The following is a 72,089-nucleotide window of genomic DNA, read 5'->3' on the forward strand; positions in this document are numbered from 1 at the left end:
ATTCGCATGTTGTCGTACCCAAGATGCTTGATCAGGTGGTGAAAGTCGTACCCCGAGCCGTTGTGAAAAAACACCGGGATGAAGTGCGGGTCCTGGGCCATGCGGTTGCAGTCGTTGCACCAAGGACCAACATACCTACCGTTAAAGTGATCGTGGTGATGGACTTTACGGTTTTTGGCAGTGTACTCCTCAACGCAGACAGGGCAAGCGATGGCCTCGTCGTGTCTACGTTGATCGTCGGGGGACAGTGGGAGCATAGACTTGGGGGTCGACAATACCTTCCCTATCTCGATGGCCTCGACAACCATCCTCTCGAGGAAGTGTTTGGCTGCGTCGGGACCACGGTACACGTAGGGCTCGGGGGCAATGTGCTGGTCTCGTCGCACCACAACGTAGGCGTAACTGGATGCCTCGTGGAGTTGGTAAGGGGTGGTGGAGGAAACTTCAGGATCGGGATCGCAAGTGGACAGGGGTTTGAGAAAGGCCTCGAAATCTGCGATGATGATAGCAGGGTGCTCTACCATGGCACCATGCATTTTGAAACGCATCATGGTGCCAGGTTTGGGCAAGACTGACACCCTAGGCTTGTTGGCATTGCAGGAGAGCTTGTGGTTAGCGAGCTTCTCGGCAGCGATGTTGGGACCTCTGATGTGTTGGTAACTGCGCTGATCTTGTCCGTCGAATATTGACAAGCACCTGCGACACACCTCGACGTGGTGACTATCACTGCTCCGTTGGCTCGAAATAAGCCGAGAGAGAGAACGGATGAGGGTGTAATGGTGGTGGGTCTCGTTCTTGATGAGCAGAAGATGAATTTCCTGCGCACTATCGTCGTCTACGTCGCTCACCCGGATAGGGTACACCACATTTTCGTCGGTGAGGCTATAAACATTGATGGCCAACCGAGGGTTGTGTGTACGGGCCTCGAACTTGCGAATGTCCGAAAGCGCCACCGGGTAGTCGATCCCAGCCATCGCATCTTCCAGCTCCAACTCGTACTGCATGTAGTGGTTAACTCGGTATGGGTGGGTGTGGACAGGGTGCAATGCTGCAAGCACACACCATACGAAGCACTTGGCGTCACTGTTTTGAATATTCACGATGGCATTCTTTTTCTCAATATCAGATGGTAAGGGGACGTAGCTGGAGGCGGAGAGAGGCACAAACTTGCAAAGTTTGACGCACAGTTCGTGAGGCTCGCCGCACAGCGAACCCCCCGAGCCCTTGGCTTGATGATCCTCCTGCTTTGCCACCAGCTCCTCGGCAAACTTGTTGTAGATAACCTCTAGGTTTTCGACATCCGCCAGATGCAGCGTCTTCGCCTTGGTGTTGTGGCAGAAGCTGTAAATTTCATCAGACGGCTTTTTGTACTGACAACGTAGCGATGCGTAGAATTTAGTGGAGTGCGTTGCAAGCGCATCGCCAAGGACGGAAATAATTTGCGCTTGCACGTTCTCCAAAAAGCTACGCACGTCGCATGAACCCTCCGAAATAAAAGAAAAATCCTCTAACGAACGCTGGAAAGCAGACTGGTCTGCTTTTGCCACAGTTTTGATGCGTTTGGTGGGTGGTGCATTGATGGAGGCTGCTTCTGCCTTCCTCTTGGTGGAGCTGGTTGACGGTTGAGCCCCAGATGTACTGTCGCTTAGACAAGTAAGCTTATGCTTGTTGGCATACGCAATTGTGATGTGTTTATTGCATCCAGAACATAATTCGGTGGCAGCCAAATGCTTGCCTGGCACGCAGGTGCGACAATGTCTTGCAAAATGTTGGCTTGATATGGTTTTTTCGCACACAGGACAACTTTTCATGGAGCGCATTTTTTCGGGGTATGTTTATTTATATGTGATCTGTTGGTGGTAGAGTGTTTACAAAACAAAAATGCCTTATGAGAAAAATTTTGTAAGGTAATTCTAATTAGTGTAAATTCGAGGGGTTTATTTATATATGGGTGGCGTTGTCCTCCTCAAATATGTGCTTTAATCAACCCTATAAAAAAATAAAAAAAATATATAAGAAAAATATGATTGTAGATAGAAAAAAAAACACAATAAATATTGTATGCAATACGAAAATAATAAAGGCGCCAGCACGCGCGCGTGTGGCACATCGTTCCCCCGAGAGAGGTTTACAAAGGTCACGATAGGTCTCTCTCTCTTTTACAGCAACGTTGGCATCTCTATTTTTTTTAGTTGTAAGTGGGTTGCCAACACTAGTTAATAATGCTACACACACACGCACACACATACTATGCTGCCATCCATCTCTTTCACAACAGTATATATTTTTTGCCGGCTCTCCTTGCCCCCAGTGTGTGTAGGTTGGCAAAAAATTGTTTTATGCACTGTGGCAAGCCTCAAGCAAACTTGCCAGTTGCTTTAGAGGTTACACCAAACAAAAAAAAAAGCTGTAGGTAGGTGTTGGCAGCTGCCAGTTGTTTTAACTCTTCCCCCTCTCTCCTCTCTCTCGTAAAAAGCTATGACAATACCAGTAGGTTGGCAAATTGCTTTATACACTATAAGCCAAGCCTCAAGCAGTATTGCCAGCTCCTTGCTTTAGGTTAGATTAGACCCAAAAATCTTGGTAACTTTTCGAGTAAGTTGGCAACACTACAAGGCAAGCCTCAGCAAAATTGCCAGTTGTTTTAGGTTAGATTAAACCCAAAAACCTTGGTGATTTTTTCGAGTGAGGAGTTGGTAACACTGTTTGTGAGGTTAACATACATCCAAAAAGTTGCGTCAAGTTGGTAACACTGCGAGGTTAACATACACCCAAAAGGCTACGCCAAGTTGGCAACACTGCGAGGTTAACATACACCCAAAAGGCTACGCCAAGTTGGCAACACATATACACTCACACACAAAAAGCTAAAAAATTATACAGCATAAAAAGCTACGCCGAGTTGGCAACACTGTGAGGTTAACACCCAAAAAGCTACGCCGAGTTGGCAACACTGTGAGGTTAACATACACCCAAAAGGCTACGCCGAGTTGGTAACACATATACACTCACACACAAAAAAGCTAAAAAATTATACAGCGTAAAAGGCTACGCCGAGTTGGTAACACTGTGAGGTTAACATACACCCAAAAGGCTACGCCTTGCCCGAGTTGGCAATACTGCAAGACAAGCCTCAAGCAGTATTGCCAGCTCCTTGCTTGAGGTTAGGTTAGACCCAAAAACAAACCTTGGTGATTTTTTTCAAGTGAGGAGTTGGCCACACTGCGAGAAAAGCCTCAAGCAGTGTTGCCAGCTCCTTGCTTGAGGTTAGGTTATACCCAAAAACAAAAACCTTGGTGATTTTTTCAAGTAAGGAGTTGGTAACACTGCGAGCGCCACCGAGCGCCATTTTCGGGCGCAGAACCCGGGCACCTATACTACTCTCATTGTAGGTTAGTTTAGTGCATAAAACATTGTAAAATAAAAAATAGGTCAAGAACAAGTTGGCAACACTGCTTGAGGCTTGCTTTGCAGTGTTGCCAGCTCCTTGCTTGAGGTTAGGTTAGACCCAAAAACCTTGGTGATTTTTTCGGGTGAGGAGTTGGCAACACTGCAAGAAAATGGAGCTCATGCCTTACGAGAGAAATCCATTAAGGCGAGCTCCACCGAGCTCCACTTTCGGGCTGGGAACCGGGTTTATTGTACTACTATTGTAGACATGAATTAATATTCTAGAAAAGAAAGCTTTTTTATAACGAGTAGGGGCGCACAATTGAAGGTTGTGGGGGACGCAGAGCGTGTTATTTACGCAACTGGGCCTGACTCCTTGCAATGCGATCAGACAGCTGCAATTCTTCAGACTAAACAAGCGACAGAGCACAGATGTTCCTATGACGGCACCCCTGACTTTGCGAAAGCGGCAACAGATAAACAATAATCACCCAGGAAAATGTTTACGATTACAAAAATTCTTTCATATCCACCGATCGTATTGCACAACCGCTAATGGAACAAATAATTGGATCATCTCAAATAAAATACGTGTTCACTGTAGAAAGCAAATCTTATGAATGTGTTTACATGATTACACTCGCAGTGCACTGTTCCAAGTGAATAAACTTTATAACCAATTGGAATTTTTCAGAACTTAAATATATAAAATTAATTGAGTGATGGAGATACTAGGGACGTTCAATATATAAGTTTCCCTGTGCTATAAAATATTGTATAAAGCAATGCCATTAAAAAGAAGCACATTGTTGACAAGCGTCATCCTTCGTCTACAAGGAACAACAATCGATTCGTTATCAGACGTGAAGGCGCATGCGCTCAAGGGCGAAAAGTAAATGCTTGTTCGGAAAACGCGGGCTCGCGTCATAAGGAGTTCAGAAGCATGGATGCTAAGGGCGTTCTGCTGATGGACTTTTTGGAACTAGGAAGAACAATTAAAGCTGACCGTTATTGTCAAACATTGGATAAACTGAAAAACGCAATTCGACATAAGCGACCAAGTCTCCTGTCAGCTGGTTATCGCCCCCACTCAGCAGTGCAAACACAACACAAAATTGAAGAATTGGGGTGGGAACGGCTGCGCCACCCTCCATACAGCCCCGATTTAGCGCCAAGTGATTTCCATCTTTTTCCGGCGTTAAAGTCTGAATTGCAAGGTTACCGTTTCAAAACAGATGAAGAAGTGAAGCGTAATGTGAAAATAGTGCTCAATAGCCCGAGCCCTGATTTTCTTGCAAAGGGTATGGACAAATTGGTGCAACGGTGGGACAAATGCCTGAATCTCTATGGGGATTATGTGGAGAAGAGAGGAAGGATCCTCCTACACATGTATGTATAGTTTTGTAATGTATCTTTAAAATAACATTTTTTTACAGCATACGGAAACTTATATATTGAACGACCCACGTAATCTAACCAGAAGTAGCAAAGCGAATTAAAATAATTCATCTCTTGATAGATGGTCTTAAAAAATTAGTTTTATCTTCATGCCACACTTACGAGTAATTTGTGCATTGTTTGCATTCATATAAAGTAGTGGTTCCCATATTTTTAATGTGCATCAATTACAATTTTTCTGTTTTGAATAATATTTGTTCACTTTAAAATCGCAAAGAAAGTTTAATTATCATGTGTTTTGAAAGTACGCAACAATTAAAAAGAATTTGGTTTGGTAATTTGAAAATTTAGAGGAAGCTGTCAACAGAGAACATATTCAAGTAACCAGAGGGTAGGTTAAAATTTCTAGGATGGGGTGAAATAATACATTTTAATTACTATTTTGTCTTCATGCATTTTCACAATTCGCGATAGTTTGATGCTGTAAGCTGGTAGACAAAATGAGCAGACGTTTGCATGTAGTGTTGCATTTATAAATAAATAAATATCATTCCGTGTATTAAAACTGTACATTTCTATTCTTTCCAATATATATTCGATTGTGTGAATCCAATATTGCTCACCTTATCACTCTGACATCAACACTAATATTGTCGCAAGTTGTAACATGATGCTGTGACAGCAGCTGAGGAATCCTCAATATTAATAACTTTTTCCAAGAAGCTCTTACAAATCAGCGATGTCATCATTTTAATCTTGAAGCTCGTGGTTTTTGAATGTAGGTGAAGTACTCTTCTTTAATGTTTTCTCATAAGTTATGCTTTATTTTTAGTAAATAATCAGTCGTAAAAATACATTTGCCGCCAAAGAAAAATTCGTCTGCCTCAGGTTTTCATCCCTTCTTACCTGGCGTAACTAAGCGAGAGAATGGCTTCACTTTTGGGCCGTAAAGCAGTCCTTCCAGTTATATGTACAATTCAATGGTCTACAGCCTAGCAGCCTGAACATTTCCGCCGCCTACTCAGCAGAATTCGGCATTTCCTGCGGCATTCGGTTTGGCGACTGCGCGCTCGTTATCCAATTGTATGGCAACTGTCTTCCTAGTAGTTGCCGTTCCGTAAAATAATATTGGACTTTCAATTTCCAAAGTCTTGTAGGTAGGTTGGTTTCAAGGAATATGGAACCCATTAAGGGTGAGTTCATTGAAAAAAATATACATATTTTTTTAAAAAAATGTTTAATAACGACCCAAATTGAACTACGTACAAAAAGCATTAACGTATTCGTAGAATAGGGTAACTTCAACCAACAACCAAATAAAACACTAGCAAAACAAAACACTTTTTAATCATTAGTCCTTTAGCGGAAACTTCACTGATATCGAAATAACATTGAATATTTTGTAATTTTCATCTTATTGAAATAGTGGTGTAAGCTACTATTTTTATAAAGGCAAAACAATTGAATGTATTGAATGTAAATGTGCAAACTAGACACTGTCTCTCCAAAGAAAACTTTTTGATCGAAGTTCATAACAGAAGAAAATCCAGGACCAGTTCTATCAACACTTTTAGTCATTAAAGTATTGACAATCTGAGCAATAATCGATCTTGTAGTTTCCCTGAAACAAGACGAAAATTTGATATTATAAAATTATAAAAATAAATAATTGAAAATAATAGATTCTTCAACAAACCTTTCTCTTTTCGATTAATCACAAGTGGCAGAAATGCGACACAAAATAAACTTAATAACTAAATAACGTAAACCTACTTTAAAATTTCATGCTGTACTCGTATTTTCCATTTATACTTGATTCCTTTATATCAAGGTGTAGTGTTATATATTCAAAATGTATTTGTTTACTTAATTATGCTTTTAAGTAACAGAGAGAGAAGAGAAAGGATGATAGGGGGGAGGATGAGTATTGTTATACATTTTTTTTCAGTATACTCATATTTATTTTTTATCAACATGCTATGCTTTACATTAATATGTTGTGTGAGGGTATTGTAATATGATGTTTAATCTCTTCAGTTACACAGGCTAAACCATCTACATAATACACACATAGTTACGTATAAACTTACTCATGTATTTACTTTCATATCTTGTGAGGAAATGAAAATCTTGTAGTTAATGAAAATATTACATGTAACAAAAATGAAACTATTATATCTTTGTCACTGAAAAAATTGAGGATGCCCTCTTTAATTTCAACAGCTCACTTACTTTATCGTATCACTTCGATTTCAAACTTAATAGATAATCTCTCCTGAGGAAAGTAAGCGAAAAGTGCGCACACAACATGGCAGTGATGACAGGAGAAGCAGAAACCACCCAGTTCTGAAAAAGTAAAAGCATTAGAAATTTGTAAGTAGCACATGGAAGAAATACACATAATAAAACAACAAAACGTCCTAAATTTTACAATTACAATCTGTAACAAAATTTTGCTAGGTCAGATTTTCATCTCAGAAGCTAAGGGGACAAAATTTTAAAAGGGCTAACAATGCAAAATGTCTAGGAATAACCCTTCAGGAAAAAAAATCATTTAATGAACATATAACCACAACAATAAGTAAAGCTGGAAAAATAGCAAATAAAATAGCAACAATTGGAACCTCAAAATTCAAAATTCCATTAAAACATAGGGGTGTAAGGGTGACCCTTCCACGTAGTACACCCAATTGTCAACCTCACTTCCACGTAGTACACCCTGGACTGCATTTTGCAGACTAACGAGGCTCTGGTGTCTGGGCCTACGGCCTGTATAAGCTTTGTAGGACTGTGTGTGGCGTTGTTCTGTGTTGTCCTTCTTTGTGCTGAGTGCCCCTTTACAGCCTCAGCTTTTAACTGAAGTCAGAATATTTTAGTCTCCGACATTACAGTTGTGTTCTTAGTTATATTTTAGATAAGGTAAGGAGCTGGATTCCGTATCATGTGACGAGTGTAAGATAGCCTAAGTGCTGGCGCACCCAAAATTCTAAATTCAATAAATCAATCAATATTAGCATGTGGATCCCAAGTCTAAAAAAGGTTAGCAATATTAAAAATTAAGGGCATCCCAAAAAAAGTTGATGCTAAGAGGGGCTTTTGGACAACTTCAACTCTGGCACTCCTTGTGGGAATCAAGCCAATCGACAAAGAAATAAAAAGACGCGCATTGAAATACTGATTCAGAAAAGGGAACGAAGAAATAAGATTATAACTAATTTGAACACATGTAGAAATCGTCTTGGACATAAACACTAAAATACTGAGGGAATGGCAGGAAGAATGGCACAACGCGGAGCAAGGCAGAAGGTTATGTGGTTTCCTCCCTGATATCCGAGAAAGGGTGAAAATGAAAAACCTACAGCCGACAAGAGGAATGATCCACTACTTGGCCGGACACGGACCATACGGGCTACACCTAGAAGAAACAAAACAAAGAGACTCCAGTGAATGTGCAACCTGTCAGGTGAAGATACCCCTGAACACAAACTGTTCTGCTGTCCATATCAAAATCCCAAAATTATTCAATTACGACAGAAATTTCCAAATCAAAACACTAATTATCTCATTCGATCAGAATGCATTGAGAACATGGCTGTTGGCTAATCTTGTGTCCAAAGAGGAACTGCATAAATTCAAAACCATACAACACACGCCAAGAATGCAACATGAAAATCCATTGCAACAGTAACCTCAGCCCAGAAGGTCTGCAAGACTCCAACAAGTAACACGGCTGCACGGACACCAAAGGGAAGAGGCTGTGGAACAACAGGATGTAGGACCCCTTGAAGACGCTTCCAGGGTAACTACACAGGAAGTATATCTGCGGGATTTCGAAATCAGGATTCATTCATAATAAATAATCAAATAAATAAACAATGATATAATATAAAGTAATAAAACATCTAACACTGAAAATATAAACAATAACATAAATTCCCGATGTATTACAGGGGACAAAATTTATCCTGATGACCCCGGGAACATGAACCTGTGCCGTGAATACATACATACATACATACATACATATATATATATATATATATATATATATATATATATTATTTCTCTTATTTTCTCCCGCACAAGGCTGGAGTTAATGGAAACCAGTAAACTCCTTGGCTCAACCCTTAAAGCATACTTTAGAATCAGTAGGAATTAGTATGTATAATCTTTACCTTACTCGTTAACACAATTAATATATTCATAAATAAAATATTATGATTAACTATTAAATACATTATACTTAATAAGGAACTAACGCCATTTGGAGTATTACGTTTTTGCACTTAGGATATTTATTCATTTATTAATTTACTTAATATCTAACTCATATTTTATTTTACCTTTACATGAAACAATTTCACTGAACTCCTAACACCACTTATTTTCCAAAACACAAGACTCACTAAGACCACACGGTGCAAAATTAACTTTAACCATATTTCCTCAATGTTTCAATAAATACTTCTAAACGCAAAATAAGGATAAATACTAACGTTGTATATTCACGGACACCAAAAGGTATATCACATCAAGTTAAACATAAAGGGCCTGTTCTGCCTCTAGACATATTTTCATTAATGTCTATATGTATTTCTAACATAATATCTGTACATTTATATGAAATAAACGAAAACATTAAAAAAAGGGAAACCACTAAAAATCCGAGGAAACTGACGTCCTGGTTTATTTAAAGGCACCAGGACAAAGAGCGCATAACACCCAAAAGTATGCGGGAGGAGGTGGCCTTCTTTGGGTGATCCACCCCCATTTTTAATCTTGGTTATTCCTTTCTCTAGATGTCAGAAAGCAATAAATAAACAAATATTGTTAAAAATATATAAAATTCTAACAAACTTTACCACATCTAAAGGAATTTTGATAATGTAGGAGGTTATTAGAGTCTGAAAATATGATCTTACTTGATTTCCATAAAAACGAACTTCTCTAGAATCAACACTTGATTGCAAGACATAACCTACTTCTAATCTTCTTATAGTGTTGCATATGTAGTGGAGTCGAGGAACGATATGAAGCTACTTGAAAAGGAAAAGTATCGGCCTCCCGCCTCAAAAGCCAGGAAACAGCGGCGATGGGACCAGGGTTCACCCAATGTAAAATCCACTTGGCAGGCCCTGGCAATTAAAGGGTTGTTGCGCCACGGAGTTTAGTTTAGTTTAGTTTTACATGGGTTCAACTACATTATTCCGAACTCCCTCTGACAAAGTTATGAAAATGACTGGTGAATTCTCTCAGAAAAGCTGAAGAAATTCTCTGCTGTGACATATATTGATGGGGGTATTTCAATCAGATGTTTCATTATCTTGGCTTCAAGAAAAATGAAGTTTTCAATGAAGTGTGAGACGTACTTAGTGATACACTGTAGACCCTTATAAAAGCTCGCCCTTCACAATTGACATTTTCATTATTCCAATTTAAAAATTGAGTTGCTGTGTTTAATAACAGAAATTCCTGCAAATACTATCTGATAAAATAATGACTGGTTTCAACACATTTATTTGTACATAAAATAGGGATAATATGAATTCTGGTTGCAGTAATAGAATATGAAAAGCAATAATTTATATAATTCATGGGTAGTAACATTTCTCACAATTTATTTTGGGTCATTTGTTGAAGTATTAATTTCGGAAAATTCCATTTGATAAATTCAGCAGGGAAAAAGGTCAGTAATGTAGTCTCCAATCGACTACTTCTTTAGAAAAATGTACCGTCTTACACAAAGGGACAACTTAAAAAAAATCCTGAAATATCTGATTCAACCGTTTCACACAATTTTTATCTCCTTATAAAAGGTTTCAAAGAGCACATATCAGGAGAACTAGTAGCATAATAGTATGTAGAATAGGGTTGCAATGGATTGCATTCTTGTGGATAGAAAGGTATCGTTTGTAAACAAGTCAGGGATGTTTAATTTTTTTGTGTTGAACTATTAAAAAATAAGTTCTTTAACAGCAGCACATTGGTTCTGTCAAATTATTTGAGGGTGGCACAACAAGTACAAATTGGATCTACTACAGCTTTAGGGGGTGCTGTACTTCAAAACTCTGTGGGAGTACAATGTATACATGTACCTCCGTTTCTGCGCCACCGTATGAAATAAAAGGTTAGAAAGAACTTATAACTAAATAAAAATGCCAAAAAAGGCATACTATAGTCTACTTGAAGGAAGTTAAACCATATTGTTTTTTTAGCATGTAAAAGTTGTTTTCTGGCTCGTTTTATGCCTAATCAAATAAACCGTTTAATGCAAATCTGTAACTTTTGAGCATTTTGAATTATTCAGGATGGCTTTAAATATATATACACCAACATCATATGTATATGTATGTATATATAGCTGATGTTGGTTTATATATATAAATAAACAATAGAAGACGGGCAAGGCAACATAATAAGGATAACGATTTAGGGATATCAACATGGAATTGGAATGTACGAACCATGCTCGAGATGGGGAAGATGATGGAAATAGCAGAGGAAACAAGGAAGTACAGTATAAATATAACAGCAATACAAGAGACAAGATGGGCAGATTCAGGTAGAATAGATAAGAATGAATTCACTCTGGTTTATAGTGGAGGACAGATAAAAGGTCATAGAGGAACGGGATTTATAATTGGAAAGGAATGTAGAGGAGCACTAATGGGGTTTAACCCAGTTAGTGACAGATTGTGCGTAATTAGAATGAGAGGTAGATTACAAAATATAACTTTAATATCTGCTTACGCACCAACCGAGGAAACAGGAGAAGCTGCCAAGGATGAATTCTACGATGAACTGGAAGGGCTGTGTGGTGAAATTAGTAAGCATGATATCACAATCATACTAGGAGACTTTAACGCTTAAATTGGAAAATATGAGAAAAATAAACAGGCAACAGGCATTACATGAAACGACTAGCAAAAATGGGAAGAGAAGAATAATTACATTTCTGTGGCAAAAATAATATGTACATTAAAAGTACTGTACATACTTCAAACATAAATACATCCACAAAGGCACATAGAAAATTCCAGGAACAAACGTGGTTATTCAAATAGACCACGTGATAGTTAACAGACGGCACTCCTTCTCAATAACAGATGTTAGAACATATAGAGGACCAAACTGTGATAGCGACCGCTATATGGTAAGAAGTATAAGGCAAAAAATTGCTAATGCTGCTAAGATAACAGAAGAGATTAAGGTGGGATACGGTGGAGCCGTCTCTCGTCACTCACACAGAACTCAAAACGTGTCAATTGACACATATATTTTGATTTCAATAACACGTTAACGTGCATAAACTGCATATGATGCACCTTTTTATGTGTCAAAATGCACATAGAAATGTATAAAAGGATATTTTTATCAGATGAAGTTCCGTGTGATGCACTAAAATGCATCAATTGGGAAAATCAGATAAGATCATTTCGAAGATAACAAACTTTCACTTTTAATGCATCAATTGACACAGCTAAATATGCAATTTTGTTATCTTCGAAATGATCTTGTCTGATCTTCCCAATTGATGCATTTTAGTGCATCACAGGGAACTTCATCTGATAAAAGTATCCTTTTATACATGTCTATGTGCATTTTGACACATTAAAAGGTGCATCATATGCAGTTTATGCAAGTTAACGTGTTATTGGAAATAAAATATGTGTCTCAATTGACAAGTTTTGAGTTATGAGTGTACTTGCACAGAGACTTGTTCCCCTGCTCCAGAGATATAGGGGACAGAGTGTATGCACATTATATCAGTAAGGAAGAGAAAAGAGACAGACGACACGTCTGCGACCTGTCATGCCGCAGTGTGAAACACTGATGTTGATTGGCAGGTTTCCAAGCGACATGTGTCGCGTGTCACTTCGGTCTGAAATCTCCCTACTGTTATCAAGAATCGTCTGTAATTAACCACATCCAACTTACTTGTGAAATCAACTGTAATAGAAGCTAATTATACTCATCTATGTAGAACACATTAATAATAATCTAACATATGACTTACAGTAATGTTACATTATTCATATTTGTATGTAACGATGTATGATTCTGCTTGAAATAACTCAGTATTTTATTAACGGTACAAAACTTGTAGCTTTTTTTGTGTTCACCAACCAATTACTAAATGTCTTGTAAAATACAAGATACTGTATAGTGAATATTGTACATTGAATATACTTGCCATGAGATCATGAATCCAGTATCCAGCAATGTCTGTGGCCTTCCCGAGCGTGTTCACAGCTGCCCTGGAATACGCTGTTGGACTTGGCACGAAGAAATTAGCTTTCCTAAGATATTCGCTGAATTGCGTCATGTTGGTGGCAACGTAGTGAGGGACTAGTTTTTGTACGAAGATTCCGTAACCTTCAACTTCATATCTTAAAGCTTCCGTAAAGTTTCTTACATAAACCTGCAAGGAAAGAAGAACATTTGTTAAATTACGAGTCATTTGTAATTTTTGTTTATTTTAATTCGATTTTTTTCAACATTCAGAATGGTGGATGAAATTATCGGATGAAGAAACATCATGTCTTACACATGATTTGCATCTAGAACCCCTGGTGTTGTAGCGGGTTACACTAACTACTAGACCAAGGAGGGTTGTCTTCTGCTTTACTAAAAGACAACATAGTACAACAAATTTGGAGTTTGAATGAACCATACCATTTTTACAGACAGACAATCCAAAATGCACAACAACTTAAATGTTGCATTTCAACTGTAAGATATTTTTTTGTTCATGTTTCATTTTAAGTACCAGGTCTAATTTTCAAAACTCCCCTGTATCATGATTGTTACTATTCGAAGCACACTGCTACGGGATTTTTTAAAAATAATAACCGTGTAAAAGCAACTCACTAAATTAATTGCTATTGTGCGTTTGTTTGGACTTTCTCCATGAGAAGCGACTACACATCATGGATTAGGGATTTCAACTTTCTCCCCAAGGGAATTTCGGTGATCCCTATTCTAAGTTTCCGTTGTGCAATATGAAGTCAATTTTTCCAAGTGTTTGACACAATCGAACTTTAACAATCATTAACGGCATAAGCTACAAGGACCATTTTCTTAAAAATCAATCCTTAACTTCTTTCATTTTAATAATCGAGAAGATTATTGATTTAACATACTGTTATATATACTGTAGAGAAAACTCCCATAAGTTTTCCATATCATAAAAAATGTAATTATTTCCAGCAAAATGAGGAACCTGAAGCTCTCTTTTCATATTCAGGGAGGAATAATAGACGGAAGTGCTTGACCACAAGAGCAGGGAGCGTGTTCGATCAGCTGGAGATTTGTTTACAAAGTTTACAAAGTTTGTTTTAAATCCATTTTGTGCAAAAATATGCTAAAAAGGACTGGACCTACAGTTTAAAGTACGATTCGAACAGTATGTGTCTCCACCGGGGACCGAACTCGGGGCCTTTTGTTTAAATAGTGACAGTGTTACCACAACGTCATCAGGGAGGCGCGTACTAGAGATTTGTGAATAAGAGTCATGGTCAATATGATATTAGGGACAGTTGAATAAGGGGTAACGTGAATTTATCTTCATAACTGGAACTTACCAGGTGACAAACAATTCTGATCATATGCAAGGGTTATAGTAAGTGCAGTGAGTGTACTACATATCAGTTCATCACCAGAGCTAGGGCCATTTTCAGGCCCCAAGGTGTAGGATGCAGTATTTTTAAAAATAAATGGCATGAGTTTATCCGCCTCTGTCTGACATCTGACGCACATACCCTTCCCTTCCCCCACACCACTAGAAAAGGCTAAGAGGCACAAATGAGAATCAGGCTAAAATACGTACTTCACACTGTACTACTGCGCATGTCACACAATCACGTTTTTTACTTGTTTACTTTTCATGTAATTGTCGTCATCAATTCTTAATTTAGCCAGTACTCCGTGGTGTTGCAATGGAATACAGTATTCTGGGACAAGCATGTGGCATTTTTTGTTACCAATGAGGCTCGTACGAGTGTACGGCCTGAACGTTGAAAATTCAAGCACTTTAGATTGAAACTGATCTATTTCCAACAACTTTCCCCTCCTTCCACTTTTCGCTATGTGCACTAATAACGGAGTTGTCTATGGGACCAGACTTTCGAATCACCCAGTATTTCTAATAACTGGAAATGTAGTAAACATCATATGTTAATTCGTAACATACCCTTCGGTACGTGGGTTCGAAACTAGTGGGTAGTGTAGCTCACTCATCATTCATCCTTGATTATGGAGCAATTCGCTATTCATGGTAAGCTTGATGGTAAGGTGCGAGAGGTGATAATTACACACATATGAATGGCAAGACACAACACTTGAGTTTTAAACCCCTAAAGACTGGATCAGCGTGGCTAATGGAAAACGGTATACCTGTCTCTGTATAGTAGCTGCAGTTCTGTGAAGAATGGTTATGGTCGTGACTGTACAAAAGAGTCTGGCTTGCGACTTGCTCCAATGCGTCCTTGCCCAAATCGTACTTCTGCCTCTCTCTCTGCAATGCTCGTAACTGACTACTCACCCCTGTCCTCCTAGACATTTATTCCGATCGAATTTACTGACAATGCCGAATCAGATACCTGCAATCTCTTCCTTGATTGCAATTGTTTAGACCTGTTTAAAACGATGGCGATCAAGGAAGCTCGGCAATGTCTGACAAGGCATTTTTCAGATGTTTCTAGATATTTCGTGTCTGGAAAAGTGATGGCTAAATGTCTGGGATGTGGAGTTCTTTGTACTTAATATTTTCAATGATTTTATAGATTGTTACGAATTCAAACAATATTGTTTCATTTCTGTTACACTTTTACCTTTGAATTATAGGAATTTGTCTATCAAAATATGTTATCATGCATTGCCTAACCTACCCTACCCTACCCAAGCCTAAAATAAATCTAACGTAACTCCGGATTCCATTGGCATCCTATTTTTAAATTTTGTACAGTTATTGAGTATGTATGTATGACATATAATTTTTTTAAAAAAATAAAGACCCGTTTATGAGAAAATGGCTACCAAAATTTCCTTTACGCCATCTTCAATTGTTTCTTCACCCTGACATAGGCACAATATACGTATTTCGTGTGGAATGGGCATAAATTCTTATTATTGATAAAATTACAACGCCTCCCACACCAATGACAACTTCCCAGGTGGCACATAATTTATATTGTCTTCTGCATACATTGAAGATTACAATTAGTGATTTTATTAGATTTATTTATATTATTATATTTGTAATAGATTTTCTAACCATATTATGTGTGTTTCTGTTAGCCGACATTCAATACCATGATATAATTCAATATTTTTTAATTAAAAAACATGAGATCCTCGACATACTTAACGGGTAGGAAGCAACTTAGATTATATATTCCATAAATTTTCATTGCTCTATATTCATACACACACAATGTGATGGCATCATTATTAAAATTAATAGCACCATTCCTGCCCCCCCCCCCTCCCAGCTACTTAACATGCAACTTACCACGTGACAAACGTTTTTTACGTTTCTTACTTAGTAAGGTTTATGATTGCGTAACTCTTCCAAATTTCCTAGGGAGGATTGGAGTAATATAGTGGCCCTCAATGTAATTAGATTTGCTCCTACTTTTTTATTATTTTTTTTTAACTGTATGTCGATTGTCTGCCTCTCTACGTTAATTGCAATGACGAGGATGAATGGTAAATTTATGAAATTGATAAAACGATCAATGATCGTGAATCAATGAATTGTTCCTGCCTTACGTAGTATTCGCACGAAGGACTCCTACTTCGTAACGTGTTGATGTTACTTTAACCACCTTTTCACGAAATATTACAAATATTCTCTTGTAAGATGAGAAATGAGAAAACCGAGGTGTACTACGTGGAAGAGAGGTTGGCTTTTTGGAGCCTTCAGCTAATATTACCGCTTACACCCCGTATTATTCTATATCAAACATGTCTGATGCGATTTGATCTTAAATTGGATAGCTTGCATCAGTGGCGACGATTTCAAGTTAATGAGGGAGGGCAAGATTAACAAAAAGGATATATTATTTAATATCTGCTTCACTTGGGGAATTTTCAGGGAGCAGAAGGTGCCTTGCCATCGCTGACGTCTTTTGTCTGGTAATTGCATGATAGTCAAGGTACAGCAACTGATCTTTAAAGTGTCTCAAAAATGTTTAATAATGTCTGTTTCATAGAGGTATTTCTTATGGTGACATTACAGTTCAGTTTATGTGCAGATATCTGTAATAGTAACAAAAAGAATTCTGGAAAGATTTTTTAAGTGCCAAAAGTGTAACAGGAAGGAAAATTTAGAAAAAGAAGTTTTATTTAACTTTACTTGCTGCATTATAAAATTTGGAGGATTGTTATGTTAATTCGTTTTCCAATTTAAATATCAGGATTTTTTTTTCTTTCAGTGACTCCATGAAGTTTAAGCATCTGTTCCAAGTCTTCAAAAAATTATTTTGTTTTCAAAACTATGAACAGATGTCCCATATTTGGAGACAATTATTTAAAAACGTGAAATCACTTTTTACTGTAATTCGTGTTCATGTATTTAATGCATTAAGACTATATGAAGAACTGCTTTGAAAATATTAATGTACATTATTGTAAAACAACACTATCTGAAAGTTATAAGGAATATGGACTTTTCCAGAGGCACCGACAATGGGAAGAGAAAAGGCATTCTGCCTCCTTCCCCTAATATCAAGATTTTTATTCTAAATGATTGATATGTTTTCTTTCTCTAAAGTATATAGTAGTTTGAAGCGATTAGAATAGGGTATGGGTATCACAAGAGGTGGGCGATTACATCTCAAGCAGTAAGTAAAAATTGAAATCCTGGAAATTGAAGACGAAAAGTTGGTAAACGCTGTAAGTGCCAAAATAATTCAAACACCGTTTTCCACGTTAAACTGTGCAATGTGCCATGCTTTATAATGTGGTAAACGTGAAAAGTGTCTGGTAGCCCTCTAAGTAGTTCAAAGGGCGTGTAAAGAGGTCACTAGTGTGAACGTTCTTACGGGCTGATGTGCGGAACGATGCGATTTCCCAACACTTTCGCTTTTGGCACTTACAACGTTTACTACTTTTAGTCCTCAATTACTTTAAAAGCAAGTTTTATTCTTGCAATTAGTTTATATGACGAAAATATGTTCAATTCGAATTCATGTTTATGTTAAATTCTTTTATTGTCATAACGTCGACAATAAACTGAAATTTCATAACAGGCTAATGGTGAATAATCATTTGTACAAACTATCAACGCCACCTCATAAAAGGGAATCAAGGGAATCGAGTGGTTGTATTTTGAACATTCATTATAGCTCATTAAGCGTTCGTCTGTTACAAAACTGGAATTATGAAGCTTCCCCGTTCACACTTGGTAGTATATACAAAAATATGTCAAGTACATAATTTAATTGAAATTAAGCGTCCTATTCAACAAGGTGTCACTCGACACCGTTACTTACCTATAATATAGAGGAACTTCCCTTACCCGTATCCCCTTACAAATGCGCCACTCATTTTCAAAATATCAATATTCTACTTGCTTTATGAATTTTGATGTAAACTACAATTTCTTTTAAAAGTTTTCGGATTCGTTTTGAAAATATTAATCTGTTGCGAAGTTACGGGCAAATTAAAATCATAAAACCATTTTTGTGCGTTCATTCGAACGCAGTTGGCCAATTCAAAAAGGTTTCTTACAAAAGTTGTGAAACAAAATATCACTTGACCCTATTTACTATTTGAAAGTACTAAGGTACTCCCGAACAACCCCCCTTTTCCCCAGCAGGGTACCACATACGTTCAGAATACTAGCTCTCGACTAACCCAAAGCTTGATTATGAGCTGGTGGCGATAGTAAGTGAAATTTATTATTTTATATAATTAACTTGTTACGCAATTATATATTCGCCTGTGTGTGTTATAAATGAATGAGTTAGTGTGTGTGTGATTTATGTCACACTTGTTCCCCAAAATTATTTTAAATCGTCACCATACTGGGTTTTTTTCGTCACGTATTTACAATAATGGAAGGTTACTAGAAATGATTTGAATTTTCGATGAGTTAAAAATATATCCCTGAGATTAAGATTTATGCTCTATACCGGGAATCTGTGCAGCAAGGCCACGCATAAAAGCAGAGTAGGGGAGAAAGCGAATGGGTGGAGCGAAGCAGTACACGCTGCTGGAAAGGCTGGTAACTGCAGTTGCTGTTCCACCTCCAAGCAATCCCGTCTCCTCTCACGCGTTCATTAGTCGAGCCTCTCGTGTCACTACTTGCTCTCGTTCGCTCGCTCCAGAGATTCCCGAGACAGTATACATTTACCTAATAACCATTTCTTTAATAGTTGCAGATAAATGATTGGAAATTGTAATTTCATTTCAAAATAAACATGCTAAAACCCGATTATTTTTGTACCTTGTGAATATTGAAAGTTATTCATTTGTAAGCAATTACTTAAATTGCTACATGTAAGATTACAATTGCTTCATAATTTATGTGAGGATTGACGATAACTCTATGCAAGACTAAACAAACATACCGCGTGAAATATGAAGCATAATAAGACATTATTCATTCCAGAAAATACGATGGTCATCCGGAAAGTAATTTCTGTTTGGATATAAAAGAAACACCAGGACATTGTGAGAGTTTGTATTAAGTATAACTGATGCCCGTTTTCACCAACGTCGATTTACTCGCGAGTAAGAGTAAACTCAGAGTTAACCCACGAATCGGCTGAGACTCTGTCCGAAAAGTACAAAGTACATACTTGAAGCATGGTCTTAACGGAAGTGACGTCACTTAGTACAGTTCGAAAGCGTCAAGTTCACGAGGTATCGAGATCACAGGACAGAGCACACGAACTTGGAGGCTTGGTCACGTGACAAGTGGACTTGTTGTTCATTTGTTTCAAATCGCGGAGGTAGAAAGCCAGCAAGTTGTTTGTTGCAGTTCTTCTAAGGTGTGGAAATGTGTGATTTCTGTGGTGAAAATCAAATGTTTAAAACGTGTAAAACCAACGTGTCCTCGGTTATCTACTGATCATATTTAGCGCTGCAGTCGAAGTGCAGTTCGAAAGATCTTCACTTCCAGTCCACGACTTGAAGACCGCACTGCGAAACCATTCTCGAAGTATGCTCGCTTCAAGTACGGTCTTGCACCTTTCGGACACGGCCTCATTATCTGTTGCACTAACAGAAACGCCGGGTAAGCTGGGAGTAGAATCAAGGTCAACTTTACCCTCCGAGATCGGTGAGTAAAAGCGGAGTAAACCCACGCGCAGCGGAGTAATGGCTGCCATCCGCAACCGGTAATGTATCACTTCAAACTTTCAAAACTAAATAAATGTAAAATGGGAAGTAATAGACTCAAACTGCGTATGAAAAATGCGAGAAATATATAGTATGTTATTAAATATATACTTTGGGAGATGCTTACTGTGCACATTCTGCAGTAAAGAGTTTGTAAATTTGAACGTGCAATACAAACACAAACATACACCCAGTAGCCGGAAAAAGTGGAATATTACGGAGATATCCAAGTCCCGTTACAGCCACCCAGTGATTTATCCACACCCCCTAACACCCCCCTAATACCCCCCCAACACCCTCCCAAATTTTGACGAACCCCCCCAACCAGAAAAGTGGACCCCCCCTGCAGGGGTGTGTAAATATGGATTTTTATATCAACAATAGAATGACAATACTTCAATTCTAAAGGAACCATTTGTAGCTCCAGAAGAAGCGAAGTCCAATGGACCTTTCGATCAACTACAACCTTAGTGTCAAAGAAGGAGGGTGGAATGTTCAGCATGGCCATTTCCTGGAAACACCAGCTCCCTTGACAAGGCTTCGCTAGGGAAGGGACACTGTCATCTGGAAAATGTCAAACTGACCTCTAGCCCTCCTTCTAGGGAGCACATACCGCACACAGTGTTTGTAAATTCAACCCCTGAGTCAATGAAATTTACATTCCGTTTCATTTTCCTTTCAATTCTTTATATGGGCGTCCGGAAGGCCCCCGGGAAATGAAAGTCAACAAAAAATTATATTTTTTCACATATAAATTCATTTCAGCCATAATAATATGCGTTAATTATTGCATGAATGTGATAAATTCAAATTTAAGCGATGTTTTTTGAGGGAACAATACTATTATTGGGGAAAATGTGCCTTGTTTGCCCCCCCCCCTGGAAAAAAATACCTTCCCTGTCCCTTCCTGGAAAATATCCTGCGGACGTCCATGATTCTTTCATGTGAAAAATGTACGATAAAAGTAAGGGAAGAAATTCAAAGATACAGGTTTGTCTCCTTATAGTGAATTGTGTTACTATGGTTAGCAACACTCTTTTCTGTAACTTGGGCAAGATGGATGATTTTGAAGTGGTAGAGAAGAGAACAGTCAATTGCCTTAGGTCAGTCTCAATGTAGCATCTCAGTTCGTGTGTTGTTTCTGCTTATGTAACAATGTCTAAAACTTTACTGCAAAATTGGCTGAAGAAGATAGAGAAATTGAAACCAGACAGAAAGAAACCGAAAGTGGCGAGTAGAAAAACAGTGACACCATATGTAGGTATAATTTCTTCCAACGGATATTCATAAAGTACCAATATAAAATTTATTGACCCAGTATTCGATATAAAACGGCAAGTATTTCATGAAGAACCTAAGTGATTCATTCGTCTATAGTTGATGTGTGTGGCCATTTTTGTGGCTCTAAGAGTTCTTACCTTTGTAAAAGAATTTACAGTTTATAAGAAATTAGAAAGAGAGTTGTAAAGGGGGGGGAGGTCGCGCGGGGTTTGTCTGGGTGCAAAGGACAAATGGGCTGCCGAACAAGCAAAACGGATATAAATAGAAAAGCGTTAACGTCGTAGTGCCCTGTGAAATTACTGGCACCCTATTAAAGTTATTGCCAGTTTGCAAAGATATAGATTCTTTTTATCTAGTCTGTTCCCTGACATAATGACATATTTTTTTTTTACAACTTTTCAGAGAAAGCAAAGAAAGTAAAAGGAATTAAACATAAAAAGAAATGTTATTTACATTAAGTCCCAAATTTATATCTGACCATAGGCGCACCAGTGGGGGTACGATGGTGCTTGTCACTGCCTGCTGGAAAACGTGGAGAGAAAAAATATTGCTTGTTTCATTGTGCTATATGTGTTGGAAAGTGAAATAAATGCTATTCAATTTTTAAATGATTGAAAATAAAGCATTACCTCAAATTAGAAGTGAAAATTCCTTGACTTCCCTTTGCAACTAACATGCCATGCGTTTATTTGCACATGTTCTTTAGTTTTCTTTTAAGGCAAAGAGACACAATTCCCTAGAGTCTCTCGTTCAGTATTTGAAAGATAAACTCTCAACAGTGCCAAGCATATTTTCCAAAGTTTTGTAAGGGTATAAGACTTCAATATAAAATTCCTTGACCGATTTCATTCAAAAGCAATACCAGATGTCTTTCAAACGTGCATCTCAATTTCCCACTATATTTTTAAGTCTTCATGGCCATGCTCTATATAGAGTTTCATTATTTTGTTTTTCAGTTTGTGAATCATTGTTTAAACAGAGATTTGTAAACACCAGCAGCATTTGGAACACACTCGCAACATAGAACTATTAAAATCACGTGTATATATATATATATATATATATATATATATGCATATTTTCTAACTGAAGCTAGAACAGGAGGAGGCAGGGGGCATGTGCTGAGGTAAAGAGGACACCGAATGAGCAAAGCAAGATTGTAAAGAGTACACATGGTGGGATACTGTGAAATGAAAGTATTGTCGCTATGTTTAATTAATAATATGCATTATCAGTTTGCAAATAAATAGTTCTAAAAATTTTCTTGATCGGTTCGCTCGAAGTGAGGTAATTTATTTAACACTCATGTTATATCTGCAGATACATGTACTTATTAATCCTACTTCAGACAGACAAGAGCACACGCACCCACCCATGCAATGCATTCTCACCGATATTTCATCAATGAATTGGGTCCCCCCCACCCCAAGATAATATCTGAGTTACACCTACGAGAAGAACCATACAAATACAGTAAAAAAATATTGCGCAAGTGTTCCTAATTTCTTTATAACTAGCTTAAGAATTGCATGAAATAATCCCTGGTAATAATATATTTAAATTTTGTGTATTTCAATGTCATCTCTTATGTTTGTCTAACGATTGATTAAATCAAGTACTGAACTGTAGACTGAAATGTTAACATTATCACAAAAATATATTTTCCATCTTATCCAGCATTTGACATCTTTTTTCTTCTGAAATGTTACGTGAAGGGAAGGGAAGGGGTTAATCTCTGGAAACATCTATGAACAAATTGAATTAGGACAAACATTTTAAAACCGTCTAAAATATTCACTTAACATTCCCAAACTTACACCCCCCAAAAGTTTCCAACACCCCCCCAAGTGAAAAATCCTGGATAAACCCCTGCAGCCACCCTTTTTCTTTTTTCCTGTCATGCAGACACACCGCAAGGTGCCACGAGTTGAAACACGCGTTGTCGAAACAGGTAACCAATCACGTGCGTCCATATGTATGACGTTTAGGCACTTGCTTTGAGGCTAGCTGCTATCCTAGAGTAAAGCCGGGGTTTCATGACTCGCGTGGGTTGGAATGCCTTTTAGATTGGTGCAATGGAAAATGAAATGATCCTAACTCGAGTGTTACCCTGAACCGCGGATTTTCAAACTCGGGAGATTGTGCAATGTTGGTGCGAACGGTCATGAAAGAGACAACTCTAAGCACCGTTTCTGTTGAGACACTTATCATATCGGCGAACAAGGTTTACAATACCCATGTCAAAGAAATCTGCCGCGTGTGCATTTAGCTATGCAGTAACACTGGCCTTGAGCTCCTGGTCATTGTTGAAGCACTGTGCCCCTAGCAGTGGCGTCGCGTGCGGTTCACATACCAGTGTTCACAATAATTTTTTTGTACTCAATGGAGATTTATTCCTCTCCCTTGTAACTTCAACTTCAATTGAAAAAGTAAGAATAACCAGTTCAACTTATTATCAACAATTTCCCCCAAAAATCACGCTATATTTGAAGTAATACAAGATTTTTTTATTCAATTAACACCCTTTTAATTACGTAATTGACGATTAGTAATGGCTAGTACAAAGTAATGAGTATAAGAAGCAATCTCAGGTATGTACTACAACGCAAGACTACCATACTTCGCAATCTACTTTCCATTACACTGACCATATGTTAACCAACGACATTCATTCAGCATTCAGAGCACGTGCATCGTTAGCGGGACAGAAGGGAGGACGCATCCAGTCCAGAAAAAATCAATTTTTTGTATTAAGATACTTGGGTATTATACATTTAAAGCAAGGGTTCCCAAACTTCTTTGTTTCACGGCGCCCTTAGTGTTTCAAGATTTTTCCGCGGCGCCCAGAATGTAGCCCTCTCTAACACTTGCAACGCTCAGTTACTTGTAAGATTGCATGCCTTAAGTTAAAAATTAAACACGTATTTCAAATTCAGAAGCATGTCATATGCAAAAATGTTCTAAATAAGCACATATTTGAAACATTCATAGCAATAACTAAGAATTCAGTGAAAATATTGGAACCTTTCGCAGCGATCCTGGAAGTCAATCATGGTGCCCTAGGGTGCCGCTGCACACACTTTGGAAACCACTGATTTAAAGCGTATAGTAACATCTGTTCATCGTCGTCATTAACATGTTATCCGTCGTTGCCTTGTAAACTCACTCCTAAAAGATGACCGGCCGGCCGAAGCCTATAATTGAGCTCTATATATTACACAGAAAATAAAATTCTCAATGTGAGTCAAGTAATTGAACGCTACACAGCGACGCACAATGCACCTAATAACGATATCAAGAGAAATAATTAAAATTAAATTCTACATATGCTACTTTGTAGCGCAGACCGTCTCGAGTCCTCCTAGACGTGCCTTGTATGTGCTGCGCTCTGGTGCCGAATGCAAGAAGTATTGCCGCTTGCATCAGGGCTCGCGTTCGCACAGCGCAGTGAACATTTTCGGGGTATAGTGGCCAACAGCCCCTTAGCTGCCAGTTTGATGCAACACGCACAGCAATTGTGTTCAACGCAATCCGTGGAACACCATGGAAGTCAGTGTTACGAACTATCTAAAAAAAGTTATCAGACGTGAAAGACGTTGTGTCAGAGTAAATTGTGTGTATATACTCAAACATCAAAGAAGGATTTTTTTTGAATAAATATATATATATATATATATATATATATATATATGTGTGTGTGTGTGTGTGTGTGTGTGTGTGTGTGTGTGTGTGTGTGTGTGTGTGTGTGTGCATTTAATATGTACGTAATTTAAAACATATACATGAGTGTTCACGTGCTCATGCGAACATTATCAGGCGACGCGCCTGGCCCCTAGCCACTTCTTCATTTTGAAAGAGGTGATAATCACAATACGGAACACTTGTGGAAAGACGTATGACAGTTCGGTAATCGTGAAACGCCGATTGTAACGAATTTTGTCGTTCACCTTCATTTGTCACAATTGAAGGGCCTGAACTCCTTTCCTCGTCGTGGACGTTTGTTCGTCCATTCTTGAAAGCACGAAAGTCATCGGGAGATTTGTGCCGTATAGGGGGAGAACGTCATGAGTGACAGTGCTGTTCGGCAATGGTGTCGTGCTTTCAAGGATGGACATCCACGATGAGGCAAGGAGTGGACGCCCTTCAATTGTGACACATGAACTGGTCTCCAAGGTGAACGACAAAATTCGTGACAATCGGCGGTTCACGATTACCGAACTGTCAGACGTCTTTCCACAAGTGTCCCGTACGGTGATTATCACCTCTTTCCACAAATGAAGAATTGGCTAGGGGTACAGCGCTTCAACAATGACCAGGAGACCAAGGACAGTGTCACTGCATGGCTGAATGCACAGGCGGCAGATTTCTTTGACATGGGTATTGTAAACCTTGTTCACCGATATGATAAGTGTCTCAACAGAAACGGTGTATATGTAGAAAAATAGCTTAGAGTTGTCTCTTTCAGTTGTATATAATACAAACTCTCATAATGCCCTGGTGTTTCTTTTATACCCAAACGGAAGTTACTTTTCGAATGACCCTCGTACACTAAAAATAACTGAAAATAAAGATCTTAAATTCAAAGGTGATGGAGATATAAATATCAATCTCTGTTAATACATAAAAAATAGCTGGTGTTATTATCCATGCAATAAATCGACACATGTATTAGTTCTAAAAAGTTCGTAAACTCTGTGCTTTCTTCATACATTTTAAAATTAGATTTTTGCTTGTCCCTTTATTCCTTAGTGAGATTAGAAAAATACAAGTATGGGACGAAGAAAATAGTTCAGGTAATGAAATTATTTAATATGTTTTTGATTGATTGATTGATTTAGTTTATTTTACTTCGCGTTTTGTGTCTCTTGGCTAATTTGCGAAGATGGGGATGAGTGATGAAATGATGAAATTGACATTCACAAACAACCAAGCCCGAGCGGGATTCGAACCCGGGACCCTTGGCGTATTTAATGTGTTATACATAAATTGATTTTTGAAACAATGGGTAGGCCCAACAATAGATAAAATGCCTATCGTGATGTTTTCTTGCATAATTCAATGTGCCTTGTCTTTTTTTAGAATTATTTTATTTTATTGGTCTTTAAATACAGAAATCTATGAATTCATTACTGCTAACGTGTAATTTTTGGAACATTTTGAGCTATTTACAAACACTACCTTAGGTTTTAGGTGGTTAAATGCGAAATTTTATCAATTTAAAAATTATTGAAATAATTTTTTTAATGTATTTTTATCCATTGTAACTATGTTCTGTTTCATGCTATGTAGAAAACTTTAACACTTGAGAAACAAATCTCTGACAGTTATACGAAACGAGAAAATTACATATCAAATCTTGGTAGCGAAAGCATATGGTAGTAAAATGAAAGTAGAGGTGGATGGTCAACGTTATAATGACCATGAAAGAAACTGGTCAGAAGAGTGAAAGCTTAGTGGGAGTGGCTCTCAGTGTAGTGAAAGGAAGTCGGGTGTTTCTGCGGACAACGACCTTCAGGTTTCGTGATCAAGTCTTCGTGTAGTTCCTGCATAACCGGATGTATCTTCATCCAGACATTATGAAATGTTAAATAACTGAAATAAAAGACATTCCGATTACTGATTGGCCTAGTTAAAACCTGTAGTTTAGCATTATTGTATTAAATTCCCATACGTGCTTGCTTATAATTAATTATAATTAACAGTTTCCCCCAGGGCTCGGAATGAACCGGAGCGGACCGGAACATCCGCTGGAATATCTGGAACTTTCCCGTTCCGTCTAGTCAGAAATGGCAACTAGCCGTTCCGTTCCGTTTCGTTTTTTGTGCATTTTCCTTTTCAGCGTGATCTACGTAAAATGTTAATACTCTTTAAGAAGCTTCCTCTGTGGAGATTCGTTCTTGCCATATTTTTGTGCCTTGTGGCACTTGTTCTTACTCCTTTCTTCTTAATTACCATTATTTGTTGTGTCTTGTGGATTCCATCGTTCTGATAGAGATACCCTCCTCCACGATATCTTTACACAAATTTGGATTCTCTTTTTATGAACATAGATTCGTGGCTACGTAAGACTACGAAACTATTGCTGTATCTAGACAGCAAATGCAAACCACATAAAGATTCACGTCATTGCTGTAGGAGGGATTCAAAGTAGATGTAATTTTTCAGAACTTTAATATTATAGTGGTTTTTCGAAAGGGTAGTGGTGGAATTCACCCATCGATTTATCGCTTTTGTGGGTTGCCCTATTCGTGATCTTCGTTGACTCGTGGCCCTTGTGAACTCCAATAGGCAAAAGCATAACCTGCTTGCTAAATTTGAGACAAGCAGGGATCGCTAGCTAGAGTCGCAACCAGCACATCAAGTGCAGTATTTCCTCTTTTCTCGAATTTCCATTTTCAGTGCTTTTCTGTCGTCCATTCTTCTTTGGCCCGATTGACCCAAAAGTATTCATTTTTTAAAAAAAATTAATGTTTTTAAGACCAAGTTTCTGTGCACATGAACACTCACTTTTTTTAAAAAATCTCCGTTTGGGCGAGCTGACCACCATGAATGATTTCTGTTTAAATTTTAAAAAAGGAAGAAAATTTCAGAACACTCGTGTCGAATGTATTTTATTATATTTCACGATTACGTTAATATATTAATAATAAGTATTAATTTTAATACAGAGCGTTATTTCACTAGTCGTTAATCTAGTCGTTGTAATATTCAGAGACAAAAATACTATGTTAACCAAAGTTAAGCGTTCCCTTTCGTGAAAATTTCCAATTCGAGCCCTGGCCATAACATAACATAGTGATGTCTTCAATTACGCAATGCAAAAACATTTCTATCGTACGAGTGTTAAGACTAGTAATATAACTTCGTTACAATTTTCATTTATTCATTTAGTAGTTTGCTACGAATCATCGTTATACATTCTTTCTATCTTTCTCTTTCAGATATTTCGCTTGTCTACCATTTGGATAAATCGCGACGATGAGGATGAATATGAACTGATGAACAGTCACGAAGGAAGGTACTACAAGTCTAGAAATATCAGCCTATAGCAAAGTAAACTATTTGTTAATGAAAGACGAAGAGTAGCCTTATTTTTAGACAATAGGGATTATCCTTTTCTACGGTTTCTTTTCGAAACGGAACTGTAATACTCTCTGTTTTCAATCGTATAAATGACAAAACCTTTCCTGGAAGGCAAAAGGGGACCACTGTATACCTTCGATCGCGAAACCTCCAACCATAAACTAGATAAGAAACAACATGAGGAGCCTTATCCTCACCGCCTCTAAGTAAAAGTTATATTCTTCAAATATGCACGTAATTTTCCATCTGTACGAAAATGCATCTGTTTCCGCTATCTCTGGAGCAAGCAAACGAAAACAAGTCTCTGCGCAAGTAGCGACGCAAGACGGCTTTATCAAAGAACATGTGAGAGGGGGTGGGATTGCAGGAAAGGGGAACGACTGCAGTTACCAGCCTTCACAGCAGCGTCTACTGTTTCGCTCTGCCCACTTGATTCCCCTTTTTTCTGCCGCTATGCGCGGCCTTGCGTCAAAGCTGGGCCAGAGTATATATAGCCCGACCCTGTGGCCGAGTGGTTAGCACATCGCGGTGCGACGCCAAGGGTCCCGGGTTCGAATCCCGGTCGGGTATGGTTGTTTGTGAATGTCCATTTTCATCCATTTCATCATTTCATCACTCATCCCCATCTTCGCAAATTAGCCAAGAGGCACAAAACGCGAAGTAAAATAAACTAAATCAATCAATCAATCAATCAATCAATCAGAGTATATATAGGCCTGCAGGCTCCTAGTCGGTTAAACCTGATGGCAAGACCTGTAGGTAGACTAAGACGAATTGGTATGGCAATATTAAGATTAACCTGTTGGAAACAGGTAAGGATGACCAATAAAGCCCGCGATAGGACGACATGAACGACATGTGTTGCTGCAGCAATAAACCTTTGGATTTGGGGATGCCAGAGAGTAATTACTGATTACTACTATAATTGCAGACTTAGAAATGACTTCGATTACTAGTGATTCTTTAACCTTGTAAATTCATCTTTGTGATACTTAAAGTTTGCCAAAAAAATCTCTAGAATGAATCATACAAACGAACGTGCACTTCAAATTTTACGTTGCTTGTATGTTCACAAAATTGTTTTTCCAAGTGTCGAGTTGACATGTTTCATCAAGGGCCATTTTCCAATTAAATATTTAAATGTTCCCTTGAGATTCCACTTCTGAAAAATGAGATTATTATTGCTGCGGATAATATAAGTATGTTCTTTCGAAACTCAGTGAAGAAAAATGGCATAAATCCATTCTCTCACGGATATAAACATATTCTCCTGTTTCATATCTTCTTACAATATTTCATTTTTCTGCCCCCCCCCCCCAGTGATTTATACCCAATATTTACCAACCAAATTTGCAAACTGTCAATAGAATAAATAATATTGGTAAGCATTAAACTCTGACAGCGTGAGTGTGTGCATTAAAACGATAAAATCATTTTTTAATGAAATCAAGTGTTCGTGTACTCATTACTGTTGATTATTTATACATTGTAAAAAGAATAGGAAAGACTCTGTGCAAAATTATGGGCAAATTAGCAAATGTTATCTAGAAAACAAGAGCAGCGATACATTTACAACTGGCATTATTCTGATGTTTAATCATCCATTCCATAACTACCTCCTGAATATACTCATTGATGAATTTGTAGTTTACTAATTAAATTGTATGCATAAGCAGTTCAGAGCTGATATTGCCTTCCTGTCTAGACGGTTCTTTAACTATAACTATGTTTGGGTGTGTGTTCATATATTGTGGTGTATATGACCTGCCAAGACTCTGTCGAGTTCGTTTCCTGCCTAGGGACAACTCAGCAGTTAGCAAATGTGCCTGTCCTCCGACTTCCGCCGACAGGATATTGGTAAGGAATGTATAGAGAAAAAAGCAGTTTTTGTGATAGACAGTTTGGTGATAGACAAGGGAGAGAGGAATGGAGTTCAGTGAACACGTGTGTGTTGTGAGTGCGAGAAAGCAGTAGGCAGGAGACCATAGGCCACTGCACCAAGTATGTGTACTATCGTTAGAGGCATGCAAATTTCGTTTTTGACGAAAACACGAAATATAAAATAACATGCTAAAATGTTAATTTTTCCTGTTTCTGAAAGGTGTGTGAGGTGCATTTTCCTAGTCACGAAATAATGCGAAATGAACTGCAAAATGCGAGATATACTCTTAAACATGAAATTTATCGATTATATACCGACGCGACACTCTCTGAAGTTTGAAGTATCCTGTGAGTTATGCAATTCACGGAAAATTGATTAATTCTGCTGTAAATATTTGAGAAGCAAAAATGAACCCCCTTACACAGGAATAAACTTAATACTCTGGTAACTACATAAATGTGCTATTAGAAGGGATACGTTTATTTTGTGTAATAAGTGCAGTTTTTAAATCAAATTTAGGATTATATTCACAATTTTAAAACCAAAATGTCATTTTGATGTGATTATTCACCACTATAACAACGAAATTTTATTTCATTTACCGCTTTTGAACCCGAAATCGACTCTGTTTTTGTACCGAAATTTTGCTCTTTTATTTACCAAAAATATGTGCCTCTAACTATCGTATATGAATGAATGAATTGATTTATTTTACTTCAAGTTTGTGCCACTTTTGGCTAATTGCGAAGATGAAGATAGATGGTGATAAAATGAAATAGATGAAAGGGCAATCACTAACACACAAGGGGGCCTCCCCGATGGCGCAGTGGTAGCGTCGTAGCCTTGTAATCAAGGGGTCCCGGGTTCGATACCCGGAGGCACAAGTGGTTCAGATCCCACTTTAAACTGTAGGTCCAGTCCCTATTAGCCTTACTGTGCATAAAGTGGACTTAAAAACACCAAATCAAATCAACTAACACACAAGGACAGCACACAACACAAGTCCCATAGAGGATTATACTGGCGATGGATCCAGATGAGCCTCGTTAGTCTGCAAAATGCGGTCTAGGGTGCACTACGTGGAAGTGAGGCTGACATTTGGGTGTCTACAGAATGGGTCACAACTTACACCATATATATATATATATACACTGTTTGTGTGTGTGTGCGCGTGTTTGTATATCTCTCTCTTTAAGAAGCTATTCGATGTTGATGAATTATGATTAAATGAAATTGAAGGGAGACTAGCAAAGGAATACCCATGCCCAAGTTAGTACTCGAACCCTGAACTTTCGGTGATGAGATGGCGAATTGATCAATAAATAACTCCTATTGTGTTTTTATTCACTTATTCTTTTACTTTCCTTGAAAATTTGTTCTTTGAACTTATAAAATAGAGGATTTCAACGTTTAGGGGGTGGGTCATGTTTTTTAATGAGTAATTGCTTAATTTATTGATCTTATACGAGTACAAATAAAAGTGCAGCAGGCTGAAAGAAAAGCTTTAACTTTTAAAAGTGAAATTTGACTGTAATATGCAATATCACTCATGAGAAGGTGCCAACAAGCAATGATGTCGGATGATGCTAGGAAAAAAACTTCCGGAAAAACAGAATGTGAAATATTGAGACAAACATTAACTGTGCATTCTAACCTTGCTAGCTCCGTATGCAGACAACAATGGAACAGGTATATATTCGGATGTTGATGAAACGTTAACTATGGCTCCTTTCCTTCTCTTCTTCATCTGCGGCAAGATGATGCGAGTCATCATTGTTGTTGCACCAATATTCACGTTGATGATATTCCATATCTCATCATCCGTCAACTCTGCGACGAACTTGGGATATGGAACAAGAAATCCGACATTGTTTACTACAAAAGAAGAGAAGAGGTTTAGTTGTTATATCAGTGAAAATTTGTTAATCATAAAGAAAATAAAACAGAAGACAAAAGGGCAAGCAACAAAACACATGATACTTGTATATTAAAAAAATATTTTCTCAGAAAATGGTAAAAACACTTTTTATATCCCTATTTTTTTACGATGTAAATAGCTACAATATCATAATTCGAAGTACAGCTACTTGCCACTTGTTACCTGGAAGCATGAGTCATGCTATTCGTTATTAAAATACGGAGAAACAAATTAAAGCAGCAGTGGCTTTGATGCCGTGTACAGCAACGCAACTTGAGTCATTTCTTAGAAACTTCTCTATTGAAAATAAGACAATTGATAGATTTGCACGCAAATCTAGGGACTAGCACTAGACACACATAAGCACGCGGAGCAAAATCTGGAAAATAACAGCACCTTCAACATAGGGAAAATATGTTTTCTGTTCACCAACTTGAGAAGTGTTGGGCGATTTTGCTCAAATGCAATAGTAAAGCAGTAATCACATGTATCTAGCAGGTTTTAAAATTCAAATCAAAATCTATAAATTTATGGTAGTAGACTGGTCACAAAATTGGTGTATTTCCTTTATTGCCCCAGGCTCCCCATAAACCACGCACTATATTTCAAAGATTTCACAGCCGAATTGTATTATGTATTAACAATTCTTCGAGATTCTCATGTAAAACTTAATTAATCAAAATAGCCAACGGCGGAAAGCCACCACCAGAAAAAAATTACCACTACCATTAAATTTTATCTTCCAAGCTAAACTTTCGGTTTTATTAATGAAGAAAAGTTCCCTTGAAATTATGCAAGAGCTTCCTTAACTGGGCAATAATTTTCTGGGAACGGATCGAATGTCGCATAACCATCATTCACTTCAAAAGGATACCGGATCTCTGAAACGTTGCGAGATCTCTCATCCTCAACCACAAGTGATTTAGAATTTAACTTTCTCTTACAAGGTAACAAACGCATTCAAATAAGCTCAGCCCTAATGCAAATAGTAATGAGATTCATGAGACCTTTCTCCTTGGCGGCGACTTTCACTCATTCGAATCTTGTGTTAGCTACCAGTTATCAGGCAGGAAGAGATAAAAGTCTGAAACGTGTATTGTCACCCCATATGAAAACAAGTGAATTTTATTACGTGATCTCCTTATATCCAGAGGAACTTTTATTTAAAGCGTCTTTACCCAAAGGATAAATTTCGTGTAAAATAAATGTTAGTGCAAAATACAGGCTCGACCAAAATATAAACAGGGGCTTCGTGTAGCATCCCATAAATCTACCAACTGAGCTCAATTGAGCGGGTCGGGAGTAAAATTCGATAATCCATACAAGTATGAAACCGAGAAAAGCGCAGGTGAAAGTTCGTCGATTATATTTTGGATGTGAACCAGATGGTTCACATTTCCGACCGTCACCGGTTACTGAAGGAACTTCATTCATTATTGTACAGTAACTGGACACAATGCAGCAATTTAATCCAATGTTAACTCAATTTTAAACGGAGTGTGGGTTATCAAGTTTTACTCTAAAACAGCTTAATTTCAGAGCTAATTTTATAAATGTTATTGCAGGACGAACGCAAATGTAATACAAGAAAAGAGAAGACATTTATGAATAACTGCATAACTGCTTTGTTTATCTTTTTAAATGTGGCATCTCTATCGTTATTAGGCCTATCGTTTGATTATCTGATCATGAATATAATGAAAATAGAAACGCAATTTTGCATGCCTTACGGCATCGACGTCACGGATCACTGATTGTGAAGTGTTCTATATTAACCACTGAGTCTAGATCTCCGTATAGTTACACTTGATAGTTGTCCTTTTAATAGAAACGAACAAATAAGTCAAAAATATAAAACAGCGTATGCTAGGACTATGCAACGTTTTTAAATGATTGAACGCTGATGTTCAAAATATTGAGATTTAAGCCTTAACAGCAATATAGCGATATTATAATGGAAAAGCGAGTGCATATAGTATATTTAAAACTTACTTAAAATTCCTACTTCGAGGCTGTCCAATTCTTGTCGTAATTTCTCATACACTGGTCTTCCTACACTGAAGTCCGTTATGATGATCTTTGTTTTTACTTTGTATTCGGTTTCTGAAAATATAAGGAAACACATATCATATTTCTGTGATAGGATCTTTTGTCTTAAGCCAACTTTACGCTCAGAGAGGTTAATTAAGACTGAGTCCAGAGTTTAGAATGATACCCTTACCACTCTTTCTTGATTACAAGGCACCAGCGTAGTCATTACACGATCAGGCAAGCTCCATAATGTCCAATAAAGTCTAACAGATGCCCCTGACAACAAATTTGCGGCCCATACAAAATTAGGCATTTGATAGAAATTTTGGCTTTCCACATGCAAAATATTAGGTTAGAAGTTGCGATCGGTACTTTTTTATGTTGACCCACCGTCGTGAGAACAACACTTGAAAAGAAGTAGTCGTTCTCCGGTCTCGAAAGCCAGCAAACATGAGCGACGGAACTCGATGCGCTGATCACGTACCAACCAATGAAAAAACAGATCTGTCAGGCCCTGGACCTTAGAGGGCTATTGCGCCATGTTTCTTCTTTTGTTAGTTTTATGTATGATTTATTGTATGGTGTAAAATAGGTATGTCAAACTACATGTAATCATATATTATACAGGGTGTTTCATAAGTAATAGCGCAAACTGACACAGGTGAAAGTACACGATAATAGAAGCAAAAAAGTCTCAGTAAACATGGGTTCTGAAACGAGCCGTTTTCTAGATAATCGCGAATGTGTGATTACAAGCCGCCACTGACTTCAATGTTTGTAAATGTCGTCCTAGTTGGTAAAATGCTAATAATGTGTGCAAATGTGTGGTTACAAGCCGTCATTGATTGCATTTTGTAAACACCGAGTGCTTTACTCCTTGCGTGGTCCAAGGTTTGCTCTTGTTTACGAAACAGAACATTTCCGAGAGGTGGCGTTGTAATCAAACAGAAAATTTCCGAGAAGTGATACGGCTTGTACCTACACATTCGCACACATTATTAGCATTTTACCAACTAGGACGACGTTTACAAAAAATGAAGTCAGTGGCGGCTTGTAATCACACATTCGCGATTATCTCGAAAACGGCTCGTTTGCAGACCCATGTTTACTGAGGCTTTTTTGCTTCTATTATGGCGTACTTTCACCTGTGTCAGTTTGCGCTATTACTTTTGAGACACTCTGTATACTACTGTGCTACTTAACATAGCTTTAAATTATATATTGCTTTCTATGTATTACAAATATTTATTACTAACCACATACACATACAAATCTGTGCCAGTAGTAGTTTTTTAATACACATATCACATTATTATTGTTTCATATATATTTAACTAGTCTACGCAATAAGTATAAGTACAATAACTAAAAGAGATGAAACTGGTAGTGTGATCTACATGCAAAGTTTATAATAAAATATTCTTCTTTTTAATGAGGCAAACTTTCCGCTAAGACACGGAAAATTTTGAAAAGAGGGACACGTGGAAGTTTCGGATAGCCAGTGTCCCCCCTTAACAACGTTTCTTGGTTCTCTCCCAGTTCTGATCCTATTCAATTTAGATCCATTCCAGATTACTCTATTGGGACCCTGGGCTTAAAATAATTTTCAATAAAATGTCGATATCAGTTGGTAAGACTGTGTAAATACGTGCTGGGTGTTATTTAAACTAGGCATTAATAAACTTTAAGGGTAAAATATGACGCTTAAAACATTTCCACAAACAATGACTGGGGTGAGTGAAAAAGAGTCTGCAAAATCTATACAGTAAACGAAATTTATCAATGGGAAACCAAATAGTAGAGACATATTTCATAAACCATAGGATACATTTAAAAGCGTCTAGCTGACCTCCTTGACGTAGTGTTTAACACAGCGCGCTACGACGTCAGGGGTCCTGAGTTCGAATCCCGGTCTTGGCGTGGGTGCTCTTGCATTTATGACGTCACACATGTAGTATGTCACACATTCAGGCAGAGCACCATCTAGTAATGTATTCTCGGTACTCATTCTTTTACTTCAACCAAAAATCCTATCAAGTCCCCGGATTATAAATTACTTTAACAACATATTTTCTACAATAACCTATGATGCAACATTTTCTCACCTTTTTTAATAAACCATTCCGTCGGACACAAATGTATAGGCTTGGCATGTAACTATTTTATTCGTACATAGTACAGTCACGGACACTTCTGGGTTGTAATGATTCCATTGAAAGTTAATGGGTTTGTTACAACCCAGCAGTGTCTGTGACTGTACATACAAACTGCATGGGGCAATTACTATAGTTTAAGTAACCAAATAATAATTATGCAAAACAAACTTGCATATGTTGCAACATGTTAAAAATTTGATTTTTATAGATAGAATGTTCAGGCCATGATTCTATTGGGTATTACAAAATATGTTTACTTGCATTAAGTGTTATATATGTCATTGAATAATATTACTCACTTCTGATATTTATTTTCACATAATTAGTGTATTTTATGTAAGTATGATGGAGTATTAAGAACATGTTATTGGTGATAGGTTTATAGATATGAAGGCGTTTGATTTATTAATAAATAAGTGCAGTCTACACTTGTTCAGAGCAAAAACTCATTTACTTTGTGAGTAATCGTTATTGGCACATTTCATTCACAAGAATGTACGAAAACTTTTATGTAAGGCTATATTACATGTTTCGTAAACCTCATTCATCCTTAGTTTGTCGCCAGAACTTGAACTGCAAACCAAAACAAAAATGTTATTTTTTTCCTTTAAAGAAAATTTACTAATGGAAGCCAAGAAAAAAGGGGAAAGGGTATAAACACATAGTGTTATTTTTATGCAGAAAAATTCAGGAGGGTGTCTTGGTGGGCTCAAGTTTGAGATTTCCTACTTGACTGCATATTCCACCTCTCCCGCTGACAAGCAAAAAGCTCGTCGTCAAAAAAACTGAAAAAGACCACAAAATGCCCTCAAATTATATACTGCATTCACATCATCGATTTCGTGAAATACATAGGAAACTTTCTTAGCAGTCTAAGTAAAAAAATCAGAATTTATTTTGTTATTCAAGGCTGCCTTATTGATTCAGTCTTAATTCTACGTCGTCCCTCATTACTCTTACCTATTTCATGAGCCACTCTTTTAAGTTTCTCTTGATTACGGCTGATGAGTACAATATTGACCCCTCGCTTAGCCAGCTGCTCGGCATAAGCCTTTCCAATTCCATCTGTAGAACCGGTAACAACTGTAAAAAAATAAAATGAATCATGAATGTCGCAAACTTAATGTTAGTGTTTTTTCAACACCTAGTCGTGAGAATTGTTATTCTATTATTCTATGTGTACTATTTTTAAAACTGACCTTGGAAGGAAAGAAACTGGAATTCCCCTTGGGAGTATTTTATACATATGTACTATTTTTATGACTGTAGGAAGACGTCTTATTTTTGCAAAGAGAAGATAATTTGATTCAGTAAACTCTGTGCAATGAATTGTTGAGACCTCTGATGACATTTTAATGCATCCTAAGTTTCCATTTGAGATCTCAGAATGAAAAATGTTCTCCGAAAATACACTGTAGTTTAACAATTTCGACTATATTTTGATTATTTCAAATGTCATATTTATCCATTTAGATGCAATTGAATATTAATAATAAAATGAACGAGAATTATAGAATATTGTAACAGTACGAAAATGACTATACTAAGAAAGGAATGTAACCCCTATTTTAGCCTGATGGGTGTTGGAATCTTTATAAGTTTGGATTTATTAGTATAATGTAGAAGAAACTGATAAAAACTTTTTTACCTAGTAATTAATTGCTAATAAACAAAGAATCAACACACAAGAAAACCAATAAATAGTATCGATTTCTGAAGAGCGAAGGCTATTTCCAAGAAATACAATGATAGAGTGTTTGTTTCTGGTACGCGGTAAGTGAGAGAAGTTAAGACCCTCATGCATCTTGGCTAAATGCATACATACGCGTGGATGAAACAGGGTGGACAAATCTTGTACCGTACAATTTTAGTAAGCATATACACGAATTTTCATTGAAAATAAAAATTCACAGTTTTTCACCAACACGCTGTCTGGCCTCTCGCGTAAGGAATTACATACTACATGGCTTCATTATTACCATACTACATCATCACCTTTAACTGCCCATAAATCAAATTTCTTTTAAAACTCTAATTTCATTTCTGCAGCTACTCGAATGCATCAGAAACCAAAGCTCTGTCGCTGCATTGAACATGTATAGTCACCGGCAAAAGAAGTGGGACACCTAGATCCTGAAATGCTCACTTCCCTGCAAGACGTTATGTGTGTTGCCTACCCCTACGGCGATGAGGGGATCTTAATAGCAAATTTTCAATGGCAACTTCTACCACTGCTGTAGAGTTAGGCAACGCACATAAAGCATTTTTATTGCCGGTGCGTATTTGAGTAATTCTCTTCACAAATCTATGAGAACTACTCCTGGCAAATTGAGTGAAACTACAATTAAAGTAAATTTGATTTCTTCTGTGTTATTAACATGGCATAACGTTTTAAATGAGAGTCTCTGTGTATAAGAGAGAGTGAATTGCGTAATAGGTATGCAATGAAACCGTGTGATTTGGTCCGAGCTAAGACAGTCTGGAGTTAACTCTGCCATGTTAAACAAAGGTAATTATTAATAATAAATATACAGTTAACGTTTAAACATAGTATACATACAGACTAATATACATTATATTCACAAACACACACACACACACACACACACAATTATTTTTATGTAGGTCCTTGATTCGAATCATTATGAGAAATTCAGTTTCACAATGCAAATATATATTATTATTAATGGAAATAATGTAGGAAGGTGGGCAGTGGTGGCGCCAGACTTATGGTGAGGGAGAATCTCAGGATGGTTGGAAAATATGTAGATGGGCCGCTGGTGTAACATATTGAAACTTTTCCGAATAAAACTGTCTGTCATTACTTATGTTTTCAATCTTCAGTTGATAACTGTAGAATATTGTGAAATATAATTTAAGAGATACGATCATTCAAAAAATAACTGAACCTCTTCATTGTCCGGATTAAAAATATCTAAAAATAAAATATGTAAAATAAAACCAAATGTAAAAAAAATGCTTACATAAGGTGGATGATTTATTTACACTCTGTTTTAACAGAATGATCAGACATCCCGGTTTTGTGGAGATAATCCCAGTTTTCACCTAGAGGTTCCGGTGTCCAAAGAGATATCCTTGGGACGCTTAACTGACCTGCTTTTTGATATGATTTGATTTGCTTTATTTTACTTCGCCTTTTGTGCCACCTTTGGCTAATTTGCGAAGATGGGGATGAGTGATGACATGATGAAATTAATGAATGGACACTCACAAACATCCATGCCCAGGCCAGGATTCAAACCCGGGACTCCTGGCGTCGTAGTGTGATGTTCTAAATAACCACTCGGCCAAGGGGGCCGGCTGTCCTGTTTTTTGACCCAGTAGCTAAATACTCAATATTTTCTGAATTATTTGTTTAATTCATTGTCATCATGGTCAAAGTTTTCTATGTGTAAGATTAGGACTGTAGAATACTTCCGATGTATTTAATATTGTGCAAAAAGCCGTAATTCAATACATCACAGCTATTATATTTTACTCTCATAATATAAATTTTATAATACGTATAATCTCTTTATTGCATTATTTGATTTTTGTTAATGTAGATTTCCATTTTCTAAATATTTTAGACTGTAGCACTACAGATATCTGTGCTCTACGTATGGTTTTGTAACTATGTCGTTGAAAATATTACATAGTAAGTACTGAAGTCAAGAACAAACTGAACTGTCCGTTTATTTTTAAATGGAGAATCTGGTTAGCCCAAAACCGACACATACGTCACTTGTATATACACTGAGTATCTTATTTTGCTTGAAATAGCTTATGATTCTTATACGAGGTATTTTAATTCTTTCCTTTTATTTAGGTCAAGGAATTTATTTTGGTTCGACATCATTTTAGAATATACAAGCCGACCCCCTTGGCGGAGTTGTTAGCACATCGTGCTACGGCCCCAGGATGCCCGGGTTCTAATCCTGGCCTGGCCATGGATGTTTGTGAGTGTCCATTCATCAATTTCATCACGTCATAACTCATCCCCATCCCCAAAAGTGGCACAATAAGCGAAGTAAAAAAAGCAAATCAAATATAAAAAAATCGAATCGAATATACAAATAAGAATATCTTTTTGTAATTAAAAATTACGTCAGTACAAACAGTATACATCTTGTACAATTACTAACATTTCTACTTTCCCGTTCTAAAAAGTACACCCAGACCACTGCATGAAAATTACAAACCGACAACATTAGCTGATAAGAATAACTAAATACAAGTGATTTCTTATGAGAATAATCTATTGAACTGTACAGACATACTTACACATGTGTCTAATTCTGTTATTCATTTATTAATCAGTTTATTCGAACACCAATTAAAGTTCTTGAAACAAATCCAAATTAAATTTTGATTGAATTTAAATGAGGGATACTTTAGGACCATGAAATACAAGTAAAAGCTACATAAACGAATACAAATATTACACAGTACTGTAATAGAGACACCAGTGAATCATTCCAGTAGTAATGTACAGACATATACACATACATATTAGGTCTCACAGAGGGCAGTGTAATAACGTCAACGTCTTGTAATCAAGGGGTTCCGGTTTACATACCTGGGGGCGGCACACAGTGGTTAGGATCCCACTGTAAACTGTAGGTCCAGTCCCCATTAGGCATAAACGTGAACTTTGAATTAAAACTCAACTGCGGCCTGCAAAACGAACCCAAATAGTCTCAGTCCTTAAGGAATTCCAAACCTTTTCAATTTGCTTTAATCTCTTTGTGTTCTTTTTTCTAAAAAGTAAGTAATGGAAATGTGAAAACGGTAAAGAAGAATGAAGAACTAGAAGAACAACTTTCTTAACGTGCCACGTTTCAATTAGGAGAGCGTACACTCTTTTTTTTGATGGTCCATATATGGACTCGCGATAAAAAACTTGAAAGAAAATTATTATGGGAAGTGGATCTGCTTGTAGACATTAATTTATTATCATTATATAATATAACCAACTTACAGCTGTTCAGCAACTACGCATGTAGTACTGAAAGAAAAGAAACAAATCAAGTTTTTCCAATTCACTTTTTTTTCCTCTGTCCAGGATCTTTGATTGATTGATTTGTTGTTTTAAGTCCACTTTATGCACAGGAAGGCTAAGAGGGACTGGACCTACAGTCTAAAGTAGGATCCGAAGCACTTTGCCTCCACCGGGTATCGAACCCGGGTCTCCTTGATTACAAGGCGGCGAAGTTACCTCTACGCCATCGTGGAGGCTCAGGATCTTTGATTAGCTTCTATTCTCGTATCTATGCTGGCCGGCTTACTTCTTTATTTATCTTGATTGATTGATTGATTTGGTGTTTTAAGTTCACTTTATGCACAGTAAGGCTAATCGGGACTTTACCTACCGTTTAAAGTGGGATCCGAAGCACTATGTGCCTCCACCGGGTAACGAACCCGCGACCCTTGATTACAAGGCGATGACGATACCACTGCAGCATTGGGGAGGCCCACTTCTTTATTTCTGGTGCACACACTATCGTCTGCAGGCTGAGAAACATATCTAGCTTTACATGACGTATTGGAGCGAATTTCATTCTGAGAAGATTATTTTGTTGCCTAATTTTGAATGGAAAATTAATTTTATATGTATGCTTGGATATTAATTTTTCTCGGAGTTGTTACGTGCAGTCAGAGACCGCTTTCATTACTCGGAACGGCCGGACCCTGTGGCCGAGTGGTAAAAAAAAAAAAAGGTGGTTAGAACATCGCGCTGTGACGCCAAGGGTCCCGAGTTCGAATCCCGCTCGGGCTTGATTGTTTGTGAATGTCCATTCATCAATTTCATCATTTCATCAGTCATCCCCATCTTCGCAAATTAGCAAAGAGGCACACAATGCGAAGTAAAATAAAATCAATCAATCAATCATTAATCGGAACTAAATGGCATTTTTTTAGTCATCTTGGAGATCAAGGAGTTTCGCTCGATCAAACAACAGAAATTATTAGCAGTCTCTTGTTGCAATTTTTTCTTTATGTTCTTTGCATGGCATTGGTTTTATGACAATAGAATTGCGTGTGAGTAGTGTGGCGTCAGGTTTACTTGCTGAGAAGGTAGAAACCGCCGTGTTAATTTGAGGGTTGTTTCTAATTTCGTTCTATACTTTTCGTTTTTGTTTCACATGGGGGCCGAAAACAATTGGATGAGAATGGAATTAAGATGGCGATTGCTGCAGAGGCAGTGCGCAATAAGGGGTTGGGGTACAAATCAGTCAGCAAGCTGAAAGATGTTCCTCCTAGAGCTAGATTATGTCAAGAAGGGAGAAGGTTTTGGTAGAAAGTAGTGACGAGTATTCAATATTACGACTCAATTGATGATAGCAAAGATGAGAATGATGATACTGGATGTGTGATTGTTGAAAAGAAAATTCCACAGATAGACATGGAGAAAATGGGTCCGCTGCACAAGATGACTCACATGGTTTCATGATACATGCCCCTGCACTAAAAACGGAGTGAAATTTAATTTGCGAGACTTGCTTGGAAGGCTAAATGCTTATCTTTTAAAAAAATAATGATAAGGCTATATTTTTTTTTTCAAATAAACTTCATATTCTTCATTAATTTTGCTAAGTTAATGTTTTAAATTTTCTAGAAGTATTTTGTACTAATTCACTACATTCGACTAATAATGTTCACTTTTGCAATGACTTTTTGTAAAAATAACAATATTAAAGCTGAAAATCAAATAAATTAGGAACGATTAATTATACAGACGCTTTTGGCTTTTACCAGGAGAGAAGGTAAAGGAAAATTTTAGAGCTCTTACGTCATTTAATACGGTGTCCTGGCACGTAAGAGTGGCTAGGAGACGAAATTTGGGCACCCTACATTTCCAAAATCTGCTTAAATTTTTGTCAAATCGCGTAAGTAAATAATAATTTTTTAAACATACTTTTCAATAACAACATGCATTCGCACAGTAATCCTCAGTTTAGCAATAAGGAAATCATTATAATAGAGGAAAAGTAACTCCTTCTTACAGTAGCGTGCTCTGAGTAAAGGCGGAGCAACCGCCGCTAGCGTAATTTTTCCAAAATTCGCACAGAATATTTTCATCTATCTGTTTCCTCCTGCATGCCCTTCGAAATGAATAAGCATTCTGGAATTCTGAAGCCGAAGGGAGATGCGATTTTCTATTTCTTTCTCCCTTTGCCTATGCTTGCAGCCAATAGTCGATGTTCAAAGCACGTTTTAAAATTATCGAAGTTGACGCTAATTTATTTTCTGTTGCTCTCTAGCAGGATTGTAATATACCCTGTCCCGGCTATCTCTGAACTACTATCTCACTACTTGCGCAGAGACTTGTTTTCGTTCGCTTGCTCCAGAGATAACCTGAACAGGGTATAGTAGTAAATGTTTTACTTTTACTTTGTTGTTTTCTGATCACGTAAAATAATATCTGAAAATGTACAGAGTACTCCACCAATAGCTAGACGAGGCAAGATAACCTATTGTAAAATTTCTTTTTTTTTTTCCGGACCTCGAGGTTTGCTCCATTTTCGGTGTCAGTGCTCGAACCCCTGTAATTCTGGACCTGACAGGATACCGCCGTAAAACACGGACAGCATCTAGGTGAACAACTTCTCTTAAATATTTGAATTATTATTGCTCGGTGAGAACGGAAAAGGTCGTAGTGACACCTATACCGAAAAGGACTACCACCTTTGATGTTAAATATCTAAGACCAATAAGAGTACTACCAATTATGTCTAAAGTTATCGTACGCATAGTAAAAGAACAATTAGTAGACCATCTGATGTTGCATGACCACTATTCTCCACATCAATCAGGCTTCAGGAAACAACAAAGCACAGTTACTACTTTACTTAGCGTTGTTGAAAACATAGCCAAGGGAATGGATAATGTTAAAATTTCGTTCCTGGCACTCTTTGATTATACCAAGGCATTTGACTCCATAAACCACGACCTCTTGGCAGAGAAATTGAAATCAATTGTCATAAAATATAAGGAATTGTTATGGTTTCAGTCTCATTTAACGAACAGGCAACAATGTGTAAAATTAGTACATGAGAATTAGTCGTGCATATCAAAATGGATTGGTATCAAACAAAGAGCACCACAAGGAAGTATTCTAGGAGCTATCCTATTTTCCCTATATACCAAAGATTTTAATGAAGCACTAAAACATTGCAAATACTATCAATATGCGGATGACACACAAATATACATACACGCACCATTTAGAAACAGTGCAAAGGCCCTAGAAGCATTGCAGCAGGACCTCAATTCAATATCTAAATGGTCTGAATATAATGCACTCACGTTGAATTCATCCAAGCCTTACATTTTAACTCTAGGCACAACGAGTAATCTCAAAAAGTTAGAACAATTAAGACTCCCCCTCCCTACACTGAATAATTAAAAAAATACAGAAAGTAGAAACAACATGTAACCTCGCTAATTCATGTCACAGACACAGTTAAAATCTCGGTAGCCAAACTTTTTTTTTTCCATTCGAACATATGCCAAGAAAAGAAACGAAAACTCGCCTAGTCAACACACATGTAATGCCAAAAATTGATTATGTTTTCCCCGTATTTATAAACATCAAGAATAGCCTAAATTACAAGCTACAGAAACTTCAAAACAGTTGCATAAGATTTATACTGAATGTCAAAAGAATATAACGTATTTCCCCGTACTAATAGGCACTTAATTGATCAAACGTGAAAAATTGGAGAACATTTTTGGCATTGTGGTTATTGGGCAGGATTCTGAAAAATTAGGAACCTAAATATTTAATATGAAATTGCGCAGTACAGGAGGAACGGAAAACAAATTAAATGATTGATTGATTTAGTTTATTTTACTTCGCGTTTTGTGCCTCTTGGCTAATTTGCGAAGATGGGGATGAGTGATGAAATGATGAAATGGATGAAAATGGACATTCACAAACAACCATACCCGACCGGGATTCGAACCCGGGACCCTTGGCGTCGCAGCGCGATGTGCTAACCACTTTTTTTTTTTTTTTTTTATTTTTTTTTAAAAGGAAAGCCCCTATGCGGAAGCTTCCCCCATCACACTTCATTCACTCATATCATTTCATTCATATTTCAATTTCAAGACTTTTTCAGGACAGACAATCACAAACATCCATGGCCGAGCCGGGAATCGAACCCGGGACCCCTGGCGTCGTAGCGCGATGTGCTAACCACTCCACCACAGGGGCCGCCCACCACTCGGCCACAGGGTCGGGCAGGAAAACAAATTAAACTCCGTCAGAAAACACAATTCACGATTCCTGTAGTATTGTTTTAGTTTTTGTTTATATCTGTAATAATGATATTCTAATTATGATTTTAGATCTAACTCTGTATCTTCAGTATAATAATTGTTTACATTATAAGTATAAATATTTTATTTTTATTTTTTCTACTGGAACAGTGATTTTCAGAAAGTGTAAAGTGACAATTGTAATATGTATTTGAGATTTGTTGTAAGAGCGGCCCGCGAGGCCGAAACACACCCGCTCAATAAAGGTGATTTTATTATTATTATTATTATTATTATTATTATTATTATTATTATTATTATTATTATTATTACGAGTCCAAAAATAAATATCCTCTATGCAACCACAGAGCACAGATTCACGGCCCACTTCAGTCCACTTTATGCACAGATAGGCTAATCTGGACTGGACACACAGTTTAATGTGGGATGCGAATCACAATGTTTTTCCACGGGGTATTGAACCTGGGACCCCTTGATTACAAGGTGACGATGTTATCACTACAGCGTCTGGAGGCCTCATTTGGCTGGAGCATGAGCAAAAATGTTTCTTCTACCGCGAATCAAGTGATGAAAGTGAACTTCATAGAATTATTTTCAGATTCATTTTTCTCTGCTTTATATAAATAGTTTTAATTTATTTTTTCTGATTTATTTCTTTAGACATATTGAAAACATTCAAATACTTTTGACACTGCATTTTCTTCTTCTATACATTTGTTATATAATAAAGTTTTAAAAGAAAAGAAGGGTTCCGGGTACGAATCCCGGTCTGGGCGTGAGTGTTTGGTGAATACCCCTTCGTCAATTTAATCACATCATCACTCATCATTATATTAGCGATTAGCCAAAACTGACAGAAAAGCGAAGTAAAATAAGCCAAATCAATCAAGTAAAAGAAATAGACAATGCTTTCGAAATGACATTAATTCATTTTGCTACTTTTGATTTTTTTTTAATTTTTAGAATTAAAAAAAAATCGACAAACATGACTTGGAATTCAATTAAAATGGTGTAAAACACCGAAGACTAGATGGGCCAATTAACCGAACATTCCTTACTTCATAGCACACGTAATACTCGTCCCCCTAGGGCAATTACACACAACCTGGTTCTCACCGCATTCCTTGAGAAGAAAGCAGGGTTGGTCATTGAGGCGTGAAAAAAAGATTTTCTACTAGAAGTAAAAATATGCAAAATACCTCAAACGTGTAATTTTGATGAAACACGTAAAAAATTACAAATTCACCAGGCAGGTACTTAGAAAGGCATTTCGGGAAGCGTCCTCGTACACTAATAAAGTGCCTCATGAAGTGTCTAATAAAATAATGATCACATTAATAACAACAATAACAAATTGTTTTAAGAGAAACAGGTAGACAATTACTGCCAATAAATTTAGTTAATAAGATAAAGGCTGTTAATTAATAGGTTTAGAGATGGTCAAAGAATAGGAAAATAATAGAACTAAAATTTATGTAGTCTATGTTTTCGTTGGGAAAAGAAGGAATTTGTTTATCCACCAGTAATTGAACTGTGGATCCCTCAACTCAAAATTTCTGAGAGATAGACTAATCAGGACTGGACCTAAAGTTTCAAGTGGAATCCGAACTACTTGCCTCCACCGGAGACGGAACTCTGAACCAGTGACTTGTACACACACCTATAAAAATTCCTCAGTATCCCTCAAAACATATTTCACAAAAGTTCAAATTCGAGTAATTTTGACTCTAAATTTTCCTTTACATCCCCGGATGGGAATTCTGTATAAACCACTGCCCGGCACCCCTTGATTACAAGGTGAGACTCTGGGATCCCTTAATTACACTGTCAATTCCAATATTCATCTGTTCCCGGCCTGTATGGCGGAATGGTCCACGTATCTCTTTACGAATCCAGAAGTACCAGATTCGAATTCTGGGTAAACCATGGATGGACCCTTGGTTTGTCTCTCTTTCGTTCATCGTTCTAATCGTAGAATTAATATTGTGATTGTTCCATGATCCATTTCATCAGTTCATAACCCATACTTATTTTAACGATGAGGTATAAAAGAGACTTAAAATAATCCAAATATGTGTGTGTGGACATATTGTTTTACACAATTATCTCATCTAAATAAAAATCCCAGGAATCACTTGTTACTCTCACCTGCCCATTCGCCACCAAATTTCTCCAAAAGATTGGGAGGCAACTGAAGATTCGGAAGAATGTACGATCTGAATTGATCCACCGTTGTGAGCACAAACTCCAGAGACCACTTGGTGATGTACAAAAGGCCAACAAATATCAACCACTCTTTCCTCGCAAAGTTCCTGACAATCGTCAGCATCAGGTAGAAGTAAACACCCAAAAGGATCGTTCTCTGCAGAGGGTTAGTCATCTTCAGCTGATCACAACACAATCTTGACTGACAAGAAAATCGTATGCATTTCTCTCTGGAATAGTTCTCTTGCGTCGACCTACAAACAGCGTCTTTCAAGTTCGTGCGACTTTCTCCTCTGCTCCAGGCGCTGCGAGGAAAAAAAATACTTTTCCTTTTTTAATGTTCCTTTCTTTGGTCTCAGCTCACGAGAGAAGAGTAAGGTTCTGGAGAGACCCGAAAGAAAACGATGGCGGAAGTAACTGCTTAAATTTAAACAGCTGCTAAGAAATGTCTTCTGATTGCTTACTTCAGCATCCTCTTCCAAGACGACCCTTTCATACATTTCTTATTGGAAGCTGAAATGGTGAGAGAGAGAAAGACCAATCCCTTTGAATCAAATGTAAATATTTTTCTATTAAATGGAGTGCCATTGACAAGATTTAAACCATTGTATATCGAAAGGAAAGTTTCAGAATTCAGTAAAGTAAAGTAAGATAGTTTGACACGAAGTAGGTTAGATCGTGAACCATTGTTATCTGAAGGTGGAAAAAGTGATACGGATTTTCTTATATATACGGTAACCACTCAGTCACAGAGGCAGTCACACCGTGCCACGAAGCCAGGGATCCGATGTTCTAATCCATGTCAAGGCATGGACAATTCTTTGTCTTCCTTCACCTATTTCAATAATTCGTATTTTATCGTCATCGTCGCGATTATCTAGAGATATGGAAAAGCGAAAATATAAAATACAAATAGTGTCAAAAGTTCTCAAACTATTTTACATGTAGACATATAGAAAACCGGCAAATGTAACAGTTTGCTACGATCATACTACAAAGGTTATCTGGTGTTTAGAAAAATGCATTGTTTTATTATCTATTTTAAAAGAACTGCAAAACTGTAATGTAATTATTGTTGGTGAGTTTAATTTACCATTCATAAATGATTCATTTTGTAATCTTGAAGAAAAAGTATCTTATTGCAGAACATTTCATGGTCCTTGAAACTTCATTTTTTTTTATTTGATTTATTTTACTTCGCTTCTTGTGCCACTTTTGGCTAATTTGGGAAGATGGGGATGAGTGTTGATTCGATGAAATTGATGAATGGACACTCACAAATATCCATGCCCAGGCCAGGATTCGAACCCGGGACCCCTGGCCTGACTCCGCCACGGGAGCCGGATACCTTGAAACTTCATGAATTACGATCCATCAATAAATTTTATTAGTAGAGGAAATAATCGATTTCACCCGGAAATAATTGCAACACAAATTATTTTTGTGCTAGATTGTGCTGAATGGTACAGTGAATAATCCATCCAAATGTTTGGGGGAAAATCTGCCATCTTGGAAAATGGCAGCAAAAGCTCACCTTAAAAATTAAAAATATATAATATCTCGAGAACGGTGCGTTGTACACAAAAAGTGAAGATAACCAAAATGAAAGAGCAGAAAACTTGCTAAATTACGTTTTTGTTTGATAGAGCTACTATAAATCGTAATTGAATTAGAAAGATTCAAATATTTTCTTCAATTTTAAGAATTAGCGTAAAAGTTGGTTTCCGACACAAAAAATAGCAAATATATAAGAAACTATGTAATTTATATCATAAAGTCACTGAACAAAATTCATAGCTTATGATTTCGTCTAGAGACTGGTGTTTTTCGTGCCTTTAGAGTCAGGGGTTAAGGAGATATGTAGTTTAATGCAGAATCATGTGTTTCCATAAATGTACGTGTTCCATTTCTTATGATATTGGTGAGAACGTAATATAATGTTTTCTTGCAGTGTTTCGTTCACTTGTGTTTGTTACATGTTGCTAGGGTTGAAAGCTAGGCAAGGATTCGGGGGCAAATGTCGACGAAGTGAACAACTACATCCACGGACGATCTGTATGTGTCATAAAATATGACGACGAGGATAATATCTTTCCAAGTTATTTCACCAAGTCTGTACACGAAAACTGTATAATGAGTCTCACACGCAAAATTTACACTCATTGAACACTTGTCACAGTAAGCACACTATGTTTATAATCCGGTCGTAGCACACGGTTCTTTTATCATGAGTCTTGCTGGCCCATAGCATGCGGTTCACACGTGGAATTTGGACGTGAATAATTCGCATGCGTCCAAAATTTGGCGTTTACACACTTTAATTGATAATGAAGACCTTCATAATGTTGAGGGAGTGTGAATACATAAACACATGCGTCCTAGTTATGTGGATTGAAGTTTTCATCTGTTTTCTTATCTCTCTCTTTTTTGCAGTAGGCATTATTCATTTCGCAGGAGTTTAGGGCTGTGCGATATCGATTTTTCTATATCGTCTTTCAGTATTGATTGAATATCGATATCGAGTTAATATATAGAACATCGAAAATATTGATGTAATTACCGATAATATCGATATCAATGATGCCAATTTTATCGATATCAACGATACCTATTATATCAATATCGATGATACTGATAATATCGATATCGACGATATCGACAACACCGACACATCTAAATATTTTATTTTGATGTTTCAGTTGTAGTTTTATTTAGGAGAATCAGAGAATCATCTTCTTTGGAGGAAGCGAAAATAGGAGTTCCATAATACAATGAAGTCCGTAGTTCTGCAGACTGTAGTTCTTAACCACGTTAATCGAGGAACTGAAAATGAGCGAGATTGAATTGTGGTGCTGCATTCCTTACGTACAAGTTAAGACAAGCACAAGGTTGTTTATGAGGACAAGTATAATGCCCGTCGCAGGGGCAGACCTTGGGAGGTGAGTGATGAGAGAGATTACGTGGAAGGCAAATACGTGTATCAAGAAAAATACTCCTACTTTACAAAACTTGCTGGTTACGTGTGTGTGCCCAAGTGTTAGGATGGTATCGAGACGAGACGATACGACACGAGATTTGGCGGACCCTCGGTCTCGTCTCGAGTTGGAAATGACTGTCTTGTTGTTCCTTTCGTCTCGATTTAACACCACTCTCGGTCTCGAAGGCAAGTGTCGGCCTTGTCTCGACTCTAAACAATATTCAGTTTGTCACTGCATGAACTTTTTGGTAATAACATTTTTTCTGTTTGGCACATCGTTTCGAAGCTACGAACAGCGACGGTGCAAGAATAGGGCAGAAAGCGAACGTCCTCAGTCGACCAGTCTACACCCTAGAAAACAAGAAACACTAAATAAATAAATAAATGTTATTTTAGCCTAAATGGATTGTTGTATGGTGTTTAGATGCTTTCTAAATGTGATTCCCCCAAAGAAAATATTCCCGTCCCTCTGCCTCCACACTCATTTTTCTGGTTTCGTCACTGTCCACAAGCCCTCGGAAAACACAACTGTATCCTGACGTATCCAAGCAACATAATCTTAAAACCTTCACTATGAAATCACTTGAAAATTTCTACATACAAATTTACGACTTACCTACAAATACTCAAGTAGATATCCGTTTCCAAAGACTAAAGAAATAGCGAATTAGACTAACTAACTAACTCTCTAGCCTTCTTAAACCCGAAGGTTCATGGCTGCAGCAACACAGGCCTTCCATCTGTCCCTATCTTGAGCAAGATCTATATACTCTTTTCCATCCCTACCGATTTCCCTTAGGTCCATCTCGACGTTGTCCCTCCATCTTCGTCTTGGCCTTCCTACTGGTCTCTTACCATCAGGTTTCCCAACAAGAATCCTGTAAACTCCTCTTTCCTCTCCCATTCGTGCCACATGGCCTGCCCACCTAAGTCTTCTTGATTTAATTATTCTAATAATATCTGGACATGAATACAAATTATGTAGTTCTAAATTATGTAACCTTCTCCACTCACCTGTCTCCTCATCCCTTTTAGGTCCAAATATTTTCCTAAGGATCCTATTTTCAAATAGCGAATTAGGTTGGGGCAAAATATTCAAATGTCATAACAAAGCAGCGGTCTCGTCTCGATTTTACAGAGACTTGTCTCATCTCCATTTATGAACAATATCACAGATCAGTCTCACTCCACAAGAAAACCTCTGTTCCAAGGAGTGATTGATTGATTTGGTTTATTTTACTTCGCTTTTCTGCCACTATTGGCTAATCGTGAAGATGATATGATGTGCCGGCCTCCATTGCTGAGTGGTTAGAAAATCGCGCTACAAAACCAGAGGTCCCAGGTTCGAATCTCGAACCTAGCATGGGTGTACTTTGTGTGCCTCTTCATGAAATTCATTATATAATCACTCATCCTCATCTTCATCTTCACGATTAGCCAAAAGTGGTAGAAATACTAAACATAGTCAATCAATGAGTGATGATATTAATGAAGGGACACTCACAAAGAACACCCATGCCCAGGTCGAGTTCGAACCCAAGGTCCCTAGCGTCGTAACGTGCTGTGCTAGCCACTCCGCCACGGAGGCCGGCTCTGTTGAAATGACGTATTTAATATTTACAAATTTTAGTAATTATAGTTCGAAACCGATATATCCCTTTAAACGAGCCACTATCATCTTCTCTTTCTTATTTCATTCACACCATTCTCACTAGTCGCTATTTTTGATATAGACATATTGGTGTCGATATTATCGATATCGATATTTTTACGATATCGACGCTTTGATATTTTAAAAATATCGATTCGATATCGATATATCTAAATATCCCACGGTCGTACGTGGGACTGAAGTGCCGTGCACTAGATCCGTTGGGGGGAAAAACGGGAGAGAGTGAAGTAACTGCTTTGACGTGGGTTGATGTTTTTCTTCTTTCGCGCATGCCTTCACGGCACCGGATAATCTACGCTAAAGGCTGTAGCTGAAGGCGGCTTTAGAGCCGGGGGACCGCCCTGGACGTCGCCTTCCGGTGGGCGTTCTTCTTGAGTAATAACTCCAAAAACTTATTTTTTTTTTGTTTTATAAGTGTGGCTTATTTGTTTTAAAAAGGGTTGGATTTGTGTAGACAAAAATAAATTAAAGTTTCTGCTGCATGCAGGCCATTCGGTTTAGCTTCAGCTCTGACCTTCAGCTGCGCAGAAGCCCGCCGTCAGCGCGGCGATGCGAGAGTTCCACTGAGAGCAGAGTTGCTAACCACCTTAACAATTACCTACATCCATAATCTGACTTCAGAGCTTATTGCTAGGAGTGTTCGTTACTTGCATTTTTTTTTAAAGTGACAGTTTGAGAAGGTGATAATTCAAGGAAAAGAAAGACAGAGGATTCTTTTTGTAAGTGAAACCCCCATTTATTAAGCCCCCTCGGCGAAAGAGGCATCCTCCCTCCCCCTCCGGGAAGGGAGGGGGGCAATTCCTGTCATCACTAGTAAGAACATTGTTGACCTGTGTTGCAGGGTGTTTTTATTCAACGGAAGCTGGGGTGAAAACTGGAAAAAATATTGGAGAATGCAAAGTGATTCACAGTCAGAATAGAGAAATTATCTCAACGTGCATGTTTATGAAGAAAGAAGCTGAGAGTGCTTTTGCGTTGAATGTTAAACAAATGCAAAAGCATGTTTCCGCTGCTACTGACGTGTCATTATATACTTCAAAATGCATCTAAAACGAAAATGATCGCAACAAAGTAACTGGGAAGAGATTAGTAACGCCTAGCAAACCACGCAGAAGATAGGAATTTAAAGTGATGTGAACGAATTTGACAAGTGAGTTATTCGTAGAACAATTGACGAATTTCATGATCATGAAGGACAGTCCTACTTTAGATTCGTAAGTATTTTTTTTTCTTTTTAGTGAGACAACAGCACAAAGCCTTTGCAGTTTCATGTCTAGTAGAATTGTAACTTCCGCGAATTGCAACACTGCTCCTATGAGTCACGTGACGTCCTCTGCAGACGACAAACCAACCTTTCCCGCTTTGCGCATGCCAGAGCTCAGGCTAAACCGAATGCGCTGTACATAATAAGTACATTGCAAAATCATGTAGAAATGTAAGATGCGAGATACTGTTCTTTTGATACTGTATGACTATGTAGGTATTAAATAAATACATTCCTATAATAAATGTGTTCTTCAGCAGTAACACTTAACGTATTTTAAAAACACACCTATTACTTTTCCTCGTTAAAACAGTAAATATTTAACATGGCCGTGTTTTTTTATTGAGTGGTGGCACGGATAAGGGTATATACACTTATCTGTGCTGGTGGTGTAAATTAAAGGGTGGAAAGTTAGGGGGTGGCAGGGTAGAAATTAGGTGGAGCGGCGTCAAAAATCCAACTCATCTAGTTGAAAACTTTATCTGGAGACTGAATTAGATAATTCGTGTCATTAGGAAAGGGAAGGAGGGTTAGGAAAAGGTTATATGCTATAATTATTATAGACGAGACGGGGATAGGAGCAAGAGCAACAACAGAGGGGAGCCAGGGGGGCACTTGCAATCTCCCCCTGAGATATCTGGAAATACTTCACATAATTGAATTTTGGAATTGTAATATGAAAACATAGACGAGGGTTGCCGTGAAAGACAACAGATTAAGTGCCTATGCAAATTATTCTGGTGCTGGGGATGCTATATAAAAATTCTCTTAACTGGGGAAAGGCATCACTACACGTTTCCCCCACCCCACCCTTAAGCACTGTTGCCCTCCCCCTGAGAAAACATCCTTTGATTGGAGGGAGCGGGGGCAAGTATTCGGCCGGAGTAAGATTTTCTTGTGTCAGGTGACTCCAGTATTGTTTTCTGTCTTTCTTTTTTGCTTGATAACGTTCACGGGGCAACAACATACTTTAGACATGACTTTCCTCGCACAATAGACAATCAGAATGGTTAAACTTGATGCGGTAATCACGTGTAGATCCCACGTGACACTTCGCATTCATTCGCCCGAAGATTGAAACAAATGACTGACATATTTTTATGTAACACGGTTATGTACATAAAGGCAAAAGTGAGGCATAAGTTCCACAACACATAGACTGGCATGCCATAGATTGATTTGATATGATTTTTTAAAAAATGTACCGTCGCTTTTCTGCCGATTTTGGCTAATCGCGAAGACGAGGGTGAGTGATAATATGATGAAATTTATGAAGAGACACTCGCAAAGAATACCCATGAACGTCTGGGATTCGAACCCTTTACCCCTGGCACCGTAGCGCGCTGAAAATATGTTCATGAAGAATGTGTAGGTCTAAAAAGAAATGACAAACTTCCAAACTTCATGTCCCTCATGTAAACTGTGAAGAGTAGCTTACATTACATTCCTGAAAAGAGTACGTAATTTTGTGTTTAGGCAAAATATTTGCTCGTTTTGTTTCACGCCATTCTATGTTTCTGTAAGTTAAAATAAAATGTGCTCTTGGTTAATATGTATATGTAAGTACATGTACGGAACATTTACTTGTACATGCACATAGTATTATTTGCAAACTGTCCTGTTTTTTAAATGCTAAGGGTGTGCCTTATTTGGATCAGGTATTCCTAAAAGAGCCCAATTGCAGGTGTTAACAAAATAATTTATTGCAGCTATGCTATTTGTGATATAAAGATTTTAATGTTTGAACTTGCTAGTCGAAACATTGTGGTATATTTTACTATTTCTTTCCAATTTGTATCTCGGTTAGAAAAATTACGAAAAGGTACCAAACGTAAGGTGAGCCTTCTTTATCACATGCACCTTATAAAAAACACTCATTCCATTACTACACTCCATCGTATATTCCCTGTTCTGTTTTTCTTCACTTTACATTTGTAAAGTACATGGAACTTGATTAGTCCACTAACAAGAACCAATAATTATGCCCGGTGCACTAATGTTTTTCCTGCAAAGTTCTTACACGTTAAATATTTTCCCGCCTGGTGCTCAGCAAACTTTCACTTAATGAATGATCTCATTCCAGTGTCTCTTTTTTTTGCTTAGAATTGGTGCTTGCCAAGTGTGCTTTTTTGTAAACTGTATGCCAGCAAATTATTTAAAACTGCTGACATTCATGTGTTACATGTTATTCAGTGATGGGCGAGGGAGTACTTCAATACTTTAATATCGCCGTCACGCAAGTGTGTGGGTGTGTGGGGGAGGGGGTGCATTTGTGTGAAGAAGCTATTTATCATAATTGTTTGTAACGGTTTAGTAAGATCTTTTGGAGGATACACTTAATGCATTCACCCACGCTTGCCGCCACACCTTCATGCAAATATATACTCACACTCACTGTTTGCCGAGTGTATCTTAGTGCCTACAGCATTTTACCACCGCTGTAACTCAGTGAGAATGCAATTACGACGATTTCAACAATTTAATAATGAATTTCCCTTTAGTGTATTGACCATAATTACATCCTATCATCGCATACACATGTATGTATAAAGCCAACATTTAGTTGCATTCTTTTGACTAAAGAGTAACAAAATGAAATTGTAAATTGGACGTTTCTCCCGGCGCGATATCTTTCGCGGAAGTATCCTGATCTTTAATTCGATACTGTGTAATCAACAGAAATTATTTTCGGGGGGAAGGGGGCTAAACTACATATTTTAATAGGATTATAGATAGAACCTCACAAGTGTGTTTAAAGCCAGTGGTGGCGATTGGGTGCCAAACGGGCGGGATGGGACGCAAGGAGAGTTTATTTTCCCTTGATAGAAAAGACATAGCATTAAGAGGCCATAGTGCTGGGTAGCAACTGTTCCCTAAATCGTCACCACTGTTTAAATCTGCCATTTTTATCAGAACTTGAAATCGGGACTTTTTTACCACTCGACTCCTTTGTTGTAATGCATTTAACTTTGTGTGTGTGCCGAAACCATCTTAGTACGTATGTGTTTGTCTGTTTCTTCTCATCAGGCACCAAGACTCTCACGCGAATCACGGGCAATCAGCTGACAACGGGAGATGGGAGATTTGAAAAAATGTACATTGAGTAACGGAAATATCACTGTATTAAGAGGACATGCTAAGAAAATTGTAAGTATTCTATCTTACACAATAAATGGATAAACAGTTTATTCTTTACCTTTAATCCGTAATTTGAAAACACCGAGGCTTTGCTTGCTTCACCAGTCACTGCACGTGTGAGTCCTTTCAACAGTTGGTAACATTTCGCGCACCAGAACATTAGAGTTTCCGTTGGCCCGTTACAGCGGAAAGTCCCCCGCTATAGCCAATTCGAGCTCAGTTGCATCACTCACAGATCGGCCATTTCTTTCAAGTATTCTGCGGGACTTGCAGCACAGGGGTCTTCCTCTCCGCACAACAGTTTTGCTACCTTGCTTTCTGACGTCAGATGAGGAATGCCTACGAGGTTAGGTTAGGCCTGTTAGGTTAGGTTCCATTATCATAAATGCAATGAAAAATTATTATTTAGGCTAAGAGAACTCAACCTAGCTAGCCTAACCTGACAACGTAGGCATCTAGCTTAAAAATTAAAAAGCTTTCTCCCGTGACGTCAGAACACAAGGTTGCTCAAGTGTTGTGCAATAAGTGAGACCCGTAGTACAGCACTCGAATACTTCTCTCCACCAAAGCCGAAACTCACCAAATTGTTCATATTCGGGCCTATGAACTCGCCTATGAACTTATATATGTACGTATATTTAAATTTTTTTCCACCGCTCCAATACCCGGCGCTCGTGAAATATTCAATTTAAAGACCTTTGAGCTCTTCGGCTCTTGACCCGAACTAGCACTACACTGATGCTCGGGGAGTTCGCTGTCGTAAATGTCTTCAGCTTTGGGCCCGAACTAGAACTTGAAGTAGACTTCTGTACTTTACGGGAAATTTTGTCACCAGTCCTCTTCATTTTCGAATCGCTAGATCTGATAAAACTGACAATGGACGCTCACTGACCACTAATCGCCTGTATGAATTGTTACACTTACCTCTGACGTCTCATTAACGGCTTTTGTTGTACAGATAAAGCCGAGAATTTATATCCTCATTATATTCTATAATGTTCCCCAGATGAAACGTTTCGTTAATATTGCCAGTAGTTCGACTCCATCTCCTATTCAAGAACGTTACGTCTCTCGTTTCCCAGAGATTAAATAATCCAAAGAATCTTCCTACTCGTTTCGCTACCTTCGACAGTGATTTGTTGTGCAGCTTCCAAATGCTGACAAATCTTTACACAATGTTCACATTCGCTTTGACAACAACACCAAAAGCGCAAGAAAAGTTTACTTGTAATATTATCAACAACGGAGTTATAAAACATTCTCAGTCTTGCCTAGATAATTATTTCTCTCCTTGAATCATCGTCACATTATTTTATTTCACACACAAGAAAGAAAAAATATTATTTTATTTAGTGTAAACCTAGGATTTTCGGGAGGATCGAGCCCCCTCCTTGGATACGTACCTGTCTGTTTTTCTTATTTTACGTTGATTTTCTGCTTTTTAAGGGTAATTGCTCACAGAGGAATATCTATTCATACTCAATCCGTTGGGGAACCCGTGATTACAGACAGGAATTTTTCAGCAATGTCTTTGCATGGAGCGGCTCTGGAGTTCGCCTAGCCTCTAAAACGTGGGTACGTGAAGAATGGTGTCCGGAGCATGGTCCTGATCACATCACCTACACAAAAATTCACCTCCCACACACATACATACATACATATACCTATATATATAATACATTTATACTTCACCCATGACGGTGTTACCATTTCTGTAATGTGCTTTCATTAGGTTTTCCGACAGAAAAAATAAATGTCAGTAACAACCGTCATTTTGAGTAGTAGGTTACAATGGTTGCGTACAGGATAGAAAATAAGTTTCGACGTATATCTTAATTCGTCTAATAGAATGCATTCTCAAGAAAATTATTTCATTTAATTAAACTGTTAAGTAAGTATTAACTCATCTTCCTTGTATTTGTATTTTCATGTATTTTATGAAAATCTCGAAGAAGTTAGTGCGTAGAGTGTGATGATTACCCGAAGATAAAATTATAGCTATTAAAATGACGAAGTAGCAACTAATTATAAGCTCGTCCATGCAGGGTTATCGTTCGGATTCCAAGTGAGTAATCTTATGTAATTGAAAAACTTTCCTAATTGCAAAGAAATTTAGTTCGGTAGACAGGAGAAACAGTTCTCTGTTGTAAACTCAGAGACAGCCTTACACTTTCCTTGCCGCAAGAAATGAGTTGAATAATTATAGGATAATAATCGTAGCATGTACTAAAACATGTTATTGTTTACACAACTTCTTCTTTTGTAGATTTTCCTTTGTAAAATTGACGTTCCTATTAATGATATCAAGCAGCACTGGCACCCAGAGAAGGTGCCTCGTGGTACTTTATATAACATTTCTATATTTATTTGTAGCCATAGATCACCTTAATATCGATTTTACTATCAATTGTTTGACTGACACAGACAGGTAGGTGAACAGGTCGATTAGACATTAAATACTTCATTATACAGGAACATGATACTTCCTTCTAGTGTTGTATACAGGGTGTCCGGGCTCGAGGTATACAAAATTACACACACATATTTTAGCTTCTGTAAAGTTTTATTAACTTTCTTGTCCCAGTTTTGTACAAAGTAACTCGGAAAGTTTTTATGTACGCTGGTACACCTCAATGTGGGCAACATTTGTAACTTGACAGATATTCAAACGATACTCAAGCCCATGCCAAGTGTTGACCAGCATTTGAGGCGATATTAACGGAACAGCTTCGACGATACGCTGTCTGAAATCACCCAGTTGACTACTGAAATCTGGGATCGATGGTCTATCGACCAAGCTTCACTTCCAGACAATGTAAGGAGTAGTTTTTTTCTTTATAAGCAGTTATTTTTGGATACGTCTAGCCCGGACACCCTGTAATTCTATATTTCGTGTAGGAGTCCAGCTGCATTTCTGTAACACTCCGTGATGGCGAGTCGTACACATACAAACATTGTTACATATAGCAAAGATCTGGGCTGTCTCGCAATAGTGTATTATTCGAATTGAAAAAGATAAAGTGTGCTGAGGGGTGTGGTAGGGTGCTCCAAAAAATTTATTTCAAAGTTAATTTCGTACAGTTTCTAATTTTGTTCCTTTCCTATGAACATATTTTACTGTAAAAAACATCAGCCCTATTGGATAATATTTAGGGGTCGCTCAAGCGACATTAAGGATAGTACGTTGTACGTACATCACTAACTAATTATTAAGAAAATTATACTAATATTTGCACTATGAAGTGAAATGTTATTACAAAATAATAATTTACAGAGCCGTAGCTAGAATTGATCCCCATGGGGGCTCAAGGGTTGTCAGGGAGGCTTTATTAACCAAATCCACTTTTAAAAAAATAACTGTATTAAATTAAGGTAAATTATGTGTGTGTGTGGGGGGTACATTAAGTTAGTATAAATAATAACCCGTGGTGTAACAGACCGAGATCATCCAACCTGTTACGGGATTACGGAGTTTTATCAATGTTTCAAGAATATTTTTCATTAATATTAAGCAAAACCGAAACTGATGATTTCTACAAGCAACCCAACACTTGTTGCTACGTCATGTCCATCAAATTTTCATGCGGCACATGAATTATGTTCCTGAATTTTTCAAATATTGTCGTAGTCTCTTATAAATGTATTTACCAACGGTATCTTCCCTCCTACAATTTGGCAATCTTTCCCCCTTTTAAAAAACCTCGTAACGTAGAACCCTCTTCAAAAAAGGGGTTCAATAGGAGAAATTTCATACACACATTTCAGAGAAACCAGATATAACCTATTGTTAAAGCAATGAACACGGAAATAGACAACGAAGCCGTTTGCTAGATTAGAGCTTGCACCTTTTCCTCCCACTCATAACTGAAGCAGAGAAAACCTTCTACTTACTTCCTGCCACTTAGACTTCGGTTCATAAGCAAGATTAACGAATTCATAGTAGCTTCTCTTCTCGTTCTGTGCACTTATACTTCATCACGTTATGAGCCAAATAATATCCGCTGCCTATACACTGTCACTGATCAGCTGAAGCATTTTTTTTAAGAAAATAGTTTTACCTAAAGTCAGATAGGGCTGACGGCAGTGCCAGGGATGTTTTGATGGTTATTTAGTTGGTTGAATCTCCATATTGATGAGAGCATTGAGAAAGCTGTTCTTGGTTTCATTATTCTGGCATTCAAATCTTCTTTCGATCACAAACATAAATGATATAAGCCGGCCCCCGTGGCGGAGTGGTTAGCTGCGACGCTATGGCTCCTGGCTTCGAATCCCGGCTTGGGCATGGATGTTTGTGAGTCTCCATTCACCAATTTCATCATGTCATCACTCATCCCCATCTTCGCAAATTAGCCAAAAGTGGCACAAAAGGCGAAGTAAAATAAAGCAAATCAATCAATCAATAAATGACATAAATGTACATCTTCAGCTACTGCATTTCAAAATCAACGTCTTTAAAAAACAGAGATATTATCAAAAATGTTAAGTTTCTTAAAATGCTCTTTCGAGCATCTGACATGAAACACGCTTCCTGTGGTCCCTGAAAACCTGATTTAGGCTCTGCATTTTACTTTGTTTCTTTTCTTGTTATTGACTCAAAAATGTTGGATATGAGAGTGACTGCCTGAACAGCATCCTTGACAATCTTCAGTAAATGAATGATTGCTTTGGCCTTTTGGAGATTGTGTAGGTTACTCCAGCTCTCGGGATCACTTTAGAACGTGAAGTCGACACCGACTGGAAATAAACGAATGAGTCTATCAGTTTGATGCATACTGAACTCCGGTTTTCATCACAAGGTTTAACACGAGTAAACCTCGCTTTTCTTCACTTCTCCGTATGATACTCATCGCTTGAAGTGGAAATTGCTAGCTGGGGGACTTTTCGTCGAGATTTCGGGCTAACTGGGAGTGCTCCTATGGTTTAGCATGATAACAGTGAGACAGCTGGAGGGATCCTTTGCGAAACTTTTGCTAGCTGGGGGATACCATCCCCCCACATCCACCTCACTTCCATCACTGAAAATACCTCAAACTTGTCCATTTCGAATTCTGAGACAGATTTATTGGATCTAGGTGAACCCTAAGGTAAGGGGAACTCTTCTTCGTTCATGTTTTGCGAATTTTGAAGTCAAGTGACACTGTGTCCAATTATCCTCTTCATTTTCAAAATTGAAATCAGCAATCATAACATAATAATAATATAAATAATTATTTATGTGTGCCCATGTTCATAGACATGAAAACGTCAATCAAACGCAGGAATAAAATACAGTTGAGTCTCGCTTATCCGATATAAACAAGCGAAAATGTCGGATAATAGGGAGGTGTTAAGAAAAAGCCTTTTAAACGTCAAACTAATGTTATAATTTTACACATTACGAACCTAATACAGTAATCATGTTTTACAACAATACAGAAAAATATAGTGCGAGCAACCATGTCTCTCAATTTTCCTTTATGCTATATAATTACATTGGTTTTAAGTTTGACGATTATTATCTCGTTTTTTTATTTCCCCCAGGAGAACTATGGTTTTCCTCTGCTAAACACGTGATTTGGCCTGTTCCTTTATTTCGCTTGTCTATCGAGGACTAAAGGTTGTGTCTCTCATCTCAACGTATTGTTAATACTAACTCCAATCGACAAGGTTTTGCTCAACGAAGATCGATTTGCATAATATATATAATGAAGAAAGCAAAATGTGTACAATGTGTTTCGAATTACTTCCTGCAACACTGAAATTTTCCCTCTACTCTAAACAATGTGATTTTTGAGTCCCTGTGTGTATGATACCAAAACGTATATATTTCTGTATTACCTAAGGCGATTGCTATATATTGGAATTTCCCTTTTTGTAAAATCAGGAGCATGTGTTGAGTGGCGACGTAAGTGAAACCTAGAATAATTCACAAATTAAATACTGTATACAGTTCTGGGCTAAACATGAAGAAATAATCTTAGAAATTTATATTCTTCCCAATATTGTCTAAGCATGAAGTGACACATGTCCATCACTTCAGACACTGGTGTCGCCTAGAGCGTCCCAAAGAGTCAGTGGGTGGCACATTTCCTTTCATTCTGCACAATTTTCCCAATTGTTTTCTTAATTGATTTATACTGTAGCACTGAGGCACAAACGTGTGGAAACTTTGAAAACAGAACATTTTAGAACATGTGGTGGAGAAATGGTTGAGGGTTTTGATCTTTTGCAGATAAAAGGTTTCTTTATCGATGTTCACAGTGTGATATTTTAGAAATTTCCAGAGGGGAAAATTTTACTGACTGTCTACAGAAAGCATGAGATAAAGCTTATATATACAGATGGGGGACAACATAATACGAACACCTGTGAAATTAGAGAAAATCTTTATTAATATGGGGTTGGACCACTCTGTGACTGAAGTACACTGTGTATGCGACGTGGGATGGACGCATAGAGGTCATTCACAATGTTTAAGGGAATATGGAGCCATTCTTCCTCCAGAGCTGTCTCCAATTCCGAAAGTGTGGCTGGAGGCGGACTTCCAGCACGCAGTTTGTACTCCAAATATCCCCACAAATGTTCTATAATGTACAAGTCAGGAGACTGTGGGGGCCATTCGAGATTTTATCGTCATGTTTTTCGAGCCATGTTTGAACAGACCCAGCAGTGTGGATAGGAGCGTTGTCGTCTTGAAAAAGCGGCCGCTCCCCAGGAAATAGAGATTGGCATTGATCTTCCCATGCATAAAAACAAGTGGTCCCACACCGTGCCAAAATATCGCACCCCATACCATAATGGACCCACCTCCATGCTTCACAGTCGGCAAGAGGCAGTCAGGATGAAACGCATCTCGGGGCGTTCTCCACACATAAACGCGCCCAGTGGTCTGAAATAACGCGAATGTTGATTCATCAGACCAGATGACTTGTTGCCACTGCTGTGGGGACCAACTTCTGTGAGCTCTGCACCATTGGCGTCGCTTGACAGCATTACGTGATGTCACCAACGGCTTACGAATTGCCACTCTGCCTGAATGTTTGCAGCATGGAGTTCCCTTTTGACAGTTTTGATTGAAATGGGGTCCTGGAGATGCCTGTTCATTTCAGATGTTATCTCGGATAACGATTGCTTGTGCTTCGGGTCACTATGCGCTTCAACACCCTCCTATCCCTAGCAGCAAGCTTTGTCTTTCGTCCACTGTTGTGCTTTAAAAACGCCATCTTACCTTGTGTTGTGTACGCTGTCATAACGGCTGATACTGTGCTCCTTGCACACCCCACAAGTTTTGCGGTTTCAGTCACCGTGGCTCCAGCTGAACGGGCTCCAACAATCATGCCTCTTTGGAACTCTGTCAGGTCTGACATTGCAGCGTCTCTTGAGAGCGTACGATAGACGAATGCACCACCAATTACTGCTGTTGACTTCCCCTTCACGGCCACTAGGTGGCAGACTTCAGTGCCAGGTGGTGCTGCTGTACTACCGGTGTGAAATGAGGTATACTTTTTCACAGGTGTTCGTATTATTTTGTCCCCCATCTGTATATTATATACTGAAAAAAATATCATCGGTGTTAAAACAACACAAACAGTGGTCCCAGGAAGTCTACACCCCATTTTGGTCAACGTTTCACCTCAGTGGTGTTGAAATAACACAGATAAATGGTAACAATCAAAAATTTTGAAACTTTGTTACCATTTATCTGTGTTATTTCAACACTACTGAGGTGAGTGAAACTTTGACCAAAATGGATTGTAGACTTCCAGGGACCACTGTCTGTGTCGTTTTAACACCGATATTTTTAGTGTGTATGTGTGTGTTTATATATATATATATATAGACATATGTGTGCGTGTGTACGTACGTACTAGTGCGGTCGATGTGAAACACTAAACCCAGCGTGCCCCGATGGGAAGGGGACAGAGAGCAGCATAATTTTCAATCTCCATCTACAACTACTACATTGCACGGATGCAAGAACTCCAAACCAGGGGAGCAAATGGGGCTTGAGCCTTCTAGGTAAAATGTTGAATGGTGGAAAAAAATTCTAGACGAATGCGGTGGTCTACTAGTCGGTAGGGGGTCTGACTGTCACGCGGAGACCCGGGTTCGATCCCCGGGGTGATTGACCTAAGGTCGGAATTTTTCCGGCCTTATCCCCGCATAAAGCGGCTCCGGGGCTCACCCAGCCTAAAATGAATGGGTACCTGGGGACAACCCTGGTGGGGGGGCTAAATTCGTCCGGAGCATGGTGCTGATCACATAATCTCCAAAATGTCCGAGATCTAGAATATGTGTGCCCTACCCCCACATCCCCTAAATGTGCCTTCATGGCACAGTGCTATGTGCACCGGTAAAGAAAGAAAAGACCTCACACGTGAACATAATGAATGGTGTTACCTTTCTCTGAGGTCTAAAACTAAGCCATCAGTCCTGAACATGACGTTTAAAGCAAATAGTAAACTTTTAATAAATCGAAATGGCCAAGAAATAATAGTTCCTCCGTGAAGTTTTTATTTTAACGATAACACCGAAAAGTTGAGGAAAGCAAAATAAAGTGTTTAATATGCATTTGGGTAGGTAAGGAAGGCAAGTTTTCGGTGTTTCGGAATCGCTAAATAACGCGAATTATGCCATTTTTCAGAATAACACCAAATTTTACACTTAAACGCAAAAAACTCCGCGAAATATGTAATATAAACTGGAGATAAAACTTCTTCTGTTCAAAAAGAATTAGCTGAAGCACTGTTCTGTCACTTGTATAGTTTAGCTGGTGTAAGTTCGATTGAAGAGAGATTATCAGGATTCATTTATTGCAGTTTGGCGCAGACATGACTGACTTCGTCCTGAAATAGAATTCCCCAGAAGGGAAATTTCGTACGAACGGAAAAATTTTCAGGGAGAAGCACGTGTTGTGTTTCGGGTGGGGGGGGGGGCATGTATGTGTGTGTACACAAACCGGTATTTTGAGTTCCCAGAGGGATTTTTTGGGCATTGTTAGGGAAATGTTATGTGTATGATTGTGTACAAAGATTTGGGTGATATTACTCAATAAACAATTCATATTTAGTGCCTGATGAGATGAAATAGTTTCACAAATGGAAACAGTTGGTCATTTCTCGCAAAGGTAAGCAATAATTCATTTTTGTAATTGAAACTAAAATTTGTTTCGATTTTCCAGAACTAAAACAATGTGAAAATGTTAAGCATAGAAGGAACAGTAGAAATGCATGTAAAAATAACACAGATTTTAAATAAATAACACCACATTTTACCCTAAACCGCGAAAAATAATACCGAATTGCAGTAAAAAATATCATCGAAATTTAGGGAAAAATAAAACGAAACCGTCAAGTCCTTAATTATAAGTAATAAAATAAACCGTAAAAGGGGCCTCTGGGCGTCCACTTACCTCATATGAGGGTTCGCCACTGTGGATAGTTATATATTCAATAACTATATATTTATTATTTATGTAATAAATATATAATATAACAATAAAATAAGCTATTTAATAATAATTAGTATTGTACACACACACACACACACACACACACACACACACACACACACACACACACACACACCCATGCACGCACACACACACACACATATATATATTGGGGAAAGAGATTGTAAAAACTTCCCCCCACTCCAAAATAAGTTCCGACGTCCATGCTTGTTTGAGGCCACATCTGTGTTCGCCAAATGGAGAGTCCAGTTGACTGACAGAAAATTTTGAAATTGAATGGCGAAGTGGGAAAATGTAACTGAATTGCTAATAATTTCTTGTTTCCCCCCAAAATATCATTCCCTCCCAGGGGCAAAATTTATCAAGCAGAGAGGGATAAACAAGTATCCAGAAGGGGGACTTTGTAGGGAGAATCCCCCCCTACAAATACCACACTGGATGTTCACCAAAATATAATCATTACGTTCTTTCGCACATTATAGGTGGCTGGCTAGCTTTGACTTGTCAGTGTCAGTGACATTTGCAACTAACTTTACATATTCATATCTAGCCGACTCACGACTATGCCACCAAAGGTTTGGAATTTCATTCCGGGCCTAGACATGAATTTTCCTTTGTGAAAGCCCTTTTATCAATTCTGAGCCTCCTCGATGGCGTAATGAAAACGTCGTCGCCTTGTAATCAGAGGGTTGAGGTACATTGCACTTTAAACTGTAGGTCCAGTCCCGATTAGCCTATCCGGTATAAAATAGACTTAAAACCGTCAATTCCATCTAGCAATAATTTATCCTCATCGTCGCGATTAGCTAAGTGTCAAAAAGCGACGAAAAAAATATTGCGTCAATCGCGTCAAATTTATTTTCCGCACTTATGTAGGTTGTCTGGAATTAAAGTCCGCCATCTTGAAACACTTTCAAAATGCAATCTAGGATCAGTTATCGGACGTATCTACTTACTGTAGGGCTCGATTGATGCCCTAAAATAATTGAGATTTTCGTGGCCTATACAGAGATTTGAAAACATGAGCAGAATTTGGAACACCCTCGATGCATAAAAAAATTCTTCCCTCCAACTTGACCGAGAGTATAAGGGTGACTTTTCTTCCGAAGACACGCTAATGTGAACATTTCATCCACTGCATTATTGAAGGAGACATGACACTTGAACCCACTGCCAGTAAATTCTCTGTGTGATTGTGATTGTTCCTTCTAGCACCTCATCTAATCACCATTCACTTAGTGATTCTACATCAATTTAAGCAGGACCTCTCGGATTTTTACCTTTTCATCCTTTCTGGTGAGCAGGTGTGGATTCTAGTTTCATAAAACACTCTACAAGAATTTTGGACTTGGATCAAAATTCTAGTGATTTTTAAAAATCGTTTATTTACGAAATATTGTATTTCCAAATACTGCGAACCACCAAACCTTGGAAGATGAATCTGTTCTTACTTTGAAGATAAAGAGTCCGTAATCCACATTCTCTAGTCTAATGAGTATTTCCAACACTTTTTGAATAAGTGTTCGATGTTTTGAATGTTCAAATTGAATAGAAGAAAAAGACCTTAAATCGATTTTACTCATTTTCAGATATTTTGAGATTCCATATTATTTATTATTACATATTGTAGGAGCACAAGCATGCGATTATGAGAATTTCATCAATTCTCTAGCACAACCCTTAAAATTTCCTTTCGTTTTCTTTCTTCGCTTATAAATATGGGGAGGCATGATGTGAAATACAAGTACTGTAGGTTTGTCAAAAGCTGTTTATTGTAAGAGAAATCGATTTGAATTTAAAACTCGGGTTTTTCAAATATGATGATGTACAGTACATACATAGAAAACACCACCGAATGAGAACGGTTGTCCTAGAGGGTTGACGTTTCATTTATTCTAGTCAAAAGAGCAAGGACTTTTACATTTTGACATCCTACTTTCCTACAAACACAATTAGATTTGGTTGAACCGCACTGACTTACCAAATAAATATATTCGGGCAAAATTTAATTTTTCTCCTTCTTCAAATTGCATTTGTTCCCACAAGAGTATCCTCGAAAAGACAAAACCAACTTCAACTTTTAAAGATAAGTAGATTCTCTTCCATGATTTATTGTTGTACTTCACTGCACATTTGAAATGGGCACACCTGAAAATCTCCCGTCCGCTAAATTAAATTTGATCATTGTTCCATATAAAGGAGAAAATGTATTTGGAAATTTTGCACCTAGGGTGCCCAATGGTTTGCATGTGAGTCGACCAGACAGACTATGCCTCTTGTTACATTCAGACGGTCTAGAAAGCAGTTTTGTGTTGGATAACAATTTAAAATTAATTTCCGAGTGAATACAAAACCACTTCAATTAACTGAAACGAATAATTGCATTTGTGTGCGAGTTCTATTTGCATAATGTGAAAAGTATTAGGGACCTGGATTTTTCTCAAATCTGATATCACCAAAATCTCTAGAAAAGAGTATTAATACATGTGAAATATGATACGTTCTAACCACATTTACGTTGTATTGCTTTTTGTAGCGAATTTCTTATTTGGCATTTTGAAAGCTAAGGATATTGCGAAAATGAAACGTTCATAGTTGCACGACTCCAAGCCTTTCTGAGTCAACATACAAGACCAAATTGAAAGATGTAAGAAAGGACTCTATATGCTGACCTGTGCGATCACTAACACCCAAGGCAAGTTTTCAAAGTCAAAGACTAAAGATCAGGTGCAACACTTTTCTCTTAGTATTGACCTGTTTTTTCTTCTGTTGATTTAATCAGTGCAATAATGGCGTGAATGAAAAGGTGCCTAGAAATGCAATTAAAGCACCTGACAGAGCTTTCAAGTTTTAGAAACAGGAAGGGAGATGAGATTCCCTCTTGTGTAAAGCATCCCCCTCTGGTTTCTACAAGCATTTTCTCTTTATTTAGGAGGAACTAACTACATACACACACATACACACACTTCAACTCGGGTACTTGCCCGAGGTCCCGTGCCAGATCATTCTCAGCGAATACCATATTAAAAATACTTATCAGGCGATAAATGTTTTTTCTTCATTTACAGTACGTAAACGTGCATGATTAAATGGAAAACAAAACGATTTTCATAGTACTAAAAAGAATGTTTATTGAACTTTGCTTCAGGCAATGATTTACACAATTTCCGTGCTTAACAACAATTTATTGCTCCTTTATTATAATAATAATAATAATAATAATATCGTCTTTATTGAGAGGGCGTGTTTCGGCCTCGCGGGCCGTTCTTACAACAAACCCTTTAAAAAAACATATTACAATTGACACTTTCCACTTCTTGAAAATCTTTGTTGCAGTAGAAAGAATAAAAAGAATAAAAATACAAAAAAAAGAAATTTAAAAAAAAAACATTCCTACTTATAATGTAAACAATTAATGTACTGAAGGTACAGAGTTAAATACCACAATTAAAATACAATTATTACAGCTAAAACTACAACCAATACCTCATTCCCATTCATTACAGAAAATACAAAGCCAGGCACTATTGTTTGGACAGCAGATGTTTCTTTAGATTTATTTTGTATGTTGCAGGGTGGAGCTCCCCTGAGGTCAGTGGTGGGGGGAGGTCATTCCATTCTTTTATTGCGGTGACTATGAAAGAATTCCCATAGAATGTTGTTCTGTGTACAGGAATCGTGAAGTGTGTTTTTTGACGAAGGTTAATTTGTTTTCCTTTCTTCCTGTACGGAGCAATTTGATCATATAAATATCTTGGTTCCTTATTGTTCAGGATCCTGTACAATAAAGACAATGCCAAAAATGTTCTCCTATTCTTAACGTTTAACCAATTAAGTTCCTGTAAGTACGGGGATATGTGTTCTCTTCTTTTGACATTCAGTATAAATCTTATGCAACTGTTTTGAAGTTTTTGTATCTTGTAATTTAGAGCACTGTGGATGTTTATAAAAACTGGGGAAGCATAATCAATTTTTGGCATTATAAGTGTGTTGACTAGGTGAGTTTTCGTTTCTTTGCTTAGCATGTGTTTTAATGGAAAAAGTGATTTCAGTTTGGCTATTGAGTTTTTAATTATATGTGTGACATGAGAACCCCATTGTAGATTCTCGTCCAATATTATGCCAAGGTTGCGTGCTGTTTCTACTTTCTTTATTTTGGAATTATTCAGTGTAGGGAGGGGGAGTTGTAATTGTTCTAACTTTTTGAGTTTACTCGTTGTGCCTAAAGTTAAAATGTAAGACTTGGATGAATTCAATTTGAGTGCATTACATTCAGACCATTTAGATATTGAATTTAGGTCCTGTTGCAATGCTTCTAGGGCCATTGCACTGTTTCTTAATGGTGTTTGTATATATATTTGTGTGTCATCCGCATACTGGTGGTATTTGCAGTGTTTTAGTGAATCATTAAAATCTTTGATGTATAGCGAAAATAGGATAGGTCCTAGAATACTTCCTTGTGGTACTCCTTGTTTGATATCAAGCCATTTAGACATGCACGATTTATTCTCATGTACTAATTTTACACATTGTTGCCTGTTCGTTAGATAAGACCGAAACCATAACAATTCCTTATTTCTTATGCCGATAGATTTCAATTTCTCTGCCAAAAGGTTGTGGTTTATGGAGTCAAATGCCTTGGTGTAATCAAGGAGTACCAGAAACGAAATTTTACCATTATCCATCCCCTTGGCTATGTCATCAACAACGCTAACTAAAGTAGTTACCGTGCTGTGCTGTTTCCTGAAGCCTGATTGATGTGGAGAATAGTGGTCATGCAACATCAGATGGTCTACTAATTGTTCTTTTACTATGCGTTCTATAACTTTAGACATAATTGGCAGTACGCTTATTGGTCTTAGATCTTTAACATCAAGGGAAACAGTGGTTTTCGGTACGGGCGTCACTACAGCCTTTTTCCAATCTTCGGGAAATACCCCTTGAGAAAGAGAGCAGTTTATGATGTGAGTTAGGCTCTTTAGGCAATGCGGGATGCAGAGTCTCAACATTTTTAGACTGATGCCATCATGACCCTATTTTGCTTTTTCAAGTGCAGAAGCAACCCAAGTCGATCATATTTTCATTGTTCATTGTTCAGTCTATTCTTCGCTTAATGAACTTGGCATATTTTTCCAAAAATGTTTGCCTGTTCTATCTATCTAGAGAATCGTTCTGAAAATAAAAAAGTTGTCAGATGGAACATTTTATGAATACGAGACCTGAAATTTACGCAAAGAAAGAGAGAATAATGGAGTTCCTGTTTAAATGAATATTGTGTGTTATATATTATATTCGCATGAAATATTTAAAATCATTTCCTTACTGTTGTTCTCTTAATGATACCTTTTCATAATTCCTTCTGTGAAGTATATATTTTCAATAACAACGTTAGCTACATTACTTCAAAATCTCAAAAATTGAAAGAGGAAAAGCAACCTTCTCACCTCCATCGCATAACATTTCGCCTAGTGGCTAATCATCACTCGTCAATCAGATCTGTCCACCATTTTAGGATATTGGATATCGGTATTTCGCCGAATCCCATTTGGAAGGGAAATATTGCAAGTGAGGAATATTTTGACGTTGATCAACGTAAAACCAAACAATTCA

General features: G+C 37.7%; 1 protein-coding gene across 1 annotated transcript; it reads right to left on the reverse strand.

The window, feature by feature from the left end:
- Nucleotides 1-6,015: 6,015 nt before the first annotated feature.
- Nucleotides 6,016-48,196, reverse strand: LOC145984469 (inactive hydroxysteroid dehydrogenase-like protein 1). The gene is made up of 7 exons (XM_083118128.1): nucleotides 47,921-48,196; nucleotides 37,448-37,570; nucleotides 34,293-34,403; nucleotides 32,037-32,257; nucleotides 12,983-13,210; nucleotides 7,021-7,134; nucleotides 6,016-6,409 (listed from the first exon to the last, which is right to left on the reverse strand). Exons 1-6 carry the CDS (start codon nucleotides 48,150-48,152, stop codon nucleotides 7,030-7,032), a joined length of 1,020 nt encoding a protein of 339 aa, XP_082974254.1. The 5' UTR covers nucleotides 48,153-48,196; the 3' UTR covers nucleotides 6,016-6,409; nucleotides 7,021-7,029.
- Nucleotides 48,197-72,089: the final 23,893 nt, after the last annotated feature.

The sequence above is a fragment of the Lepisma saccharinum genome, chromosome 2 (assembly GCF_977018435.1).
Source record: "Lepisma saccharinum chromosome 2, izLepSacc3.1, whole genome shotgun sequence".
NCBI lineage: Eukaryota > Metazoa > Arthropoda > Insecta > Zygentoma > Lepismatidae > Lepisma > Lepisma saccharinum.

Coding starts and splice junctions, on each gene's coding strand:
- LOC145984469 (XM_083118128.1), bottom strand. CDS start 48,152: ATGACTAACCCTCTGCAGAGAACGATCCTTTTGGGTGTTTACTTCTAC. Junction 37,571..47,920: donor ATTTGGTGGCGAATGGGCAG/GTGAGAGTAACA, acceptor ATTTTTTTACAG/TTGTTACCGGTTCTACAGAT. Junction 32,258..34,292: donor CCTCGAAGTAGGAATTTTAA/GTAAGTTTTAAA, acceptor CTTCTTTTGTAG/TAAACAATGTCGGATTTCTT.